This window comes from Cervus elaphus, chromosome 22 (genome assembly GCF_910594005.1).
Source record: "Cervus elaphus chromosome 22, mCerEla1.1, whole genome shotgun sequence".
Classification (NCBI taxonomy): Eukaryota; Metazoa; Chordata; class Mammalia; order Artiodactyla; family Cervidae; genus Cervus; species Cervus elaphus.
Genome location: NC_057836.1, coordinates 21,549,614 through 21,621,702, shown reverse-complemented (window position 1 = coordinate 21,621,702; position 72,089 = coordinate 21,549,614). Strand labels below are relative to the sequence as shown.

General features: G+C 40.7%; 1 protein-coding gene across 1 annotated transcript; it reads left to right on the top strand.

Moving 5' to 3' along the window:
• The first annotated feature begins 30,003 nt into the window (after positions 1–30,003).
• LOC122680374 (mucin-22-like) lies at positions 30,004–58,063 on the top strand. Its single transcript, XM_043881677.1, has 6 exons — positions 30,004–30,027; positions 47,753–47,955; positions 53,326–53,961; positions 55,537–55,584; positions 56,064–56,113; positions 56,782–58,063. Exons 2-4 carry the CDS (start codon positions 47,886–47,888, stop codon positions 55,581–55,583), a joined length of 753 nt encoding a protein of 250 aa, XP_043737612.1. The 5' UTR covers positions 30,004–30,027; positions 47,753–47,885; the 3' UTR covers position 55,584; positions 56,064–56,113; positions 56,782–58,063.
• The last annotated feature ends 14,026 nt before the right edge of the window (positions 58,064–72,089 follow it).

Here is a 72,089-nt window from a genome sequence, read left to right as displayed (position 1 = left end):
TATTACTCCTATTATATAGAAGCAATGTTATAAAAGAGAAGTACAAATTGTGTTGATATGCAGAATTTAGTCCTCTTCCAGCATTCTTCCTAGCAAGGGCATCATTATCCATATAATTATGAAGTCAGAGACCTCAGAATCATCCTTAATATGAACCTCTCCCTTCCCTCGCCCCTTGTACTTAATCTATTGTCTAATTCTGTGTATTTTACCTCCTAAATATCTCTCATATTGACTCCTCTCCCTTACTGCCACACTCCTGTAAAACTGTCACCATCCCTGACTTGGAATATGATTCCTAAGTGCTGTCTCTAACCTACTCACATCATCTACTTTGCTTCCCTGTGAAATGTGTTACATCTCCTTCCTATTTCTTTCCCCCCACTTTCTCTCTTTTATCCTTCTTCTCACTTCTCTTCACCTTCCTTTCTCATCCCTTCCTAAAAAATTCAGTCCTAAACCATCTGCAGTGTGGTCGAGGAGGGGGAAATTCAGTGGCCCAGTTGGGTTTTTGAGCCTAACCCCGGTGAAGACCGCGCATGCGGGGGCAAGAGTATGGCCTGATGTGAGGTGTCCAAGCCCAGGGAAGTTAAGGAAGACACCCCAGGGGAGGATGGCTTGGAATGGGGGTTCAGGGCTGGAGCAGGAGGGATTGGCAGGGAAAATGGGAGAAAAGTTACATACACTGGGACTGGTCGAACAGGTAAATATACTAGAAGCCAGTTTGTTCAGTGTCTCAGATGGAATTTACAAGTACACAGAGAGAAGAAACTGGGACCATTCTAGTTTCCTCTCTCTGTGTACTTGTAATTTCCATTGTGCTTGTAACTCTTCTCTTGTCTTCCCATCAGTCAATTCATGGTTTTTAGCATGTAGATACATAAATAGATAGCTAGATGATACAGACTGTTAGATGATAGAGACTGATAGATGATAGATAGATAGATGAGACAGATTGATGGATGATGTTAATAGATAGATTGTTGTTCTGTCTGTAAGTCATGTTTTATTCTTTGCAACCCCATGGACTGTGGCATGCCAGACTACCCTGTTCTTCATTATCTCCCAGAGCTTACTCTAACTGATGTCCTTTGAGTCAGTGATGCCATCCAACCACTTCATCCTCTGCTGTCCCCTTCTAGTTTTGCCTTGAATCTGTCCCAGCATCAGGGTCTTTTCCAGTGAATCAGCTCTTCACATTAGGTGGCCTAAGTATTAGAACCTCAGCTTCAGCATCAGTCCTTCCAATGGATATTCAGGGTTGATTTCCTGTAGGATTGACTGGTTTAGACAGGTATGGACATAGATATGACTGCAATCGCATGTATGATTTTGTGTATATGTGTATTGTTTGTGTTCCTTAGCTCTGTACACTGAAAAGGCTTGAGAGCAGCGACAAACCAATAGCAAAGAATTCATCTTAAGTCCAGATATTCACTTCCAACGGCCATTTTCCAGTAAAAGACACCAGAACTCCTTGAAGTATTAGCCAAATTGGGCTGGGTAGAGAAAGTACAAGATGAACCTAGAACACCTTGTCATGCCCTGAACAAGGAAGCATTCAAAACAAAAGACAGTAGCAACAACAAACTATGATAAAATGGTAAATGGATATGAAGCCAGCTTCAGTGTTCACCCTCTGGCCAAATCTTCATGATGTAGCCCAGTGCTTCTCAGATTTCCTATGTAAATATCAACAAAAATACATGATTAAAATACAGATTTTACTTTAATAAATAAAATTTATTAAATTTAACAAATAAATTTAATAAAATTTAAATTTAATAAAATTTATTAAATTTAATAAAATAAAATTTACTAAATTTAGTAAAACAAAATTTATTAAACTTAGTAAAATAAATTTTATTAATGTTTCCAAATTCTATGGGCTTCCCTGGTAGCTCAGCTGCTAAAGAATTCCCTGCAACGCCGGAGACCTGGGATAAATCCCTGGGTTGGAAAGAATCTGAAATTCTAGATACACTGGTCTGGAGTGGGCCCTAAGGCCATACATTTTTCTCAGCCCCCAGGTGTTTCTGATGCAAGTGGCCCATGGACTTCACTTGGGAAACCATGGACCTGGCCTCTGTCGGTCTCTTCCTTCTTTCATCTCAGGATTCATCACTTCCTTTCCCTGTGTTGCTAGGGCCACAGAGGTTCTACTTTGGCTGAATTACTTCCTGATGATTAGGAAGGTCAAGATTGAGCTTTCTGAAGAATATTTTTGATAGGATAGGAATATGTGAAAAGCTCAGATTATGGAGGACTGAAGAGAAGAAAGAGCCAGAAGCAGTTGAAGATGTTCTTAAAAAGATAAAAGGGAAGGAAAATATGGGCAAACATCAGGGGAAGTTTTGAGGTGGAAGGGAAGGACTTCTAGGGGTCTGGGAATTGGAAGGGTGCATGTGGTCAAGAAAAGGGAAATGGCAACCCACTCCAATGTTCTTGCCTTGTGAATCCCAGGGACGGGGGAGCCTGGTGGGCTGCCGTCTATGGGGTGGCACAGAGTCGGACACGACTGAGGCGACTTAGCAGCAGCAGCAGCAGCATGTGGTCAAGAAAGATGGTAGGGATGGAAGTGCTGCCATTTTTGATAGCTGGATGGACCTTGAGGGCACTATGCTGAGTGAGATAAGTCAGACAGAAACAAATACTGTGTGGTCTCACTTACACGTGGAATCTAAGAACAAAAGCTCATAGAAACATAGAACACATTGGTGGTTGCCCTGTGAGGGTGGCAGTGGGGTGGGTAAAACTGTTAAAGCAGGTCAAAACGTGCAAAATTCTAGTTATAAAAGAAATAAGTCCTGGGTGTATCAGTTCAGTTCAGTTCAGTTCAGTTCAGTTGCTCAGTCGTGTCTGACTCTTTGAGACCCCATGGACTGCAGCACACCAGACTTCCCTGTCCATCACCAACTCCCAGAGCTTGCTCAAAATCATGTCCATCCAGTAGATGATCCCACTCAACCATCTCATCCTCTGTCTTCCCCTTCTCCTCCTGCCTTCAGTTTTTCCCACCATCAGGGTCTTTTCCAAAGAGTCAGTTTTTCTCATCAGGTGGCCAAAGTATTGGGGTTTCAGCTTCAGCATCAGTCCTTCCAATGAATATTCAGGACTGATTTCATTTAGGATTGACTGGTTTGATCTCCTTGCAGTCGAAGGGACTCTCAAGAGTTTTCTCCAACACCACAGTTCAAAAGCATCAATTCTTCAGTGCTCAGTGTTCTTTATGGTCCGACTCTCACATCCATACATGACTACTGGAAAAAACATAGCTTTGACTGGACAGACCTTTATTGGCAAAGTAATGTCTCTGCTTTTTAATACATTGTCTAGGTTTGTCATAGCTTTTCTTCCAAGGAGCAAGCGTCTTTTAATTTCATTGCTGCAGTCACCATCTGCAGTGATTTTGGAACCCCCCAAAATGAAGTCTGTCACTGTTTCCATTGTTTCCCCATCTATTTGCCATGAAGTGATGGGACCAGATGCCATGATCTTAGTTTTCTGAATGTTGAGTGTATAATGTATGGCAACCCACTCCAGTGTTCTTGCCTGGAAAATCCCACGGGCAGAGGAACCTGGCAGGCTGCAGGCCATGGGGTTGCAAAAGAGTTGGACATGACTTGGCAACTAACCACAACCAACAATGTAATGTACAGCATGGTGACTAGAGCTAATAATAGTGTACTGTATATTGGAAAGTTTCTGAGAGAGTAAATCTTAAAAGTTCTCATCAGAAGACAAAAAGCACTTGCACCACATGTGGTAATGCGTGTTAACTAGACCTACTATGAGATCTGCTATACACACATATCAGATCATTGTGCTCTATATGTCTCTTCCATCAGCAGGTGGATTTTTTACCACTAGCACCACCTGGGAAGCCCACACCTAGAACTAATATAATGTTATACATCAATTATATCTCAAGTAAAAAAAGAAGATAACGATGTTATCTGTTGGGTGTAAAGGAGGAATCAGATTGGGTGATTGAGGAGACTGAAGTAAAATCTTAACTACTGTTGTGGGAATTTCATATATATATATTTCATATATATATATTATTTTGCCTGCAGTGCAGAACATGTGGGATCTTAGTTCCCACACCAGGGATCTAATTTGTGCCCCTTGTATTGGAAGTGCAGAGTCTTAAGCACTGGACCACGAGGGAAGTCCCATTGGTGAGAATTTCAACAGTAAATCAATTGGGGGCAAACAGAAAAATGACTGAGTCTTTGGCTGCTTCAAACTCACAGTCTTAAAATTGAAGAGAGACTGATCAAACGTTAAATTTGATGCACTCCTTCAGTGATGTTCCTGCCAATTGACAGAAAGTTATTACCCTGTACCACTCCTTCACATTTTGACAGCTCAAACTGCTCTTCTTTTCTGTAAACCACCCCTTTGTCTATGTGTGCTCTGGGGGAGGTAGTATCCACCTTCTACATGGGAGCCCTTGAAATGCTGGAAGATGCTGGGCTTTGCTACCAAGGCTTCTCCGGGGTTGTCATCCCTTGTCTTTCTGATGATTCCTTAATTATTTCATGTCCAGCCTTTATTACTGTTTTTCTCCTCAGTTCAGTTCAGTCGCTCAGTCATGTCTGACTCTTTGCAACCCTATGGACTGCAGCCCACCAGGCTTCCCTTTCCATCACCACCTCTCAGAGCTTGTTCAAACTCATGTCCATTGAGTCAGTGATACCATCCAACCATCTCATCCTCTGTTGTCCCCTTCTCCTCTTACCTTCAGTCTTTCCCAGCATCAGGGTCTTTTCTAATGAGTCAGTTATTCACATCAGGTGGCCAAAGGATTGGAATTTCAGCTTCAACATCAGTCCATCCAGTGAATATTCAGGACTGATCTCCTTTAGGATGGACTGGTTTCATCTTCTTGCAGTCCAAAGGACTCTCAAAAGTCTTCTCCAACATCACAGTTCAAAAGCATCAATTCTTTGGGGCTCAGCTTTCTTTATGGTCCAACTCTCACATCCATACATGACTACTGAAAAACCATATCTATGACTAGATGAACCTTTGTTGGCAAAGTAATATCTCTGTTTCTTAATATGCCGTCTATGTTTGTCATAGCTTTTCTTCAAAGGTTTCTCTCCTCAGACTGTATTATTCTTTACATATCTCCCTCCTGAAGTTCTCATGGAATAGCTTGACTAGGGCAGAATAGAGCTGAAATCATTATATAGAGACATGGTAATTCTGCTAAGATAACCTAGGATTACATTAGCTGTTGGTGCAGAAGACAGGTACAGGAGGTAAAATAATGTTGATTATTGATAATATCAAGTTTGTCGTTCCTTTCTTTTCTTTTTTTATATAATTTATTTATTTGTTAATTATTATTATTTTGGTTGGGCTGGGTCTTTGTTGCTGCGAGTAGGTTTTCTCTATTTGCGGATAGCCGGGGCTACTCTTTGCTTCTCACTGCAGTGGCTTCTCTTGTTGCAGATCATGGGCTCTAGGTACATGGGCTTCAGTAGTTGTGGCACATGGGCTTCAGTTGCTCAGCAGCATGTGGAATCTTCCTGGACTAGGGATCGAACCCATGTCCTCTGCATTGGCAGAGAATTCTCATCCCACTATACCACCAGGGAAGTCCTCTATCTTTTTGTCATATTCTTCTACTAAGTCATATTGCAACCAAACTATATGGGGCTGAGATGTTTTAATGGCTCATTTGGTGCTCAATTGAAATGCCAAACATTAGTTATGCTTGGAAAGAACTTAAAGAGCAGCTGGGTGAAGATATTGATTCCAAAGTGAAGGGAATGGTCATTCTCAAAGGAAAGCAGGGTGTTTGCTTTGATATCCCTACTGCATCAGTAACAGAAGTATAGGAACAGTGGCATGATTCACGGCGCTGGCAGCCTTCTGTAGCCATGGAGCAACCGGAGCTAGAAGGTCCACGGGAAGGATATCACAACTTCTGAGGACAGCGGGAAGGCAATTGAGGCTCCAGGGGACAGCGGGAAAAAAGTAGAAGCTTCAGAGGACAGCAATCAGGAGGTGGCAACAAAGTAAAAGATTCCAAAACAAAGGCCAGAAGAGGAGTTTTAATAAAACATTTGGACAGTAATTTGAAGCAGAGGATTTATTTGGCAAAAACAGAACTATGTTCAGCAACCTGGGACTGAACATTATTTTCATACAAAGTTAAAAGCACATTGTATTTCCTTCCTGACCACTTGCCAGTCCCCATCTCTTTGAGAGAGAAAAGCTTCATCTAAATTATTTCATCTGATTGATGATTGTCATTTATAACTTTATTGCTACTTCCGTCTTGGGTATTCCTTTGGAAAAGGTGTATGGATTCATTACATATTCTAATGTATTGTCTACAGATTATAAGATAAAGTCAAACATGTATCTGTTGATACTTTTTAAGTTGACCTGTCTTTATACTTAGAAATGTCTCTTAAGAGTAGGCTTCCCTGGTGGATCAGACGGTAAAGACTCTCCTGCAATGCAGGATCAGGAAGATCGGGAAGATCGGGAAGGTCGGGAAGATCCCCTGGAGAAGGAAATGGCTACCCACTCCAGTAATCTTGCCTGGAGAATTCCATGGACAGAGGAGCCTGGCAGTCTACTGTCCATGGGGTTGCAAAGAGTCAGGCATGACTGAGCAACTATCACTCACACTTGGTGCTATTTTGTCCTATTAATTTATTGGAAAACGTCATGAATGTGAAATAATTCGAAGGCTTTCTTGTGCTAATAAGTGGCAAGGTAAAGACTGCCCTCCTTCTATGGTTTCAAGTTATATTGAGATTCTTCAATTTCAATACTTATGTGGCACTGTAATAGCTCTCCTATGTCTCCCACCCTAGTTTTCTCCCTAGCTGATTGCAAACTTCTTTGGGCCAATCCCTGTGTTACTTATTTTCATGTCTCCAACTCCCTTCTATATATCTGGTGCTCATTACTGCGTGCTGGTCTGGTGAGGGGGCACAATGAAGGGACTGGCAAGAGAGTGCTTCCTTAAGGGACTGTGTTATGATTCTCAATGACTGGTAATATTGAAACAGAAAAGAGCAGATATTAAGTGCCTCCTGAAGCGAGAACACACTGCTGCTTATGATATAGTCTTGTGGAAAAACAACATCAAAATTGACCTGGAATCTAATCAAGGCCCTGGATATAACTACCAGTTCACAGCAAATGGAACAGAAGAATGCATTAAACGGCACTGCAGGGATGCAACTCAGCAAAAGCTAGACTGTGGGGGAATTCTACGCGACAAACAATCAGTTTCTTCTATTGATATAAAGAAGTAAGAGAAAAACTGATGAAAAGGAGGGGCATAGATAAAAATTCTTAGGAGATACATCGGTTCATTACAAAGCTAGGGTCTTATTTTGATTACAACTCAAACAAACCAGTGGAAAAAATATTTTGAGAAAATGGGAGAAATGTCAATACTGACTGCTTAATGAGATCTAAGCAATTATGAATATATTAGGTGTGATAACAGAAAGCATCAAATGGACTTTATTCTGTTTCTTTGATCTATATTTTTACATTTATGTCAATATTATACTATATTGGTTAATATAGCTTTGTTTTATTTAACAAACACAAGGAATTTAAGTCCTTTGAATTCTTAAATAGGATACAAAAAACATGAACTACAAAAAAAAGATAAGATAAATTAGACTTCATCAATATAAACATCTTTCATTGTTGAGACAATGAAAAGATAAGTTAGAGACTGAGAGAATATATTTGTAAAACATAAATGAAACAAAGGGATACTAAGCACAATATATGAAGAACTGTTACAATTCAATACTAAGACAGACAATCCAATTAAAAAATGGGCAAAAAATGTGAGCCGACACTTGAATAAAGGTGATAAACAGGTACGTGAAAAGACACTCAACATTATTAGTCACCAAGGAATTAAAAGTTAAAGGCACAAGGAGATACCATTACATACTCACTAAATGAGTCACTCACTACAATGACTAAGTGGATGATACCAAGCACTGTTGAGGAAGTGGAGAAAACTGGAGCTGTTATGAGTTTCTGGGCAGAATATGAAATGGGAGAGCCACCCTGGAAAACAGCTTTGCTATTACTTTAAAAGTTAAGCACAGGGCTTTCCTGGTGGGCAGTGGATGAGAATTCACCTGCCAGTAAAGGGGACATGGGTTTGATCCCTGATCTGGGAAGATTCCACATACCGTGGAGCAACTAAGCCTGTGTGCTCCAACTACCGAGCCTGAGTTTGCAACTACTGAAGCCTGCGCTCTGCAAAAGAGAAAGCCCATGCATCGCAATGAAGACCCAGTGCAGCCAAAAAGAAAAAAATAAATAAAAAGAAAAAGGAAGTTGAGCATAAAACTGTTCATGTCAACGCCACTACCAGAGGAAATAAAACATAGATGTACTTCAAGGCACCCGTGAAAATGTTTATAGCAGATTCTTTCACAATAACCTCAAATCTAGAACAACCTGAATGTCTGTCAACTGATCAAAGGATAAACAAATTGTGGTGAATCCATTTGGTGGCTCACTACTCAGTAATAAAAAGCAACAACTACAGATCCCTGCAACAATGCCAATAAACCTTGAGAGCATTTCGTTAAGTGAAAACAGTCAGACACAGAAACCAAGTACGATGTGTTTTAATTCCTATGACATTCTGGAAAAGGCAAAGCTATAAAAAAAGAAATCAGATTAATGGGAGCAGCAGTTGGGAGTGGGTAGTGGGGGGGGGGGATTGACTCTGAAGATAAGAAAACTCTTTGGAGTGACCCAATTTTTCTACATCTTCATTGTGATGGTGACTAAACAATTGTATTCAAGTGTCAAAACTCATCAAGCTCTATACTTTTAAAAGGTAAATGTTACTCTGTAGATATTAGAACTCAATAAACTTGACTTTAAAAATTGATGAATAGAGGCTTTCCTGGTGGCACAGTGGATGAGAATTCCCTGCCAATGCAGGGGACATGGGCTGGATTCCTGGTCCAGGAAGATTCCACAAGTTCTCCAAGATTCCGCCTTGGAGAACTAAGCCCGTGTGCCAAAACTACTGAGTCCCTGTGCTGGAACTACTGAAGCCCACGCACCATAGCCTGTGCTCCTCACCAAGAGAAGCCACCACAATGAGAAGCCTGCGCACTGCAATGGAGTAGCCCTCGCTCACTGCAACCAGAGAAAGCCCATTCGAGGCAACGAAGACCAAATGTAGCCAAAAATAAATTAAATTAAATTTAAAAATTAATGAATAAAGTTGATCAGAGCACAGAAATTCTATCTTCTCCCATTCTTCCCAAAACATTACTGGGACAGTCAGTTTATATGCTAATTACTCTTCATATGGCTAAGACGTATTCATGTTTGCCTATAGAGTTTCATGGAGACCACAGCTGTATTTTACATGGTGAAGAAAAGGAAGTAGGGAAAGATGAGAAATACTCTCAGTCTGGATATTTGGAATTAAAAAATGAGAACAGTTTATTTTATTCACACAAAAGGAAGCCCCGCCTTTCTCCTGGGGCTGGAATGGAAAGGTGATGGGAACTGGAGCTGCATTTCGGACCATGAAATGGAAACAATCTGTGGAAGATTACAAAGTGAACATACAGAGGGAGTTTGGGCCAGGGCTGGTTGACTTCACAGAGGAAACAACATGGACCTTTAATGGGGAGAAAGAAATATCAGCCTTGTTTAAGTCATCATTAAATTTAGCCTTTGTTACTCCAGCCAAACAGATCCCCTAGTTAGTACTCTGGTGTTTATATGTATTTGTATAACTGATTCACTTTGCTCAACAACAGAAACTAACACAAACATTATAAAACAACTGTACTCCAAAAAAAAAAAAAAAAACCCAAAACAAAACTCTGTTGTTGAAGTCAAAGAGGCCAGTTGTCCTTCACAGTGACTGAGTAACCAAGGCATGGGCAGACTGGAGGGCCGACCATCCTGTGCCTCCACTGGGGTGACTGGGGCTAATTCAGGTCAGCAGTGGCAACGATTGGGGTAGGAAATGGCAACCCACTCCAGTATTCTTGCCTGGAAGATCTCATGGACAGAAGAGCCTGGTGGGCTACCGTCCATGGGGTCGCAAATAGTCGGACATGACTGAGCACACACAATGTGTCTTACCTGAAAGTAAGCTTTCTGTAAAACATTTGAAAAGTTTAAAAATATATCAATAGGTGGCAGCCTAGTCATTCTGTTAAAATCAATCATTGCACTCGTAGATTGTTTTTATAAACCCGTAAGAGCCAGAAGGTGGCTCTCTCTGATACATGGAGTTCCTCCCTGCTTCCTTTAGGCCCAGCCTGACTCCTTGCAGGAAACTGTGGATACTGTGTATCATAATACACATCATAATAGTGCACATCTCTATTAGAAACCAAAACCACTTATACCCACACAGTTTATTATTAATAAGGCTTTAATATTTGTATTATTTCAGTTCAGTTCAGTCGCTCAGTCATGTCTGACTCTTTGCATACAGGCTTCCCTGTCCATCACCAACTCCTGGAGCTTACTCAAACTCATGTCCATTGAGTCGGTGATGCCATCCAGCCATCTCATCCTCTGTCGTCCCCTTCTCCTCCTTGTATTATTTACTATGTATTATTTATTATTGTCTTCACCAAGTCTTTGCTGTTCTAGGAGACTCCTACAAAATCAGACTTCTTCCCAGCAGGTGGCATCAAACAGCTGTTTACGCCCCAAGACTCTCTGGAAACCTTTGCCATCCACCAATCTTTAATTATTACTATTTCATAGTCTTTGCAAATTGTTATCAAGTCTTCATATTGAAAGACTCACCTTAAACAAAACCCTCAAAATGTCATAAGTATCTGGACTTTACCCCTGGCTTTGAGCTGCTACTAGGACTTAATCTAGTTAGTTATGTATGTTCTTTATGGTGGTGAGCAAGCAACTCGACTTTACCTGATTAACTGTTGTGCTGTGTGTTAGTCACTCAATCTTGTCCGACTCTTTGTGACATCATGTACTTAGCCCACCAGGCTCCTCTGTCATAGGAATTTTCTGGGCCAGAATACTGGAGTGGGTTGCCAGTCCCTTCTCCAGGGGATCTTCCTGATCCAGGGATCGAACCAGGGTCTCTCACATTGGAGGCTGATTCTTTGTCACTGAGCCACCAGAGAAGCCCTGCCTGATTAATAATTTATTTTACTGGTAACTGAGGGGAGCCAGCATTTGTCAATATATGTAACCCTGAGCACTCAGGTGTTTTCCAGGGTTTTGCTGCTCCGAATGTAAGGTCTGTTAAAATGTAGAGCCTCGGGCCCCATCCCAATCCCATAGAACCAGACCCTGCACTTTAACACGGTGTCCTGTTGATGCTCCCTTCAGGCAATGAAGTCTGAAGTGTGTCATTCTAAAGGCATTACCTCATTGTCTTCTAAAGAATGAGTGCAAACCACACTTTTTGTTTCTTTCATTTTTAGTTGAAGTTTATCTAGGTAATATGAAAACCAACAGAATAGAAAAAAGATTTGAATTCGAGTGTGTTTCATTAGGAAAATCTTCAGTTTTGTTTTAGGCAGGCCTACTTGCAAAGGATGGATGGAATTTTTGAGTATTTGGAGAAACATACCTGCTGGAGTCATTTAAATATTAAAAACATAAATCTCTGCCAGTGTTTCCTGGAGATACCTATGAAACAATGGATGATGAGTGGTATATCATAATGTATGCAGCCACAGTCAACAGGGGCTTCCCTTGTGGCTCAGCTGGTAAAGAATCCACCTGCAATGCGGGAGATCTGGGTTTGATCCCTGGGTTGGGAAGATCCCCTGATGAAGGAAAAGGCTACCGACTCCAGTATTCTGAATTTCAAGGACTGAATAGTCCATGGGGTCGCAAAGAGTTGGACATGACTGAGTGATTACTTTCACTTCATTCACAGACAACAAGCACATGAAAATATGCTCAACATCATTAATCATCAGGAAAATGCAAGTCACAACTGCAACATTACTTCAAACCTATCAGAATGGCTATCATTGGAAACACAAAAAATAACAAGTGTTGGTGAGAATATAGAGAAAAAGGAATCCTTGTGCACTGTTAGTGGGAATGTGAACACAGCAGCAACTATGCAAAACAATATGGAGGTTTCTCAAAAAACCAAAAATAGAATTACATATGATTTAGCAATTCCACTTTTGGGTATTTATCGGGAAGAAACAAAAAGACTAATTCAGAAACATATATGCAGTCCAATGTTCATTGCAGCGTCATTCAAAATAGTCAAGATATGGATGCAGCCTATCATTGACAGATTGATAAAGATATGATATATATACACATATATATATGTGTGTGTGTGTGTGCACTCAGTCACTCTGTCATGTCCGATTCTTTGCAATCCCATGAACTGTAGCCTGCCAGTCCTCTCTGTCTATGGAATTTTCCAGGCAAGAATACTGGAGTGGGTTATCATTTCCTCCTCCAGGGGATCTTCCCCACCCAGGCATCAAACTCTCGTCTCTTGTGTCTTCTGCATTGGCAGGTGAATTCTTTACTACTGAGCCACCTGGGAAGCCTTATTATATTAATATATATGGATAGATAACTATTACTCAGCCATAAAAATATTCTTGTCATTTGTAACAATATGGATCAACCTAGAGGATATACGTTAAGTGAAACAAGTCAGAGAAATATGATTTCACTTATATGTGGAATCTACAAAACAAAACAAATAAACAAATGCAACAAAACAGAAAGAGACTCAAAGATACAGAGAACAACCAGATGGTCACCATGGGGGAGGGGGGAGAGGAATGAGTGAAATAGGAGAAGGGATTAAGAGGTACACATTGACAGTTATAAGATAACTATCAGAGGGATGTAAAGAATGGCATAGAGAATAGTCAATAACATGGTAATAACTTTGGGTGGTGTGGTGATAGGAGGTAACTAGACTCATCGTGGTGATCATTTCTCCATGAATAAAAATAATTCACTCTGTTGTACACCTGAAACCAATACATTTTAAAAAAAAATATTTTGTTTAGAAAATAGAGCCATGGGTTTGGATTTCCTAGATATAGTGCTTAACCCACAGGCACATTAAGGCAGTTACTGATGCAAGTTTTTTTCTCTGAAAAGTATTTTAAATCTGGGTTTGTTATTTACCTCCTACTCTATTATGTCTTGTATTAGTCTCTTTTTTTGAGATGTGAGCTCTGTTTGTTTTAGAGAGTTCTACTGGTACACTGAGCAAACGTAGGGGAAAGAATGTGGTATTTGAGACCAGAGAGAATGTTCAAGAGGGAGGGGACATAGGTATACCTATGGTTGATTCATGTAGATGTTTGGCAGAAACCAAACAGAATACCGTAAAGCAATTATCCTTCAGTTAAAAATTAAAATAAACTTAGTTAAAAGAAAAAGATCAGAAGACATAGATTAAACTCACCGTTTTGCCATTTCCTGGCTGTGTGACTTGTGGTTTTCCCCTTAACCTCTTTGAGCCTTTGTTTTCTCATCCTAAAATGAAGATGTATTTTATGTACAAGGGCTGATTTGAGAATCAAGGGAGATAAAGTTTGTGGTAAAATGCTTAAAACAATCTTGGCAATTATGGTCATTCATCTTAAACACACAGCATCTACTTATTACCAGGCAAAACAATAATTAATATTAATGAATTAACTAACGCAACACATCAATTTAATAGGGATGGAAAGGAAATGTCAGAGATTCTAGGGATAATGGTTTACCATACAAAAAACTATCATGTTTGTAAATTTTGGCAAGTTTGGAGTTGTGATAAGAATGTGATTTTGGTCAGGGCTATCACATCTCACACTCCACATTGGCTGTCTACCTAATTCTGTGTCAGAAAGGCCACATCCCATTTGTTTAAGGTATTATTAAATCATAATCACCCTTGTCTGCTACTGAATTTCCTTTCTCCAAGTCAGCCTATCTGAAAATCACACACTCATTTTTTTTCTATTGCTACTTTGCTTTCTCCCACCATGATTGGTGCTGTGTTCACCAAGGCTTGTCCACAAATTTTTGGGCCTCCTCTCATGTTGTGCAGAAAAGAACAAAGCGGAGTCCTGCCAGAACTGCCCATGTGAGTGGACGCCCACAGGGAAGAACTGTATTTTGTTTGAGCATTTCACAGCTTGGTGCGGTGCCTCAACCATTGTGACCGCTCCATACCCAACAGGATCCACAGGGGATCTTACACACATCACTGTTAGTGAATTTTGGTGTGACCCAGTCAGAGAAAACCAGCAGAAGTGGGAAACAGGGACTTGGAGTTTTGGTTCTGTCTTTATTCTGCTGTGTGACGGACTAGGGACCCCAGAGTCCTGGGACAGGTTTGAGTCCTGACTTCAGTGATTAGCTGTCTTGGCCTTGGGTGATTAACTACTTCTCTGGACCTAAATTTCCTCAAGTAAGCACTAGATTAGATTCTAAGGTGCCTTTTAGTAATATAGTCCTCTGCTTTCTCTGGAACTGGCATAGTCCAGAACTGTCCTAAACACTCAGTGATCATCCCTGGAAAGAGATGATTGCTCTGAGGGCCATTCCAGGGCAGCCATTTCCGGGGCAAGTGACCTGGGAAAGCAGCCAGTGGTGGTAGAAAAGATCTGGGTCTTAGAGTGACACCATTAACCCACGGGGTGTCCGCCAACGCCAGCCCCGACCCTGTGCACCCTGTGTTCCTCAGTGAATGTCCTTCTTTAATGTCTAGATGAGAGAGTCTGCTCCTCGGGTTCCTTTTCTTTTTTTTTTTTTTTTTTTTTTTTTTTTAATTTTTTTATTAGTTGGAGGCTAATTGCTTCACAACATTTCAGTGGGTTTTGTCATACATTGCTATGAATCAGCCATAGATTTACACTTATTCCCCTTTTCCAAACCATCCTTTGCATTGCCACAAGAATTATCTTTGGAAAATGCAAATAAGATCACAATAAAAACACATGCTAGGTAAACATATGTTATCTACTTTATAATTAAGCACTCCTTGAAAAACAAAGAAAATGGACAAGATGGTAAATCAAAAAAATTAAAAAAAATTTTTTATTGACTTGGCTGAGCCAAGTCTTAGTTGTGGCATGTGGGATCTAGTTTCAGGACCAGGGATCAAACCTGGGCCCCCTGCATTGGGAGTGCAGAGTCTTAACCACTGGACCACCAAGGAAATCCTAAGATGGCAAATTCTACATTACGGGCTTTTAAAAACCACAGTTCTTAAGTATTTCTCTCAGAGGGAATCAAGGAAGACTTCACTGAGAAGATAACATCTAAGCTGTATCTTGAAGCATGAGTAAGAGTTTCCCAGGCAGAGACTAGTGTGGAGTCAGGATAGTCAGTATTTCACAGAAAATATAGCATGTGCAAAGATTGTTGTTGTTTAGTCACTAAGTCATGTCTGATCCCAAGGACTATAGCCCACTAGGCTCCTGTGTCCATGGGATTTCCCAGGCAAAAATACTGGATTGGAATACATTTCCTTCTTTGGGTGATCTTCCCAACCCAGGGATCAAACCTGCACTTCTCCTGCTTGGCAGGCAGATTCTTTACCCCTGAGCCATCAGGAAAAGCGCCATGTGCAAAGATAAAGAGATGGAAATGTATGTCACACACTTGGGAATGATAAGTGGTTCCATGTGGTTGGTCCCTCAAGTGAATCCATGATATTGGTAAGAAATAAATTAGGAAAAGTGGGTAGGGATAGACTGAGACGGGTTTTTACGTTTTACCCTGGCATTTGGCCTTATTCCTGTGGACAGTAGAAAGCCATTAAGGAGGGGGAGTGCCATGATTAGATTTATCAGACTCATGGCAGATCAGGTAGCAGCCTTTCAACACTGGAACATTGGATGCGGTGCTGAAGATGTTGCAGCCAGTGTGGATCTCGGGATGAGCCTGGGACTCAGGTGTGGCCTTTCCCCTGCTTGGGGACTCCTGACTCTGTGTTTTAAGACCCTGAAGCACTGTTGGCTGTGGTCAGAGGAGGAGTAATTAATTGATAGTGCATGTTGGGGTAAGTATGGTCTTTCTCTGCTAGTGGGGAAAATGAGATGCCTACCCATGGAAAATAGTTTTAAACTAGTACAAAGGTTAGTTATAATACACACACATACACCCATATGTAGTATGCACATATGCAAAGTTTATAAACGTCAGTTTTTTTACTTTTCTCCCATGGTTAAATTTTGTCAAAGATCCCCTTACTCTAGCCTTTGTTATCAAACTTTACTAAAGAATCACCTGCGGAGGGGCTTCCCTAGTGGCTCAGTGATAACGAATCTGCCTGCCAGTGCAAGAGACAAGGGTTCGATCCCTGGTCCAGGAGGACCCCACATGCTGTGGAGCAACTGAGTCCATGAGACACAACTACTGAGCCTGTGCTCCAGAATCCGGGAGCTGCAACCACTGAACTCAAGTGCAGCTGCAACCACTGAAGTCTGTGCACCCTAGAGCCCATGCTCCACAACAAGAGAAGCCATCGCAATGAGAAGCCTGCATACCACACCCAGAGAAGAGCCCGTGCAGTAATGAGGACCCAGCACAGGCCAAAATAAATAAGTAAATAAACAAAATTATATTAGAAAAATTTGTATAGAGAAGAATCACTTGAGGAGGCTGTTAAAAACAGCCTGTAGATTCCTTGGTTTGACACTCTGAAGTAGGGCTCAGAAATCCCTATTTTCAGCAAGTCACCCTGTGGCTTTGAAATAAGGAGTATTTGCTGACGGAGTTACAGGGTAGAACCCAGGCTTCCTAATAGGACTCTCTGGGCCTTCATCTCTCTCGCTTCCCAGTAAATCTCCAGTCTTGAAATGTGTGATCTTGACTCACCAAACCCATTACTTTTCTTAAAGAAATTAACTTTTATTGGAGGATAGTTGCTTTACAAAGCTGTGTTAGTTTCTACCGTACAGCAAAGTGAATCGGCCACACACACGCACATCTCCATTCCCTTCTGTTTGTCCTTCCCGTTCAGGTCACCACAATGCATTAAGCAGAGCTCCCTGTACTATACAGCAGGGTCTCTTTCGTTACCTATTTGTACACATATATCAATATGTGTAATCAAGAAAAATTAGAGATACCAAGGGAACGTTTCATGCAAAGATGGGCTCAATAAAGGACAGAAATGGTATGGACCTAACAGAAGCAGAAGATACTAAGAGGTGGCAAGAATACACAGAAGAACTGCACAAAAAAGATCTTCACAACCCAGATAATCATGATGGTGTGATCACTCACCTAGAGCTAGACATCCTGGTATGTGAAGTCAAGGGGGCCTTGGGAGGCATCACTACAAACAAAGCTAGTGGAGGTGATGGAATTCCAATTGAGCTAATTCAAGTCCTAAATGATGATGCTGTGAAAGCACTGCATTCAATATGCCAGCAAGTTGGGAAAACTCAGCAGTGGCCACGGGACTGGAAAAGGTCAGTTTTCATTCCAATCCCTAAGAAAGGCAATGCCAAAGAATACTCAAACTTCTGCACAATTGCACTCATCTCACATGCTAGTAAAGTAATGCTCAAAATTCTCCAAGCCAGGCTTCAGCAATGTGTGAACTGTGAACTTCCAGATGTTCAAGGTGGTTTTAGAAAACCAGCAGAGGAACCAGAGATAAAATTGCCAACATTTGCTGGATCATCAAAAAAGCAAGAGAGTTCCAGAAAAATATCTATTTCTGCTTTATTGACTATGCCAAAGCCTTTGATTGTGTGGATCACAATAAACTGTGGAAAATTGTGAAAGAGATGGGAATACCAGACCACCTGACCTGGCTCTTAAGAAACCTGTATGCAGGTCAGGAAGTAACAGTTAGAACTGGACATGGAACAATAGACTGGTTCCAAATAGGAAAAGGAGTACATCAAGGCTGTATATTGTCACCCTGCTTATTTAACTTATATGCAGAGTACATCATGAGAAACGGTGGGCTGGAGGAAGCACAAGCTGGAATCAAGATTGCCGGGAGAAATGTCAATAACCTCAGATATGCAGATGACACCACCCTTATGGCAGAAAGTGAAGAAGAACTAAAGAGCCTCTTGATGAAAGTGAAAGAGGAGAGTGAAAAAGTTGGCTTAAAGCTCAACATACAGAAAACTAAGATCATGGCATCTAGTCCCATCACTTCATGTGAAATAGATGGGGAAACAGTGGAAACAGTAGCTGACTACATTTTTGGGCTCCAAAATCACTGCAGACGGTGATTGCAGCCATGAAATTAAAAGATGCTTACTCCTTGGAAGGAAAGTTATGACCAAACTAGATAGCATATTGAAAAGCAGAGACATTACTTTGCCAACAAAGGTCTGTCTAGTCAAAGCTATGGTTTTTCTAGTAGTCATGTACGGATGTGAGAGTTGAACTATAAAGAAGGCTGAGTGTTGAAGATGCTTTTGAACTGTGGTGTTGGAGTAGACTCTTGAGAGTCCCTTGAACTACAAGGAGATCCAACCAGTCCATCCTAAAAGAGATCAGTCCTGGGTGTTCATTGGTAGGTCTGATGTTGAAGCTGAAACTCCAATACCTTGGCCACCTGACGCAAAGAGCTGACTCATTTGAAAAGACCCTGATTTTGGGAAAGATCGAGGGCAGGAGGACAAGGGGATGACAGAGGATGAGATGGCTGGATGGCATCACCGACCCAATGGACATGGGTTTGGGTGGACTCCGGGAGTTGGTGATGGACAGGGAGGCCTGGCATGCTGTGGTTTATGGGGTTGCAAAGAGTCGGACATGAATGAGCGACTGAACTGAACTGAACACATATATCAATAGTGTAAATATGTCAATTCCAAACTCCCATTTCCTCCCACCACCCTATCTGCCTTTGGTATACATATATTTGTTCTTTATGTCTATGTCTGTATTTCTGCTTTGTAAATAGGATCACCTATATCATTTTCTAGTTTCCACATACACACATTAATATATGATATTTGTTTTTCTCTTTCTGACTTTCTTCACTCTGTCTGACAGTCTCTTGTTCCATCCATGTTTCTACAAATGACGTTTTGTCCCTTTTTATGGCTGAATAATATTCCATTGTACATATGTACCACATCTTCTTTATCCATTTCTCTGTTGATGGACATTCATGTCCTGGCTATTGTAAACAGTGCTATATGAACATTGGAGCACATGTATTTTTTGAATTATGGTTTTCTCTGGGTATGTGCCCATTAGTGGAATTGCTGGGTCATATGGTAGTTCTATTTTTAGCTTTTAAGGAACTTCCATACTGTTATCCATAGTGTTCTCAATTTAGACTTCCATCAACAGGGTATGTTCGGAGAAGACAGTGGCAACCCACTCCAGTACTCTTGCCTGGAAAATCCCATGGATGGAGGAGCCTGATAGGCTGTAGTCCATGGGGTTGTGAAGAGTCGGACACGACTGAGCAATTTCACTTTCACTTTTCACTTTCATGCATTGGAGAAGGAAATGGCAACCCACTCCAGTGTTCTTGCCTGGAGAATCCCAGGGACGGTGGAGCCTGGTGGGCTGCTGTCTATGGGGTCGCACAGAGTCAGACACGACTGAAGTGACTTAGCAGCAGCAGTAGCAACAGGGCATGAAGGTTTCCTTTTCTCCACGTCCTCTCCAGCATTTATTGTTGATGGATTTTTTTTTTTTTTTGATGATGGCCATTCTGACCATGTGAGGTGATACCTCATTGTAGTTTTGATTTGCATTTCTCTAACATTTAGTGTTGCTGAATATCTTTTCATGTGTTTATTGGTCATCCATATGTCTTTTTTGGGGAAATGTCTATTAGGTTTTCTGCCCATTTTTTTTATTCAGTTCAGTTCAGTGCTCAGTTGTGTCTGCTTGCAACCCCATGGAATGTAGCACACCAGGCTTCCCTGTACTTCACTATCTCCCAGAGTTTGCTCAAGCTCATGTCCATCGAGTCAGTGATGCCATTCAACCATCTCATCCTCTGTCATCCCCATCTCCTCCTGCCCTCATTCTTTCCCAGCATCAGGGTCTTTTCCAATGAGTTGGCTCTTTGCATCAGGTAGCCAAACATTTGGGCCTCAGTCAGTTTCAGCATCAGTCCTTCTGATGAATATTCAGGGTTGATTTCTTTAGGACTGAATGGTTTGATCTCTTTGCTGTCCACTGGGCTGTTAATTTTTTTTTTAATATTGAGCTACATGAGTTACTTGTATGTTTTAGAAATTAATCCATTGTTAGTTCCTTCATTTTACAAATATTTTTCCCATTTTGAGGTTGTCTTTTCTTTTTGCTTATGGTTTACTTTGCTGTGCAAAAGCTTTTAAATTTAATTAGGTCCTATTTGGGCTTCCCTTATGGCTCAGCTGGTAAAGAAGAATCCGCCTGCAATGTGGGAGACCTGGGTTCAATCCCTGGGTTGGGAAGATGCCCTGGAGAAGGGAAAGGCTACCCACCCCAGTATTCTGGCCTAGAGAATTCCATGGGCTCACAAAGAGTCGGACAAGACTGAGCGACTTTTACCTCACTTCACTAGATCCTATTTGCTTATTTTTGTTTTTATTTTCATGACTCTAGGAGGCAGGTCAAAAAATGTCATTTTTTACAGAACTAGAAGAAAGATCTTCACAACCCAGATCAGGCCCTTCTCAAGATCTTCCTTCCCCCAATGCCATGGTTACTGAACTTTTACACTCCATCTCCTTGAATTTTATTTAGACCTGCATTCTCACTAGCCTTATCTAGGTGCCATTATTTCTCTGTTAGGCCTCTCTCTTATAAGTCTATGAAATCTTGACAGGAAGAACTTAAGCAATTTTCATCTTTTTCTGAGCATTGTTCAGCAGCCTGTGAGGCATTACTAGGTGCTCAGTAAAAGATTGATGAGCAAGAATTTGTGGGGAGAGGGGTGGACCTGATAGTGGTGATAATAGAAATCTCATTTCATTATCACAGACAGAAGTACCAGAACAAAGTTTTTCCTTTCTGTATAAGTGGGAGCAATTACATAAAGAATTCCTGTCCTATGGCCTCAAGGAAGAGTTAGGACTTGTCTTTACAATACATCCCTTCAGATAAAGTGCCTCTGGTCAGCCAACCACCTCTCACCCAGACGCTAACTTGTTTATCTTTTCTTAGTGGTTTGACATGAACACAGGATGAAATTCAGGCTCAGAGTGCTATTTACCTCCTCTAGTTTCCCAGTTGTCAACATGCATACCAAATGCTAGTCTGTAATACAAATTTCTCAATCCCTGATTCTAATCACTTGCCTTCTGAACTCTCAGCATTGTTTTTTCCTTGTCTTTCTTTGATACGAATCTGCCTCCTAAACTAGATTGGAAAATCAAGGCCTAGGGTCCTATGCTCTTCCCTTCCATTTTTTTTCTCTCCAATGAAGATGGGAGAGGGTAAGAGGAGGGATTAACTTTTTCTTCTCAAGTTTGCACATAAGTGCCTGGTAAATATTTATTGGAGAAAAAAATGATGGATGATTATTATTGTTCAGTCACACAGTCTTGTCTGACTCCTTGTGACCCCATGGACTGCAGCAAGCTAGACTTCCCTTTCCTTCACCATCTCCTGGAGCTTGCTCAAACTCATATCCATCGAGTCAGTGATGCCATTCAACCATCTCATCCTCTGCCGTCCCCTTCTTCTCCCACCTTCAATCTTTCCCACCATCAGGGTCTTTTCTAATGAGTCAGTTCTTTGCATCAGGTGGCCAAAGTATTGGAGTTTCAGCTTCAGCATCAGTCCTTCCAATGACTATTCAGGATTGATTTCCTTTAGGATTGACTGCTTTGATTTCCTTGCAGTCCAAGGGACTCTTAAGAGTCTTCTCCAACACCACAGTTGAAAAGCATCAATTCTTTAGCACTCAGACTTCTTTATGGTCCAGCTCACATCCATGCATGACTGCTGGAAAAACCATAGCTTTGATCAGACAGCCCTTTGTTGGCAAAGTAATGTCTTTGCTTTTTAATACGCTGTCTAGGTTTGTCATAGCTTTTCTTCCAAGGTGCAAGCATCTTTTAATTTTATGGCTTCAGTCACCAGCTGCAGTGATTTTGGAGCCCAAAAAATAAAGTCTCTCACTGTTTCCATAATTTCCCCATCTATTTGCCATGAAGTGATGGCACCGGATGCCATGATCTTCGTTTTTTGAATGTTGAGCTTTAAGCCAACTTTTTCACTCTCCTCTTTCACCTTTATCAAGAGGCTCTTTAGTTTTTCTTTGCTTTCTGCTATAAGGGTGGTGTCATCTGCATATCTGAGGTTATTGATTTCTCCCAGCAATCTTGATTCCAGTTTGTGTCTCATCCAGCCCAGCATTTCTCATGATGTACTCTGCATGTAAGTTAAATAAGCAGGGTGACAAAATACAGTCTTGATGTCCTACTTTCCCAACTTTGAATCGGTCTGTTGTTCCATGTTATATCATCCTGCTTCCAGACTTGGGAATGACTATTATTTTGTGAAGTTGGACTTGTTATTGAACCAGACTATAGAGGATTGTCAATATTAATGGTTTAGTCATTACTGTTTTGACTAGAAGAGGTATGGAGATTTACTAAACCAAGGAATGTGTTACCAGAAAAACCAAGTGACCAGCCAGGTGAGAATCAGTACTTGAAACATCAGATGGCAATGATTCCTGCCACAAAGGAGAGGACGACAGGATCCTTGTGAATAATGACATCCTTGGTATGAGTTTAGCATCATTGCATATGCTGAGCCTTCTCCAATCTTTCTGGAACGTGGTTTCTTCAGGTTCTGTCCTGTTTCCTTTTACCTTTGTTTCTGGTGATGGACAGGGAAGGCTGGCGTGCTGCAGTCCATAGGGTCACAAAGAATTGGACACTACTGAGCAACTGAACTGAACTGTTTTTTATTGCCTCCCTGGTGAGGGTCTTTCACAACCCTTTCTAACTCTTCCCTTCTCCTGGCTCCCTCTCTTTCCCCTCTGCTCCCCGAGTTTGTTTAGTTTCTCCTCCAGCTTTACCTCAGCCTTCTTCTTTAGCTTACTTCAAAAATACTTACTGCATATATTAGTTAATATCTGTATGAATATTTGATTCCCCTCCGGGAGTTGGTGATGGACAGGGAGGCCTGGCGTGCTGCGATTCATGGGGTCGCAAAGAGTCAGACACGACTGAGCGACTGAACTGAACTGAACTGAACTGAGGGCCTTTCACCAAGGAAGGACTTCCCATGTGGCACTAGTGGTAAAAAACCCGCCTGCCAATGCAGGAGACATAAGAGATGTGGGTTCAGTTCCTGGGTCAGGAAGATCCCCTGGAGAAGGGCATGGCAACCCATTTCAGTATTCTTGCCTGGAGAATCCCATGGACAGAGGAGCCTGGTGGGCTACAGTTCATGGGGGTCACACAGAATCAGTTAGGACTGAAGCGACTTAGCATGCGTGCGGTCTATCATTTTGGATCTTAGACCTTTGTGTTAACATTTAACTGCTTTCTTCATCCACAAGATTTGTGTCTGACCCTTCTTTCTCTATGGTGGCTCTTAATTTTATTCATACTGTATTGGGAGAAGACCAGGCAACTTCAAATGAAGAACTTAACCAAGCCCATTCCCATGTCACCTCAGGGCCTTTGCACTTACTATTCTTGCAGCCTGGAAAGCTCTCCAGAGAGCACACATCTCCCTTCCACACTTTGTTGAAGCCTTTCTCAGACAGCCCTTCTCGAAGCCTTTATGCAAAATAGCATATTCACTGACTAACTTACCCCAGACCTGCCATACCTGCGCTATCCATAAACCTTCCTTGATGATTTTTTTCCATACCACGAATTCTACCTAGCTGACTTATATTTACTTATTTATTTATTGATGTCTTTCTTCACCACGATGCCAGGAAGTAAGCCTATTTCATGTTCTACTACTATTATACTTAGAGCAACGTCTGACACTCAATATATTTGTTGAATGAGTTAATATGCATGTCAGAACAAGCAAAAAAAGGATGACAGTGTTTATATTTTCTTTAGAGAATAATTTACCCCTTATTATAAAGGTGAATCATGCTCACTCAATGAGTTTATTATTAAAATAACGGAACAGCTGAAGGAACAAGGGGAGAGATGAATTGAGGCGACTGGTCAGATAGTTGGAAAAGGAGGCCAGGGCCATTCTGACTGCCCAGATTCCCTGAATAGGTGGGTGTACTCTGTCGCTGTGCAAAATCTAAAGGAAGAATTGCGAATCTCTCTTGGAGTCCTTGTGGAGGTTTCTGAACCTCTGAGCCAAGGTTCAGGAGCAAAGAACCTGGCAGGTGAGACCTGGGAAGTGAAAATCACAATGAGGTAACAATTTTTCCCATGTGGCTTGCAGCACGAGCAGTGAACGGTATAATCTGTGGGAGCAGGGGATGGTCTTCTCTGCTTTCCATTGACTGTTCCAGGTTTGTTTCTCAGTGACTCAGGAGCAGTGCATGTGGCTGACAACATTCAGAGGCTCTGGTTATTTAAATGTGCTTTCCTGTTTCAGGTCACATGCATTTTAAATCTTGGTTGCTTTTTCAGGGAATCATCTAGTCCTCACTTGACCCTGATGTTCTCTTCTCCTGGAGTCTCTCTCATCTTTTTTTCTTCTTCCTCTTCTCATTCCACACAAGTTTGCTTGTTTCACTTTTAGTGAATATGAACATTGCAGTGTGTAGCCTGGGCCTTGTGGGCTGGGCTCAGTTAAGAAGATGACGTCCTTCCTGGCCCAGGACCCTGGAACAAGCCCACAGTCCTGGCAGTTCTACTCCTTTTCCTTTTCCTGGCTCCTACGCTTTGGTGTATTTGTGGAAACAGAATGGAGAATGATAAAAAAACCTTGGCTTGCTTCTTATCACTGTGGTTATGTGCTTGTTTATGTGAGTTTTTTTTCTCTCTGCCTCCTTTTTTTTCTTGAAAGTTCATTATTAAGTCCCCTTAGTACTTGGGTGGAAGAATTTGGGGTAAAGAAAAATTTCTGGAATGTTGAGAGCTAAGCTCAGGTCTTGTTTATAAGCTGTGAATCAGTTTTTGATGAATCTATCTGTTGATACTGTTTTGCTTCAGGGAACAGTAAATTATGCTCAGCCTGAAATGGTCTCTGCCAATAGTTAATTGAACACAGATTCACTGCAGGAATTACAATAATTTCACAAACCAACAGCACTTAAGGTAATGAAACAGGAGGGAAAGGGGCAGGGCACAAACTTTAAAAGAATAACATAGCCATAGGATATGACAAAAATTGGTAAGAACCAGCTAGGTCCAAGATGGCAGAAGATCTGACTTTCAGTGGATCTTGGGCTTCATGATATGCTTATTGTAATACATTAGCATAAGCTAAATGACACCACCTTCACAGTTCTGAGGCCAACCATAAAAGGTCAAAAAGTGGACAGTGGCTCAATTCCTGGAAATCCCCACTCCTTCCCCGAAATAGTTGGAATGATCTTCCCACTCATTAACCTGTGGAATTTCCCAGTCCATAAAAACTAACCATCCCATGTTTCTGGGCCTCCCGCTTTCTGAGATAGATCCACACTCTGTGTGAGGGGTGTGTTTCTCTCTAAATAAATCCACTTCTTACCTACCACTCTGTCTCTCGTTGAATTCTTTCTGAGAGAAGACATCAAGAAACTGAGCCTTGGGACTCCCCTGGTGGTCCAGTGGATAAGGCTCCATGCTCCCAATGTAGGGGACGAGGTTCAGGCCCTGGTTGGGGAACTAGATCCCATGTTCACATCACAACTAACAAGTCTGAGTCCCACAACTAGAAGGTCTGACATGCAGCAAGGAGGATCCCATGTGTTACAACTAAGGCCTGGCACAGCCAAAATAAATAAATATTAAAAAAGGAGAAGAATCTGAGCTTCAAGTCCTGAGACCAGGTGTGTGACCATAGATTACATGGTTTTAGTAACATCTCAATAAGCCAATAAAGAAATCACATACCCCAGACAAACGACAGATTAATTACACTGTTGTTTCCAGGCAAAGGGAGGTGACAGAAATAAAGTTCAAATTCATATGAGGCGTATATGTTTTATGAGAGTTGGCTTAACCGACTACAATTGGGTGTCCAGCAGTGGTGAAACTTGAATGAAAAGTCCCATGTTGTTAGAGCGGTTGCTCAGGAACAAGGGTATGTTGGTGTTGGGGGCCAAGGTGGGCTTCTTCTCAGAATGCTGCATGGCTTTGGCCACTGCCAATGAAAGGGTAGACTTTACCAAGACAGGAGCTAAAGCACTAAGGTCTTTAGAGACTAGATCAGCAAACAGTAGCTTTGCCAAGAGGAAGCTCTCATATAGTCCTTACAAACTCTGGTATTTATAGCCTAAATGTTTCCTCCACTTAATTGCCTCATATGTTGAGGAGAGTGAAAAAGCTTGCTTAAAACTCAACATTCAAAAAGCTAAGATCATGGCATCTGGCACCATCACTTCATGGCAAATAGATGAGGAAAAAATGGAAATAGTAACAGGCTTTATTTTCTTGGGCTCCAAAATCACTGTGGACGGTGACTACAGCCTTGGAATTAAAAGACGCTCCTTGGAAGAAAAGCTATATGACAAACCTAGACAGCATATTAGAAAGCAGTGACAGCACTCTGCCAACAAATGTCTGTTATAGTCAAAGCTATGGTTTTTACAGTAGTCATGCACAGATGTGAGAGTTGGACCATAAAGAAGGCTGAGCGTCAAAGAACGATGCTTTCCAACTGTGGTGCTGGAGGAGACTCTGAGAGGCCCTGGGCTGCAAGGAGATCAAACCAGTCAATCCTAAAGGAAATCAACACTGAATATTCATCGGAAAGACTGATGCTGAAGCTGAAGCTCCAATACTTTGGCCACTTGATTCAAAGAGCTGACTCACTGAAAGACTGAAGGGTGGGAAAGACTGAAGGCAGGAAGAGAAGGGGGAGACCAAGGATGAGATGTTTGGATGACATCACTGACGGTGGGAAAGACTGAAGGCAGGAAGAGAAGGGGGAGACCAAGGATGAGATGTTTGGATGACATCACTGACTCAATGGACATGAGTTTGAGAAAACTGTGGAGACAGTAAAGGACAGGGAAGCCTGGTGCGCTGCAGTCCATGGTGTCGCAGAGACTTGGAAGTGACTTAGTGATGAGCAGCAAATGTTTTTATTGATAAGTCTCCAGGTCAGCCCCTCAGCAGCTGAGCACTGAGTGCTTATCAAGAACAGATGAGATGGTGAAATCCTAACACAGCTTACTTCATTCTTATAGCAAAACAGTTTTACTCCTAAAATCAACTCCTTGTTTTGGTCTTTGCCATAAACAAGTGGATTGAAACCACAGAAGTCATAAACAAGAGGATTGAAATTGTATCAAAATAATACACAGCAAGCTTGTTATGGATATTTCATTAGCCCTTGAAATTGACATTAAATAGCTCTGTGTTTTTGGATAAGTTACTTAACCTCTCTTGTGCCTCAGCTTCCTCATCCGGCCTGGTTTGCACAGGATATGTCAAGATTTCCTTCATCCTGTTACTTCTGAAAGTTTCTTCAAATGCAATAACTTCTTCTCATCCTCTTACGTTGCCCCTGAGATCTAGTTTAGCTCTGATTTTCCCTTTTACCTTTTCCTTACCTACTAATAGATCTTACTGAATTCCAGTCTTCCTCTCATCTTCACCTTCCCCATCCCTCAATTTATGTCCTCAATGGAGGAAAACTAATTTTAAAGCCAAAACATAACTAATGGCTAGCTGGATTTGCTAATACTCATATGTTTCTAGAGTGTATTTTATAAGCTACAGAATATATTTCATGTTTTTCATTATCTGTGGGTATTTTCTTTCTGAGTCCTTTTGTCTTTATTTATTTCTGATTATTTCAAGTAAGAGGACATGGTCATAATGATTTGGATTAATCTCTGATGCTTTGTGCTAGCCTTTCTTACACATCCTTCCATTGAATTACTGAACTGGTTATCTCTGCTCAATTCCCAGTAGGTACTTAATATTTCTTATACTTAATACTTTTAATATTTGTAAGTAGGTACTTAGTAATCATTATTTGAAAGCGACAGCTATATTTAATGATTCTAATAATCTTTCCCCTTTTGCCTTCTGTAAAGAAAGGAAAATTGCCTGCCATTCCAGTTTTACCAGGATCAAGAAATTGGCTACTGCAGTCACCCAGGACAATGCACCCTGTGGGGAATTCAAGATGGAAGAAAATAGGAAGAACTCTGTGCTCTGAATATTGGCCTAGATAGTTATGATGCACATCTGAGGAAAAATTTGGATGACCCCAGATTCTTGCCATTTCTCATACGTTGAAAAGAGCTAAAATCATTAACTTGAGATGTCTGTTCTTTTGATTAGCAGTGCTCTTTTGATGTTTAACTACAAGTTCTTTCCCCCAGTGAAATATTAATATATATATCCTGACTCCCCCCATGCCTCTTTGGAACAGTTCCTCGGGGTTATCTGAGAGGCTGTCTCCTGGGCTCAGTAAGGTCCCCAGTATTTAAAGTAGATAACCAACAAAGACTTACTGTATAGCACAGAGAACTCTGCTCAATATTCTGTAACAATCTAACTGGGAAAAGAATTTGAAAAAAAGAACAGATACGTGTATATGTATAACTGAATCACTTTGTTGTACACCTGAAACTAATACAACTAATTAATTGGTTAATTAACTATTACTATGGGTGCTCAGTTGTGCCATTTCCTACTCCAGGGGATATTCCTGACCCAGAGACCAAACTTGTGTCTCTTGTGTCTTCTGCAGTGGTAGGCAAATTCTTTACCATTGCACCACCTGGGAAGCCAATCAACTATACTCCAATATGAAATAAAATGTTAAAAAAACCCCTCAACTTGCAACTTTTAGGTTGTGTGTTTTTCTTTTGATCAACAGTTTTTGACATGCTTTGAAATCTTTGATTTGGTCCCTTAATGATTCCTTCTTATTCAGCCTCTGGTGACTGTTTCAGTGAATTTTAGTGGCCCATCTATCAATTCTCCTTCTCCACTGGAAAGTGGAGAAATGGCCCAGGCCTGAGTTTTACCTTACCTTAGTGCAGAGGAGCCTGGAAGGCTACTGTCCATGGGGTCAGAAAGAGTTGGACACAACCGAGTATGCACACATTGCAATAAGAATAAATTTGGACAATAAATATGGCAATAAAAATGACAATCCGTTTGGTCAGTAGATAGAGCTGGACCATGAGAATGGTCTTATGGGAGTGGTCCAGTTGTTTGTGCTAGTGAAGTCTAAACCTCTCAGTTATTTCAATTTTTTTTTTTTTCCTGAGGAAATTTTCATTCCTGACAAGAGAAATTTGACTGGACAAGTAGCAGGGAAAAGGCATTTGCTCCTTAAATGAGAAGAATTAATTCTCTCTGTCACAGAAGTAGTGCAGCAAAGGCTATAAACTGTCTAGTACCATAGCCATGAGCAGCCATAGCCATACAGTTAACATATAGTTAACTGTATAAATTAATTAAAATTAAATAAAATGAAAAATACAAGTACTCAATGTCCACCTATGACCAATGACTTACAGCACAGATAGAGGAATTCCCAGATGGTGGAAAGCCATGGATGTGCCCTCTGCTCCTGTCTGAGAGTGAGGGCAGTGGGAGAAAGGCTCACCCTAGATTTTGCTGAAATGCTCAGTCTCTGGCTTGTATTTGCTTATTGCCTTTTATTTCATGTCTTCTGCATGAGACCGTGCCCACAGATTGAGACACATAAGTGGAGAATTCAGTGACATTTGGGAACAGGATTTCAGTTGGGAGTTTACCAAAGAGTCATTTGAACTGTTGAGTGAAGAGTCCAGGAAAGAACCTATTGAGAAATCCAAAGAAAATTCAGAACAGCCCTAAATTAACTCCAGTGAGGAGCACAGTTGGAAAGGCAATCCTGATTGATTATGAGTGGGAGGATAAGCAGTAGCCTGCTTGGGAATCCAATGGACGAGGAAGAGAAAAAAGAAAAAAGGAAAACTAATAAGTAAATTCCTCTTTTGAATACTGTGTTCAGGAGTCTGGGACTGCTGATCTACTTCCAGTAAGATTTTAAAGTTCTCTTTATGGGTTTTAGTGGGATTACAACCATAGCATTGTGCCCTTGGGGCTTGGGCCCTGGTGATACACTGCTCCTTCCAATCAGAGAACAGCTGAAAAATCAGACCTTTATCCTGCTGTCTCATGGGGAAGGGCTGCTTGGCTGCACTGTGGAAATGAAGGCTCTGTGCTTTGTGGGGCAGCTGGGGATGTCTGGGACCTAGATCAACAGGCTCCAGAATCTGATTTCATTCTCGTGGACCATCTCGTCAAAGTGGACAAATGAGGTCTTATGATCACACCAATACTAATCTTGTGGATATTCTATCTCAGAGAGTTTCTCCCTGTTCTTTATCAAGCTTTAAAACTTACTATGTTCCAGGCACATTGCTAAGTTCTGGAGAACAGAAAGAGGATTTAGATGGACCTTCTTCTCTAGGTTCTTACAGTCTAACATTCTGTAACATCTGGAGCAGAGTATTTCTGGAATGCTGTGACTGGTTTCTCCTCTAGTGAGACTCTTTCTAGTAAGGGGTCTAACTGGCTCCTTTCGAGTGTAACAACTGTGTTTTGTTACCTATATTATTTCATGGACATTTGGCCGTGGGATGGAATCAGTCAGTGCTATACTCAGACATCGGCCTCCCAGGTGGTGTAGTGGTAAAGAATCCACCTGCCAATGCAGAAGATATAAGAGATATAGGTTTGATTCCTGGGTTGGGAAGATCCCTGGGAGGAAGGCATGGCAACCCACTCCAGTATTCTTGCTTGGAGAATTCTGTGGACAGAGGAGCCTGGTGGGTTACAGTCCATAGGGTCAAAAAGAGTTGGACATGACTGAAGTGACTGAGCATGCACACAGACATCTAAGTTTGCTTAAAATTAAAAAATTATTCAATGAAATACTCTTTAAATGCTTTACAGTTTTCATACACTGACACATAATCATCCAAAGTCCATAGTCTATATTAGGTTTCACGCTTGGTGTTGTACACTCTATGAATTTGGACAAATTTATGACACATGTCCACCATTACAGTATCAGAGAGTGGTTTCATTGCCTTTAAAGCTCTCTTGGTGACTCAGTAGAGAATTCTTGGATTCTCGGTAGAGAATCCGCCTGCAATGCAGGAGACGCCGGTTTGATCCCAGAGTCGGGAAAATGCCATGGAGAAGGAAATGGCAACCCACTCTAGTATTCTTGCCTGGGAAGACTCATGGACAGAGGAGCTGGGTGGGCTACAGTCCATGGTGTTGCAAAGAGTCAGTCAGACATGACTTAGCAACTAACCCACAGCCACCCTGCTCTGCCTGTTCCTCCTTTCCTTCCCTCTATCCCCTGGGTAAGTTTATTTTATTTTTTGTCTGCAATAACTTTCAAATAATAAAAAAACCCCAACACTCCCTCCCACCTTCTCTTCACATACAGAACAATGGGAAAACAGCCACTAGAAATGAGGAGGGAGAATTATATATTCTTTGATCCTGTTACTACTGAGGTTGCCATGTTTTTTTTTTTTTTTCTTTTCTGTAGTTCTTTTGTCTGAAACTCTTATCCAAAGACAGATTTCAGATACCTGATTTTGATGGTGGATGTCTCTCTAATACCAAATTTCTTACATGCCCATTGCCTCTGAATCCCTTCTCTGTATCCAATTTCTACCATGCATTTAGATGTGGAAAACAAGAATTTACTTTTAATGTGTTTGGCACCTCACAGTGGGGGGTGGAAGAGCCCCTCCTGAGGAAAGAGCCCCTCCTGTGGTGGAAAGAATACTGGATTTAAAGTCATATTTTAGCCCCCAATTTTCTATGTGCACTTGGTATATGATGATGATTACAGTATGGTATTTTTTAGTACTTACTAAATATTCAGTATTACTAAGTATCCTAATTCTCATCACAACCCCAGGAGGTAGGTATTGTTATTCACATATTCCTTATGGGAAAACTGAGGTAGAGATATGTTAAGGAATTTGCCAAAAGGCAGTGTCGTCATTGGAAGCCAAATAATCTTACCTAATCTTTCTGAATCTCCATTTCCTCCTCACTAAAATGAAGGTATTGGGCCAGATGATCGCTGAATTCATTTCTATTCTAAAACTCTCTGGGTCTGTGAGGTTTTACAGACAGGGACCCCAATTCCCGCCTCTGGTCCCCCTCCCCCCACCATAACAATTGCGGGATGGTTCGATTTCATGTAGTAATGGCCTGGCTAGCTGCCTTTATCAGGACTGCAAGAACTTTACTTTTTCACTCCCTGTTATTTTGGTTAAGGTTGCTGTTTTTTAGGGCGTGAAGTTGGCATCAACTGAGACAAAGGAACCAATAACTGTTCTTCAAAAGGAAGTGTGGATTGACCTGTTTTCCTACCTCTAGAGAACCAGAATCAAGTCCTGAAGATACTCAGTAAAATTGGAATAGTAACTAACACAAGGATCTTGTTAGACTCAAATAAGATAATGTTTAGGAACTGTTTTGTAACTTGTCAAATTCTACACAAATGCAGGAACTATTGGTATTGCCATGTAATACTGATTCACAGGTCAGAAATTTGGGTAGTTTTCCTTTTTGATTTCTATGCATGGTGCATTTAGGAAGCCTAAATGAACATACATTCTGCCTGCTAGGATTAATATCCGTGCTGATTAAAGGGTAAAATACTCCAGCCTTGTTTATGCTTTTCTAGGGTCAGGACACAATAACCTCCCTAAACAGACTTCTAGTCATTAGCCAGAGACCTTAGGGCACCATGCTGCTCCATTTTCCATTAAATCTCCCTAACTAGTTAAAAACAGAAGCAGGGCACAATTCCTGCAGGTTTCATCTAAAACACAGCTTGAGTTGTGAATTTAGAATTCTGCTTGATCTCAGGCTGCTCACCCATCCATATCATCCACCTGCATTTTTTTTTTTTTTTTTTGCATGGAAAAGCAGGATACATGTCGGTATTTCCTAGGTTCTTCTTTCCTGGCTTCCTGGATCTCTGGGCTTGTGTTACATATACTTTTCTTGTTTGGGAGCACCCATTGCTGGATCACACAGAATGGCTGTCATAGGATGGCCCCCTGAATTGAGGACAGAGACTGTAAACAAAGTTGGTTTGAAAAGGTCAGTTTCTTCATTTATTCGCTCATTGATTCAATGAGTATTTATTTTATTGATCTCCTACCATATGAAGAACATGGTTGAGGATATAAAGAAAGGAATTGATCTTGCTGGGCATACTGGGGCTTCTTGCTGGCCACGGAGGATGGAAAGAACACAGCACTGTTTCCTTATTATTGATATTGAGTAACTGCCTGCAAGAGGCCATCCAAATGAGGTACCATTATCATAAAACACAAAGGCCTGGAAGGCAAAATATCTGTCTGGCTCTCCTTCTAGAAATGTTTCCAGGATTAAGATTCCATGGATTTTTCCTGTAGTTCTTAGAACAATTATCAGTTAAACCATCAAATGTGTTTTTATGCTTTAAGCAAGAGAACTTGCAAGCTTACATGCTCACGGTAGGGCTTCCAGCTAAAGATTGTGAATGAAGATGAACAGGGTGTTTGTTCTTATGGGAAGAGCTGCTTTTCATAGAAGCAAAGAGTGGGATAAGTTGAGAAAGTATTGATGTTAGTTTCTTGGAAATGAATTAGAATTTTCCTTGCCTCTTACAATTTCCCATTTTAAGTATACAATAGATTAGGAAAATATGCTTGTATGTACTTCCCCAGAAGTGATGGTGGAACAAAATGCCAATCACGAGATGTTTTGGGTTTCAAACAGAAAGAATGAGGAATTGGATGCCTCCAAGTGTTTCAAGAGAAACCTTATTCTGGGTGAGATTGTTTATGCCATCAGCGGTTATTGTTCACTAAGTCTGTTATGATTAGAGGTGAAAAGAGTTTTAGAAGAAGACTTTTATTTAATAAATCAATATCAGTTGTTAAAAAAAAAAGATGATTTTTCGAAGTTTTGGTTCTACCACTTGGCATTGCGCTAAAGAGCTGTGACTTTGAGCAGGTCATTAATCATCTTGGATTTTTATCTCTTTGGTTAGCACTCAATATTTAACTATTTATGGAGGCAACAATATGCTGGGGGCTCACTTGTAGAAAGATATTAATATGCACTCTGCCAATATCTCAGAATTGGTATCAGAGCTAATTTGGATTTGGAAGCCCTTTGAAACATTTGTAAATGTCATGCATCTCAGAACAGAAGGCTAGAAATCAAAACAAATCCTTGCCTCTTTTAAGACTGCTGCTGCTGCTAAGTCACTTCAGTCGTGTCCGACTCTGTGTGACCCCATAGACGGCAGCCCACCAGGCTCCCCCTTCCCTGGGATTCTCCAGGCAAGAACACTGGAGTGGGTTGCCATTTCCTTCTCCAGAGCGTGAAAGTGAAAAGTGAAAGTGAAGTCGCTTAGCCGTGTCCGATTCTTAGTGACCTCATGGACTGCAGCCTACCAGGCTCCTCTGTCCATGGGATTTTCCAGGCAAGAGTACTGGAGTGGGGTGCCATTGCTGTCTCCGCTTTTAAGACTAGACTTGTAATAAGAAAACTTTTCACTAAATTAATAGCAAACTGAAGCAAGATCAAATTGGAGATTTTTTTTTTCATAACCTGATTTGGTACAAAGAAATGGAGACACAAGGAACCAAACTGTGTGTTCATGACACAAAGCAGCATTTCCTTTTCCTGCTAAAGTCCTGCCAATATCTAAAATGTCTCCTTAGACATCTTTTCCCTCCTTCCTTTGCATCTTTATGAAGCAACCAATAGGAGTTATGTAGAGTGTTGGGATGTGGGTTAGTCTGGGCTACTTGAGGTACAATGACAGTGTATCCCTCCTCACACTACACCATCAAGGCCTTGAACAGGACAGGGGTTTATTTCTCAGAGCTGGTATGATGGCCATGCTCTACAACTTTGAGAAGAATGCAGTATCTTTCCTTTGTATCTTCTCTGCCATCCCTATGGTGTTGCCCTCATCCAGATCGTTCAAGATGAGCTATCACCATACCTATATCCCATGCAGCAGAAAGGAGGGAAGTGGAAATGAGGATATGTCTCTTCCCTTTAAGAACAGAACATAGAAGTTTTACACATTACTTCTGCTCATATCCTCTGGGAAGTGCAGTCTTCTGTCATAAATGCCCAGTGAAGCATCAGAGCTTCTGTGACTCTGTGAGAAAACAGAAGAATGCATATCAGTGATAAGAAGCAGTCTCTGATTGGGTGCAGACATGAACAGCTCTTGGTCCTTTCCTGAAAGCTGCTTACTTCAATGGGAGAAAACAGAAATGTAAATAGGTAATTACACATGTTTTCTGCAACTCTGTGTGGTCATTTATCCCAACACTTTCACCATCTAACACCTTGATTCTCTTATTCTTTTCTCTCCCTTCCTTCTGTCTATGCTCTTGTCAATTGTTAAAAAACAAAATTCAACTGAGGGAATTCAAAGATCTTATTGGCTTCACTCAACAGCTTGCGAATCAGGCCACATCTAATCTACTAGATAGAAAGGAATTCCCAGGAGCTGTACTAAATGAAAAACTCAAACACAGAAGCAAGCAGGAATAAGAAAGTTACACGAGGCAAAAAACAAACAAACAACCAACAAACAAACCAGATTGGTTATGGCAAAGTTGCTTTCCTTCAGGGGTTGGCAAAGAGTCTAACAGGCTCATGACTTAACTAGTGCTCATCAAGACGACCCTGATTGACTGCTTTAAGATTCCATTTCCAGAAGAACTGAAACTGTAATTAAGTCTCAGTTTGGTGACATGGGGATTAGCATAAACAACTTCTTTTGGGGCTTGTTGTCTTGATTTCAATACTTTTTACCTAACCCCCCAAAAATTGCTCCCCCACAAATAACTGCTCATTGTCTCTTTTTTTAAAATATAAATTTATTCATTTTAATTGGAGGCTAATTACTTTACAATATTGTAGTGGTCTTGCCATACATTGCCATGAATCAGCCACAGGTGTACATGTGTTCCCCATCCTGAACCCCCTCCCACCTCCCTCCCCATCCCATCCCTCTGGGTCATCCCAGTGCACCAACCCCGAGCACCCTGTCTCACACATCGAACCTGGACTGGTGATTCATTTCACATATAATAATATACATGTTTCAATGCCATTCTCCCAAATCATCCCACCCTCACCCTCTTCCACAGAGTCCAAAAGACTTCTATACATCTGTGTCTCTTTTGCTGTCTCGCGTATAGGGTTATCATTACCATATTCCTAAATTCCATATATATGCCTTAGTATACTGTATAGGTGTTTTTCTTTCTGGCTTACTTCACTCTGTATAATGGGCTCCAGTTTCATCCACCTCATTAGAACTGATTCAAACGTATTCTTTTTAATGGCTGAGTAATATTCCATTGTGTATATGTACCACAGCTTTCTTATCCATTCGTCTGCCAGTGGACATCTAGGTTGCTTCCACGTCCTGGCTATTATAAACAGTGCTGTGATGAACATTGGGATACATGTGTCTCTTTCAATTCTGGTTTCCTTGGTGTGTATGCCCAGCAGTGGGATTGCTGGGTCATATGGCAGTTCTATTTTCAGTTTTTTAAGGAATCTCCACACTGTTCTCCATAGCGGCTATACCAGTTTGCATTCCCACCAACAGTGTAAGAGGGTTCCCTTTTCTCCACACCCTCTCCAGCATTTATTGCTTGTAGTCTTTTGGATAGCAGCCATTCTGACTGGTGTGAAATGGTACCTCACTGTGGTTTTGATTTGCATTTCTCTGATAATGAGTGATGTTGAGCATCTTTTCATGTGTTTGTTAGCCATCTATATGTCTTCTTTGGAGAAATGTCTGTTTAGTTCTTTGGCCCATTTTTTGATTGGGTCATTTATTTTTCTGGAATTGAGCTGCAGGAGTTGCTTGTATATTTTTGAGATTAATTCTTTGTCAGTTGCTTCATTTGCTATTATTTTCTCCCATCCTGAAGCCTGTCTTTTCACCTTGCTTATAGTTTCCTTCGTTGTGCAAAACCTTTTGAGTTTAATCAGGTCCCATTTGTTTATTTTTGCTCTTATTTCCATTATTCTGGGAGGTGGGTCATAGAGGATCTTGCTGTGATTTATGTCAGAGAGTGGCTATGTTTTCCTCTAGGAATTTTATAGTTTCCGGTCTTACGTTTAGATCTTTAATGCATTTTGAGTTTATTTTTGTGTATGGTGTTAGAAAGTGTTCTAGTTTTATTCTTTTACAAGTGGTTGATCAGTTTTCCCAGCACTACTTGTTAAAGAGATCGTCTTTTCTCCATTGTATATCCTTGCCTCCTTTTTCAAAGATAAGGTGTCCATAGGTACGTGGATTTATCTCTGGGCTTTCTATTTTGTTCCATTGATCTATATTTCTGTCTTTGTGCCAGTACCATACTGTCTTGATGACTGTAGCTTTGTAGTATAGCCTGAAGTCAGGTAGTTGATTCCTCCAGTTCCATTCTTCTTTCTCAAGATTGCTTTGGCTATTCGAGGTTTTTTTGTATTTCCATACAAATTGTGAAATTATTTGTTCTAGTTCTGTGAAAAATACCATTGGTAGCTTGATAGGGATTACATTGAATCTATAGATTCCTTTGGGTAGTATACTCATTTTCACTATATTGATTCTTCCCATCCAAGAACATGGTTTATTTCTCCATCTATTTGTGTTCTCTTTGATTTCTTTCATCAGTTTTATAGTTTTCTATATATAGGTCTTCTGTTTCTTTAGGTAGATATATTGCAAAGTATTTTATTCTTTTCATTGCAATGGTGAATGGAATTGTTTCCCTAATTTCTCTTTCTGTTTTCTCATTGTTAGTGTATAGGAATGCAAGGAATTTCTGTGTGTTAATTTTATATCCTGTAACTTTACTATATTCATTGATTAGCTCTAGTAATTTTCTGGTCAAGTCTTTAGGGTTTTCTATGTAGAGGATCATGTCATCTGCACACAGTGAGAGTTTTACTTCTTCTTTTCCAATCTGGATTCCTTTTATTTCTTTTTCTGCTCTGATTGCTGTGGCCAATTTGTGCGAATTTGTGCCTCAATTTCCTCACTTGTAAACTGGATGTAGTGATAATACTTTAGGATTGCCATGAGGATTAAAATGAGTAAATATTTAAAAATACTTAGAATTTGGAAAATATTTTGAATTGTGTCTAGTAAATAGTAATTGTCATTTAGCTGTTATTAACTGTTCTAGCTATTTTTAGAAACTTTATTTTTTATTTATTTATTTTTTTGTAGAAATGAATGTAGTTTATTTAACTGACTTGAGAAAACATATTGTAGTAATTAAATTCTGTCTTTAAAAAAATTAATTAATTAATTAATTATTTTTAGTTTACAATATTCTATTGCTTTTGTTATACATTGATATGAATCCTCAATGGGTATACATGTGTTCCTTTTGGTAAGAAAACTCATACAACTTGCCACTTCACCATTTTTAGGGGTACACTTCAGCAGTGTTAAGTATATTCACCTTGTTGTGCAACAGATCTCTAGAAGTTTCTTACTCTATGTCCATTGGACAACAACTCCCACTTCTCCCTGTCAACTACTGTTTTATTTTTTCAATCATCTGTTTCCCTGAGTTTGACCACTTGAGATGTCTCATATAAGTGGAATCACTCAGGATTGGCCTTTTTGTCACTGGTTTATTTCATCTTCCCTGGTTGCTCAGACTGTCAAAAAATCTGCCTACAATGTGGGAGACTGGGGTTCGATTCCTGGGTTGGGAAGATCCCCTGGAGAAGGAAATGGCAACCCACTCCAGTATTCTTGCCTGGGAAATCCCATGGATGGAGAAGCCTAGTAGGCTACAATCCATGGAGTCGCAAAGAGTTGGACATGACTGACTGACTTCACTTTATTTCATTTTGCATAATGTCATCAAGGTTTGTCCACATGACTTTATTCATAGCACATGACAGGATTTCCTTCCTTTTGAAAGGCCAAATGATATTCCATTGTATTTTTAAAACACATTTTCTTTATCTATTCATCGGTTGATATATGTGAGCCCCAACCTCTTACCTATTTTGAATAATGCTGCTATGAACATGAGTGTGAAAATGTCTCTTTGAGATCCTGTTTTGAATTCTTTTGGATATATGCTTAGAAGTGGGACTGCTGGTTCCTAAAGCAATTATATTTTAAACTTTTTGAGGAACCTCCATACTGTTTTTCCATTTTGGTTGCACCCTTTTACATTCCCACAATAGTGCATGAGAGTTCCAATTTCTCCACATCCATGCCAACATTATTTTGCTTGTTTGTATTTTTGATAATGACTGGAATGTAAAAGTAGGAATTCAAGACATAACTGGAGTAATGGGCAAATTTGGCCTTGGAGTACAAAATGAACCAGGGCAAAGGCTAACAGAATTTTGCCAAGAGAATGCACTGGTCATAGCAAACACCCTCTTCCAACAATACAAGAGAAGACTCTACACATGGACATCACCAGATGGTCAACACCAAAATCTTATTGATTATATTCTTTGAAGCCAAAGATGGAGAAGCTCTCTACAGTCAGCAAAAATAAGACCAGGAGCTGACTGTGGCTCAGATCATGAACTCCTTATTGCCAAATTCAGAATTAAAATGAGGAAATTAGGGAAAACCACGAGACTATTCAGGTATGACCTAAATCAAATCCCGTATGATTATACAGTGGAAGTTAGAAATAGATTCAAGGGATTAGATCTGATAGACAGAGTGCTTGAAGAACTATGGATGGAGTTCATGACATTGTACAGGAGGCAGTGATCAAGACGATCCCTGAGAAAAAGAAATGCAAAAAGGCAAAATGGTTGTCTGAGGAGGCCTTAGAAATAGCTGAGGAAAGAAGAGCTAAAGGCAAAGGAGAAAAGGAAAGATATGCCCATTTGAATGCAGAGTTTCAAAGAATAGCAAGGAGAGATAAGAAATCCTTCCTTAGCGATCCATGCAAAGAAATAGATGAAAATAATAGAATGGCAAAGAGAGATCGCCTCAAGAAAGTTAAAGATACCAAGGGAACATTTCATGCAAAATAGGCACAATAAAGGACAGGAATGGTATGGATCAAACAGAAGCAGAAGATATTAAGAAGAGGTGGCAAGAATGCACAGAAGAAATATACAAAAAAGATCTTCATGACCCAGATAACCACGATGGTGTGATCACTCACCTAGAGCCAGGCATCCTGGAATGAGAAGCCAAGGGGGCTTTAGGAAGCATCGTTATGAACAAAGTTAGTGGAGGTGATGGAATTCCAGTTGAGCTATTTCAAATCCTAAAAAATGATGCTGTGAAAGTGCTGCACTAAATATGCCAGGAAATTTGGAAAAGTCAGCAGTGGCCGCAGGACTGGAAAAGATGTTTTCATTCCAAGCCCAAAGAAAGACAATGCCAAAGAATGTTCAAACTACTACACAATTGCACTCATCTCACACACTAGCAAAGTAATGTTTAAAATTCTCCAAGCGAGGCTTCAATAATACATGAACCGTGAACTTCCAGATGTTCAAGCTGGTTTTAGAAAAGGCAGAGGAAACAGAGATCAAGTTGCCAACATCCGTTGGATCATTGATAAAGCATGAGAGTTCCAGAAAAACATCTACTTCTGCTTTATTAACTATGCCAAAGCCTTTGACTATGTGGATCACAACAAACTGTGGAAAAGTCTTAAAGAGATGGAGTACCAGACCACCTTACCTGCCTCTTGAGAAATCTGTATGCAGATCAAGAAGCAACAGTTAGAACTGGACATGGAACAACAGACTGGTTCCAAATTGGGAAAGGAGTATGTCAAAGCTGTATATTGTCACCCTGCTTATTTAACTTATATGCAGAGTACATAAATTGAAATGATGTGCTGGATGAAGCACAAGCTGGAATCAAGACTGCTGGGAGAAATATCAATAACCTCAGATATGCAGATGACACCATCCTTATGGCAGAAAGTGAGGAAGAACTAAAGAGCCTCTTGATGAGAATGAAAGAGGAGAGTGGAAAAGCTGGCTTAAAGCTCAACATTCAGAAAATTAAGATCATGGCATCTGGTCCCATCACTTCATGGCAAATAGATGGGGAAACAATGGAAACAGTGCCAGACTTTATTTTTTTGGGCTCCAAAATCACTGCAGATGGTGACTGCAGCCATGAAGTTAATAGGTACTTGGTCTTTGGAAGAAAAGCTATGACCAACCTAGACAGCATATTAAAAAGCAGAGACATTACTTTGCCAACAAAGGTCTGTCTAGTCAAAGCTATGGTTTTTCCAGTGGTCATGTATGGATGTGAGAGTTGGACTATAAAGACAACTGAGCACTGAAGAATTGATGCTTTTGAACTGTGGTGTTGGAGAAGACTCTTGAGAGTCCCTTGGACTGCAAGGAGTTCCAACCAGTCCATCCTAAAGTAAATCAGTCCTGAATATTCATTGGAAGGACTCATGCTGAAGCTGAAACTCCAATCTTTGGCTACTTGAAGTGAAGAACTGACTCATTGGAAAAGACCCTGATGCTAGGAAATATTGAAGGCAGGAGGAGAGTAGATGACAGAGGATGAGATGGTTGTATGGCATCACCAACTCAATGGACATGAGTTTGAGCAGGCTCCGGCAGTTGGTGATGGACAGGGAAGCCTGGCCTTCTGCAGTCCATGGGCTTGTAAAGAGTCAGATAGGACTGGGCAACTGAACTAAACTGAATGTATACGAGGCAGTATCTCATTGTTATAACTATTTTCTTTCTTATCAATTAACTATGGACTACTCCCCCACCCATGAATTGAAAGCATCCAATCTTGAAGCAAAATATTTAACAGATAAAGATGGTGCAATGTCTCAAAATTTCCCATAAGGATGTGTACCAGCACCAGAGAAAACATGGACCTTAAAACTTTCTTCTAACACAATGAGGTCCATTACTGGTGCACCACGGTATGTTTCCTTACTTGCTCACTCACCAGCAAACAGGACTCTCTGCTAAATCTTAGAATTAATCTTTTCATTACCCTCTTCAATCTTTTTATTTTTAGCATAGGGTTTTTGACTCTGGGAATTCATGTCCTAGAGGAATTAAAGACAACTTTATATAACTCATGGTGGGGATGCCTTGGCCTGCGCCATCCAATGAGCCACCAAGTCCCTTTAATTTCACCTCTGTAATGTCTTTAGTGTCTGTGTATTTCCTTTCATGCCTAGTGCCACCACACTGCTTAACTCGCAGCAGTTCTTGTTTGTGCTGTGTCATAGCTGACCTGTTTTCTTTCTGTGCAGGTTTGGTTAGCCTGTCTAAAGCATGACTCTACCAGAACAGTCCTTGATTTAACAACCTTAAGGACTCCATTCTGCTGGCAGAATAATGACTCAACCCATTTCTTGATCTGGTCCCAAATGCCAATTCAGTCTGGTTTACCTTCTTTCTTTCTATTAGCCCAGAAATATATTAAATTCAAGTGGGACTTCCCTGGTGGTCCAGTGGTTAAGAACCCACCTGCCAATGAAAGGGATATAGGTTTGATCCCTTGTCTGGGAAGATGCCACATACCATGGAGAAACCAGGCCCATGCGCCACAATTCCTGAGCCTGTGTGCCTTTGAGCTCCACAACAAGAAAGGCCACCACAATAAGAAACCCGTGTACCACAAGTAGAGAGTGGCCCCTGATCACACATGCAACTAGAGAATGGCTGCAGGCAGCAAAAGAGACAGCAAAAAAAAAAAAAAAAAAATATATATATATATATATATAATAAATAAATAAAAATTCAAGTGAATCTTAACTTTTCAACTTGTTCCACCTTCCCCATGGAACTTTTCAGGATGATGTTCCTTTGTATTCCTACCTTAAAACAATATTATCAACTCTTTGGAGACCTGAGCCTTTTTTTTTTAAGCACCTAACAATAGCTAATTTTTAGCACCTAATAATAGCTCATTTTTATTATGGTTTTCCTTATTCTAGGCATTTTACATGAACACATTAATTTAATCCTTATAGCAATCCAATAAAGTGAAAACTATTTTTATCTTCATCATGTAAAGAAAAAGCTGAGCTCCTATGAGTTGAGTAACTTGTCTGTGGTTGCTTAATTATTACTGGCAGAGCCAGGATATATTGGATGGAGTCCAGGCGGCTGGACACCAGAGTCTGTGGTTTTGACCTTTTGTCTCGTGGCTCTGCTGCTTTAGTCATGGCATTTCAGTGACTCTGTAAATGTTTTTTTTTAAGTAAATAACTTTTTTTGTATCTCTAGCACTGGATTAGGAGTCTCAGTATCTTGTTATAAACTGCTTTTGTAATGTAAATATAAAAATAAATAAATTTACTCCATGGTTATAACCTCTGAGAAACAATCAGTTTTGAGGTTTCTTTTGAATTGTTCAAGATACTTAGTGTAATTGCTAGGTCACTGATCATATGCTGGAAAAATGCTTGCCTGACCCTAAAAAGACTAGGCTAACTTTTATCGGTATATCATCTGTGAGGTCAGGTAGTCATTCTGGGCACCTAGTTCCTCAAGGGAGAAACTTGTCTTGCTCTCTGGAAATTGCCCCTTAAGGGGAGAATGACTGTTGGAGTTTGGAATGGGGAATGAAAGGAGCACTTTGCCCTGGGCCAAACTGCTGGCTCCACGGCTCCTAGATGCTTCAGGGCTTCTGTCTGTCGAGGATGAGATGGCGCTAGTGGAGGGCCTGGCAACCCCCTCTTCCCTGGAGAATCCTACGGACAGAGGAGCCTGGCGGGCTATAGTCCATAGGGTCGCACAGAGTCAGACATTCCTGAAGCAACTTAGCAAGCATGCATACATAGAGACATGTCTGCAGGATGTCATTCCCAGCTCAGCCCACTTGCCAGAAACTGATCTCATTCTGGAGAAAGTAGATGCAAAAGTTTTGCATTTCTTTTGTGCTTTCAGGAATCTTTCTGCACTTCCTGCCAGGCTTACAGTTTAGCATTTAATTTGGCATTTAATGTACAAATTTTCTAGAAAGAGGGATAGTGATAGTTTTTCCTTCTCTCTAATTAGATCAAATTTGTGCTAACTTGTTTCAATTATAGTGTTTCCTTTTCAGAAGACCACAGATGAATGTGACCAGAGACTAAAGACCAAGAGTCATCTATCATTAAATTATTAATAAATATTTTTTATCACCTATGATGTGCCAGACACTTTGCTAGGTTTTGGAGAAATTTGAGGGAATAAGATAGTAAGAAACTTACATTATTTTTTAGGATGGTGAAGAAATTTGAAAGTAAAATGATAGCCACTTTTGATATCTGAAGAGAGGGAAAAAAGGACCTATTTATAAACACACACACACACACACACACACACACACACACACATACATATATGCACCCCAAGAATAAAACTGGGGCAAATAGGTTGAAATTACAAGTAGACAGATTTTTTCCACTGCTAGGAATAATTGTCCAAAGATGAACTATTCTCCTCAATGCAGTGAGTTCTCCATTACTAGGGATGTTATTTAAAGAAAAAGTTATTCTTACTTTTAAAAAAAGAATTGGCTTAAAAAAAAAAAGAATTGGCTATTTGACTGAGCTGGGTACAATTTAATATACCTTCAAGCTTTGAGATGATATGATTCTATAACAGTTGATAGCAATGTAAAAAGTTAAGAAAGCCAAATTATTTTAATACTATAAAACAGACCTACAATGCCATGTCAATAAAAAGACCCTATAATTATAACCTAACAACGTTATTACATCTCACCTTAGCAGAGATGTCTCTGGGACCCATGTGTTAACGACCTAACTATATTCAAGTGATGAGAAAGAATGAAACATTTTCATGAAAGGAGACCAACTTGCTCCCAGTCACCTGGAAACTGTATTTGCACTAACTCTGGTGGAAACTGAGGCACATAAAAATTGTACCATGATCTTTGGAAAGGGAAAAAAGGAAAGTGAAGTCGCTGAGTCATGTCCAACACTTTGTGACCCCATGGGCTGTAGCCTACCAGGCTCCCCCGTCCATGGGATTTTCCAGGCGAGAATACTGGAGTGGGATGCCATTTCCTTCTCCAGGAGATGGTCCCAACCCAGGGATTGAACCCGGGTCTCCAGCATTGCAGGCAGATGCTTTACCGTCTGAGCTTCGGAAGAACATCTAAAGCAGTATCTATATTTTTTGATAGTTGAGTTTTGAAACAAAGCTTCTAGAGGAAGCTTCTGGATGAAGTTGGTCATTTCTGATGACTCTGGTCTAAGTCCTGCATTCCTTAAAGAGACCCGAGATTCTACTTTGCACATTTGGAAGCCTATTCTTCCACTTTTCCAGGGTAAGAAGCACTCTCACAGTGTGCTGACCCAGATGAAATCCTCCCTTTTCCATCAGCCAGTGACTTGCCGTATGATTGTCTGATTTGAGTCTACTGTTTGCTAGTGTCATTTGCCTGCAAGTTTTTCATGAGCTTCTTGCTTCTTAGGCTCCTGACTATTGGGTTTGGTTACACTTCATTGTACAGGCCTTGCCGAGGAAATGTACTTTCCAGAAAAGCAGAATGTGTTGTTTTCCCTCTGCCTTGAAGGTAAAGCCTGTGCAGTACCATATTTCCTGGACAAAACTGCCCGTGAGCCCAGCCAGACAACCGGGAGGGGCCACAAATGGAAGAGTTGGTTGAGAGCAGAGGCCCCAGCATCAGGCTGCCCAAAGGTTTGCTTTCTGATTCTATAACCTTTACTTTCAAAAGTTCCTTAACCTCTCTGTGCCATGGTTTCTTCATCTGGAAAAGGAGAATAATAAGATTACCTTAGGTTTGGCATTAGGATAAAGAAACATGTCTATGCCAACAGTTAAGTTCACTATAACTATTAGCTCTTATTACTGTTACTGAGAGGTTTCTCTCGATAGTATTGTCAGCCCTGTGGTTTCTGAGGAGCAGGAATCAGCCGTGACCTTGTAAGTAAAGAAAATTGAGACCAAAAGGTCTCACAGGATTTGACCTTGCAACTGGAATTGTGCAGACCTCCTCTCCAGGTAACAGTCCTGACTTCAATGGGTGGAGGCCGACTTAGGTGAGCTAGCCTCACAAATTTCTGTTTTCTCGGCCTGTTTGGTATCTACCAGGAGGTTTAGCAAATATGACAAATATATGGGGAAACAGGGGAAATAGTGGAAACAGTGGCTGACTTTATTCTTTTGGGCTCCAAAATCACTGCAGATGGTGACTGCAGTCATGAAATTAAAAGATGCTTATGTCTTGGAAGGAAAGTTATGACCAACCTAGACAGCATTTTAAAAAGCAGAGACATTACTTTGCCAGCAAAGGTCCTTCTAGTCAAAGCTATGGTTTTTCCAGTGGTCATGTATGGATGGGAGAGTTGGACTATAAAGAAAGCTGAGTGCTAAGGAATTGATGCTTTTGAACTGTGGTGTTGGAGAAGAATCTTGAGAGTCCCTTGGACTGTAAGGAGAGCCAACCAGTCCATCCTAAAGGAGATCAGTCCTGGGTGTTCATTGGAAGGACTGACGTTGAAGCTGAAACTCCAACACTTTGGCCACCTGATGCAAAGAACAGATTCATTTGATGAGACCCTGATGCTGGGAAAGATTGAAGGCAGAAGGGGACAACAGAGGATGAGATGGTTGGATGGCATCACCGACTCAATGGACATGAGTTTGAATAAACTCTGGGAATTGATGATGGACAGGGAGGCCTGGGGTGCTGCAGTCCATGGGGTCGCAAAGAGTCAGACACCACTGAGCAACTGAACTGAGGAGGATTAGAGGCAGTGCTCAGCCAAGGACGCCTCGCAGCTTCATACTGCCCCCTAGAGGACTGGGCAGGTCATTAGCAGGAGCCCGTCCTCACAGCTAAGAGAGCTCCCACGTGTTCAAGGAATGGATGCAGGGCGTGAGTATCTTCAGGTGAATCAGGAGTCATGTAGTCTCTCAGCCTCTAGGTTCCTCACCAGAAAAAAAAATTAGAATAAAAGTGACTCTCGCACAGAATCATGGTGAATATCCAGGGAGACAGTGGCACATGTGAAATCTTACCATTTTAGGTATTTCTGTGACTATAACAGTTGTGCTAGTTATCATTCTGATCACGGTTCTCTTGCAGGGATCTGCCGGAGTTAGAAGCCTGTTCGCAAAGGGCTCTCACTCAGCACCAAAGTAGCCAGCAGACTCTCACCCCGGTTCTTAGTCTCGCAGCCTGACAAACGGTGGCATTTCAGGGGCTCAGTGAAGCATTATTAGGCTCCCAACTACAGCTTTCCCCGATGGCTCATCGGGTAAGGAATCTGCCTGCGATACAGGAGACACAAGAGATGCAGGTTCGATCCCAGGGTGGGGAAGATCTCCTGGAGAAGGAAATGGCAACCCACTCCAGTTTTCTTGCCTGGAGAATCCCCATGGACAGAGGAGCCTGGCAGGTTACAGTCCATGGGGTCACAAAGAGTCGGACATGACTGAGCCCAAGGCACATGCTGAGGCATGCTATAGGATACACCTGCAGCCCTGGGTCAGGAGGGGAGTGTCTGCGATCTGGTGGAAGAAGAAGCCCTGCCCCTGGTGGTAATGGGGCAAAGGACTCTTAACGTCATCGACAAGGATCTCATTGATAGTTTCCTCCAAACTCCTTACTTCCTCCCTCCGCCCCTCACCCCTCCACTTACCTTTTCCCTCCTTTGCTCCAGGGCAATCTCATCCTTTGTGAGTGATTTTTTTTTTTTTCCTTCCTCCAGCCCCCCTGGGAATGCTGACTTCAGAGATCTGGGCCTGAGGTTGTATAAATGCCCTGCAGAGTTGCAGTCCAGCACTCTTGGCCTCCTCACCTCTGCCAGCCTTCTGGGCTCTCCACCCAGCACCACCAGCATCATGCTCCGGCAAGCCCTTCTCCTCTCCACCTGCTTCGCTCTGGCTATGACTTACCCTATGCTGCTTCAGGGTGAGTGGACATCGGGAGATCTTTTGGAGAAGAGGGCTAAAATCCTTTCGCTGTGTGTGTGAGTGTATTTGTGTGTGTATGTGTGACACAGAGATAGAGGCCTTGTAAAGTGAGGTGGGGATGGGTGGCTGAGCTCTGAGGCCTTGGGGAATTTGAGTGGCTTGGGTAAGATTAAGGCTGTGTTTTGAACCTGCCTCATATAGTCATGCTACCTGACCGATAGTTAGATGGAATTAGAGTTGATGATGAGAGGGCTCCTGGGGTTTCCTTGTGGTCCCCTTCACTATCAGGTGCTAAAAGAGGCTTTACTCTATTTGGTTCAGGTTAAAAAGTCCTCAGGTGTATTCTCACTTTACAGGAGAGTAAGATTCAAAGTGCTCTAGCCACTGGCTGGGACACATGCGGTGGGAATCAGTGGGTCTGGAGCAAAAATTTGTGCCACTTGAGAGAGGAAAGAATCAGTGTCTCCAGAACCAGTGGCAGGCTGCTTTTCCCACTAGGCTCTTTCTCTTCTAGTCCTTCCTGCTGTTGTTATTCAGTCGCTCAGTTGTGTCCAATCTCTTTGTGACCCAATGGACTGCAGCACACCAGGCTCCCCTGGGTCCTTCACTATCTCTGGGAGTTCACTCAAATTCCTATCCATGGAGTTGGTGATGCTGTCTAACCATCTTATCCTCTCCTGCCCCCTTCTCCTTTTGTCTTCAATCTTTCCCAGCATCAGGTCTTTTCCAGTGAGTCAGTTCTTTGTATCAGGTAGCCAAAGTATTTGGGCTTCAGCTTCAGCATCAGTCCTTTCAATGAATACTCAGGGTTGATTTCCTTTAGGATTGACTGGTTTGATTTTTTTGCAGTACAAGGAACTCTCCAGAATCTTCTCCAGCACCACAATTTGAAAGCATCAGTTCTTAGGTGCTCAGCCTTCTTTATGGTTCAACTCTCATATCTGTAATGACTGCTGGAAAAACCATAGTCTTAACTGTATGGACTTTTGTTGGCAAAGTGATGTCTCTGTTTTTTAATATGCTGTCTAGTTTTGTCATAGCTTTCCTTTCAAGGAGCAAGTGTCTTAATTTCATGGCTGCAGTCATTGTCCACACTGATTTTGGAGCCCAAGAAAATAAAATCTGCCACTGTTTCCACCTATTCCCTTTCTATTTGCCATGAAGTGATGCGACCAGATGCCATGATCTTAGTTTATTTGATAGTGAGTTTCAAGCCAGCATTTTCACTCTGCTCTTTCACTCTCATCAAGAGGCTCTTTAGTTCCTCTTCACTTTCTGCCATTAGAGTGGTATCATCTGCATATCTGAGACTGTTGCTATGTCTCCTGACAATCTTGATTCCACTTGGTGCTTCATCCAGCTTGGCATTTCCCATGATGTACTCTGCATAGAAGTTAACTAAGCAGGGTGACAGTATACAGCCTTGACATATTCTTTTCTCAATTTTGAACCAAGTCCGTTGTTCCATGTCCGGTTCTAACTGTTGTTTCGTGATCCAAATACAGGCTTCTCAGGAGACAAGTAAGGTGGTCTGGTATTCCCATCTCTTTAAGAATTTCCCACAGTTTGTTGTGATCCACACAATCAAAGGCTTTAGCATAGTCAATGAAACAGATTTTTTCTGTTTCATGAATGTAGGTTTTTTCTGGAATCCCCTTGCTTTCTTCAAGATCCAGTGAGTGTTGGCAATTTGATCTCTTGTTCCTGCCTTTTCTAAACCCAGATTTCCATCTGTAAATTTTTGATTCACATATTGCTGAAGCCTAGCTTGAGAATTTTGAGCATATTCTCACTAGCATGTGAAATGAGTGCAATTGTACAACAGTCTGAACAATCTTTGGCATTGCCCTTCTTTGGAATTGGAATGAAAGCTGACCTTTTCCAGGCCTGTGGCCACTGCTGAGTTTTCCAGTTTTGCTGGCATATTAAATGCAGCACTTTAACAGCATCATCTTTTAAGATTTGAAATAGCTCAACTGGGATTCCATCACCTCCACTACCTTTGTTTGTAGTAATGCTTCCTAAGGTTCATTTGACTTCACACTGTAGGATGTCCAGCTGTAGGTGAGTGACCACACCATCATGGTTATCTGGGTCATTAAGACTTATTTTGTACAGTTCTTCTGTGTTTTCTCGCCACTTCTTCTTAATATTTTCTGCTTCTGTTAGGTCCATACCATTTCTGTCGTTTATTGTGCCCATCCTGCATGAAATGTTCCAATTTTCTTGAAGAGATCTCTAGTCTTTCCCATTCTATTGTTTTCCCCTATGTCTTTGCATTGTTCATTTAAGAAGGTTCTCTTATCTCTCCTTGCTATTCTCTGGAACTCTGCATTCAGTTGGATGTATTTTTCCCTTTGTGCCTTGCCTTTCATTTTCCTCCCCCCCCCAACTATTTGTAAAGCCTCCTCAGACAACTACTATGCCTTCTTGCATTTCCTTTTCTTTGGGATGATTTTGGTTACTGCTTCTTGTGCAGTATTACAAACCTCTGTCCACAGTTCTTCAGATCTATCTATCAGATCTAATCCCTTGAATCTATTAATCATTTCCACTATAATAATAAGGGATTTGATTTAGGTCATACCTGAATGGCATGGGCTTTCCTTGAGGCTCAGCTGGTAAAGAACCCGCCTGTAATGCAGGAGACCTGGGTTCGCTACATGGATTGGGAAGATACCCTGGAGAAGCGAAAGGCTACCCACTCCAGTATTCTGGCCTGGAGAATTCCATGGACTGTATAGTCCATGGGGTCACAAAGAGATGGACACAACTGAACGACTTTCACTGAATGGCATAATGGTTTTCCCTACTTTCTTCAATTTACGTCTGAATTTTGCAATAAGGAGCTTGTGATCTGAGCCACAGTCAGCTCCAGGTCTTGTTTTTGCTAAATGTATAAAGCTTCTCCATCTTTGGCTGTAAAGAATACAATCAATTTGATTTTAGTATTGACTATCTGGTGATGTTCATGTGTAGAGTCTTCTCTTGTGTTGTTGGAAGAGGGGGCTTGCTATAACCAGTGTATTCTATTGACAAATTCTGTTAGCCCTGGCTCTGTACTCCAAGGCCAAACTTTTCTGTTACTCCAGGTATCTCTTGACTTTCTACCTTTGCATTCCAATCCCCCGTGATGAAAAGGGTATCTTTTTTTGTGGTATTAGTTCTAGAAGGTCTTGTAGGTCTTATAGAACTGGTCTATTTCAGCTTCTTTGGCATTGGTAGTTGGGACATAGATTTGAATTACCATGAATGGTTTGCCTTGAAAGGGAACTGAGATCATTCTGTTGTTTTTGAGATTGCACCAATGTACTGCATTTTGGTCTCTTTTGTCGACTATCAGGGCCACTCCATTTCTTCCTGGACTCAGATCAATTTCTCAAGAGGAGAGTTCCCTTTTCTCATCTTCCTCTTCAGCATTTTTTGTCTGTGGATTTTTTTTTTTTTATGATGGCCTTTCTAACCAGTGTGAGGTCATACCTCATTAGAGATTTGATTTGCATTCCTCTAATAATGAGCGATATTGAGCATTTTTTCGCGTGTTTATTGGCCATTTGTATGTCTTCTTTAAGGAAATGTCTATTTAGGTCTTCTGGCCATTTTTTGTTTAGGTTGTTTGTTTCTCTGATCTTGAACTACCTGAACTACTTCTGTATTTTGGAGGTGAATCTTTGTCAGTCATTTTATTTGCAATTATTTTCTCCCATTGTGTGGGCTATCTTTTCCTCTTGCTTATACTTTCCTTTGCTGTGCAAAAGCTTTTAAATTTAAAGGAACCCTCTTGCATTGTTGGTGGGAATGTAATTGACACAGCCACTATGGAGAACAGTATGGAGATTCCTTAAAAAAAAAAAACAAACAAAACCTAGGAACAAAACTACCATATGACTCAGCAATCCCACTACTGGGCATAAAACTTGAGAAAACCATAATTGAGAAAACACATGTACCCCAATGTTCACTGCAACACTATTAACAATAGCTTGGGTATGGAAACAACCTAGATGTCCATCAACAGGTGAATGAATAAAGAAGTTGTGGTCTATATAGACAATGGAATATTACACAGCCATGAAAGGGAACACATTTGAGTCAGTTCCAATAAGGTGGATGAACCTAGAGCCTATTACACAGAGTGAAGTAAGTCAGAAAGAGAAAAACAAATAATGCATATTAACGCATATATATGAAATCTAGAAAAATGATACTGATGAACCTATTTGCAGGGCAGGAAGAGAGACGCAGACATAGAGAACAGATTTGTGGACACAGTGAGGGAAGGAGAGGGTAGGATGAATTGGAGAATAGCATTGAAACATATATAATACCATATGTAACATAGATAGCTAGTGGGAAGTTTCTGTAAAACACAGGGAGCTCAGCGTGGTGCTCTGTGACAACCTGTAGGGATGAGGTAGGGTGGGGGGGTGGAAGAGAGCTCCAAAAGGGAGGGGACATGTATACTTCTGAGTGATTCATGTTGTTGTATGGTAGAAGCCAAAACAACATTGTAAAGCAATTATCCTCCAATTGAAATTCATTTTTTAAAAACACAAAAAAGAGGAGGGGTGTTCATTCATTTTCATTTAAGTGCTGTTTTCCCCCTCTACTTCCTCCCAGTTCTTTTCCTGTAGCTCTCAATTTATTCACTGCTGGGTCTGGGTTTTTTTAATTGCATATGAATGAATGATAAAGCAAATGACTAAATTAGAGCTCATGATTTTGGCTTCATTGGCAGGCTGCCCACAACCTGCTGGACTAGGCAGCCATGAGGACTGTGGTCTTTCATTCCAGCCCAAGCGGGCCCAGGTGTAAGTTCGTCAGGTTATGATACTTTTATGGTTCAAAAGTCCCAGAATGACTGGATTATGCATTCTCTTGGGCAGACTGGAAAATGAAGTACTAAATATAGCCTGCTAAATGAAAATGGTAGGAGGCCCTATTTTAGAGTCAAATCCATTCTTGCTTTTGCATCTTGGAAATAGTTGCTGTCCTTGCCCCTTGCCCTCTCTGATAATTTTGTTTTAGGAATTGAAAGAATTATATAGGAGAGTTTTTGAAATTTAATTCCATTGCAGTCTGACTGATTCATATTTAAAGGCATAGTATCAAATGCTCCTTCCTAAACCAGCCCCTCAAAGAGGGAGGAGTAGGAGCCTATGTGCATATTCCTGGTAGGTAGTCTTCTGGACATTCTAGCACTTGGTAAAAGAGAAACTTGCAGGGAGACCAGTATGAGTCAATATACCCTTTTCTGTTCTATGTTGTCCCTGGAAAAAGATCTAGCTGTGAATGGAGGGGTGTGGAGATGGTGGAAATATTCTCACTAGAAAGTACTTGAGCTGTTTTTTCTTCTTATCTCCTCAAGAATTCTTTGCTGACTTAGAGTCAATCATGGACATAGAGTACACTGGCCTCGAGTCAACCAGTGGCCTAGAGTCAACCACCGTCCCCACTGACCTGAAGTCGACAACTGTCCTAGAGTCAACCACAGGCCTAGAGTCAACAATTGGCTTAGAGTCGACAGCTGGCCCCACTGACCTGGAGGCAACCACTGGCCACACTAACCTGGAGTCAATCACAGATCTAGAGTCAACCTCTGGCCTAGAGTCGACCACTGGCCCCACTGACCTGGAGTTGACCACTGGCCTACAGTCAACCACTGGCCTAGAGTCAGCCATTAGCCCCACTGACCTGGAGTCGACCACTGGCCTAGAGTCAGCCACTGGGTGCATGAACCTGGAGTCAACCACTGGCCCACAGTCAACAACTGACCTAGAGTCGACCACTAGCCCCTCTGACCTGGAGTCAACCACTGGCCCACAGTCAATCACTGGCCTACAGTCAACTACTAGCCCCACTGACCTGGAGTCGACCACTGACCTACAGTCAACCATTGGCTTAGAGTCAACCACTGGCCTATCAGACTTGACCACTCACCATGACTTCACTGAAGATGCAGAAACAACCACTGAAGTGTATTTGGAGAACACACAGACTTTTGGTAAGTGAGGGTTCTGGCAAAGGAAGCCTGGGCATAGATTGGTGGGCTCCCTCTTTTGTATTTCTGAGGGAAGCCTGCTTTTTTCCAGTGTACTTGATTCCCAGTATAAGCCTGTGAACACGCCCATCCTCCATTCTGTTCTAGAATTGCATACTAATGTGGACTTAAACACCCTCAGCTCTAAGGAAGAAGCCACTCAGGTCACAAGTGAGGATTCCTCTCTTCAAAAATGTAGAAATGTTTCCCTGCTCTCCCTTTCCTTGTTTATAGCTCTTTGCAGAGGAATGTGCTATCATGATTTATACATTTGTGGGTATTTTTGTGGCTTTGTTCTCTGAGGTGGAGTAAATTTTGTCAAAAACTCACTGAAACTTGAGGAAAACTGAAGTATTTCACAGAATGCCAGGAATTGAAACCAGTTGAATATCAACCTAGCTCCAGCTCTAAGTTCTGTCCTGATCTGAACTCTGGGACCCACTTTCTGGGATTCGCTAGAAAGGACAAGCTACTTCATGTCTCTGTAGAGTCGATGGAAGTGGTGTCAGTAAAGGGGTTAACAATTTCTTTTTCCTTTCCAGTTGATTACAATTAATTTCAAACAGAATTTTGAAATAAATATTACACTAAGTGTAAATCTTATTTGAATATAGACTGAACAGAAGCTTTTTGATTTAAAATCTTTTGGAATTAAGCAGTGTTCCAACCTCTGTCCATCCCTCTCCTAAGCTGCATTATTTTTCAACTTTCTGCCTGCCACTCAGCCAAGAGGTCATAAGATTTCAATGCTTTCTACCCCTACAAACAAACCCCAGTAGACTGAGGGAATGCCTGCAATTTTTGCTAAGAAAGACCCTTGGTTCTTACTTGCAAAAGCAAATTTCTAAACAGTCTGATTCTTATGTCTTAAATAATAGCCATCATTAATTGAGATGGACTGTATTGCAGCACAGCTCTAAGCATATGGGGTACTTTAGATAGTAGTTGAAGGAATCTAGAAATTGTATTTTAGTGGAGGCCAAAGGGCCAGTTGAAAAAGATTGGTTTTCTGGCTTTAAATTCTTCCTCTTCCACTGATTATCTTCCTTGTAGAGGATACCTCATTTGCAAAATGGAGCTCCACCTGAGTACTATGCTCTAACTACCCAGTCTGTAGTAATTGATTGAAAAGCTAATGTAAGTTAATTCTTTGTCCCTCCTCCATCCCCACCACCACCTCCATCCCATGGGATATTAGGAAAACACTCGCGTTTGACTGTAGGAGTAATTATGGCCCAGATCCATTTGGTCATTTCTGCTAATATATTGGACCCTGTGGCCTGTTTACCTAGAGATCCTTTTAACTGTGCCAATTACCAATAAACTTTGCAGCTTTGTTTTTCCTATAATACATTTATTTTTAAAATAATTTCCCCCCAGTTTTATTGATATAATTGCCATAAAATATTTTATAAGTTTATGGTGTATAATAATTATTTGATACATGTATATATTGAGACGCTTTGGTCTTTAATAGGAAGAGAAAATCCATGGAGATTTTAACCTTTTAAATCAGGAAATTTACTCCTTTATTTCTAGAAGGTGTCACTGCTGGTTATTCTGAAGAGCCTGTGGCTGAAGCATGAGGCAAGTTCAAAGACCTCTCTTTTTTGCTCTTCTTGGTCTTTGAGGGATTTTTTCTCTTGGGAGGTACTCCAGGACAGACTCAAGAAGTGGGACTGGGGTAGGTACTTTTACCGTGTCTACACCCTTCTCAGCCAGGCACCATGTTCACTAGCTGAATCCACTTTTGGGGGAGAAGAGAGAATATGGTTCTTCATATGAAGGTATGACCAGTCATGTGCGACTCTCAGGGACTTCCAAGTATCAGCGGAGACCAGCCCTTTAACCAAATCTTTCTCTTGAACTGCTCTTGTGCTTCATTTCCACTGGTAGGACTTCAGGCATGGCAGAGTGACTCGGCAGTTAGGAGGAGGGAGGTTTGGCTGCCATTCTCAGTGGAGTCCTACATTTCCTAGGGGGCTACTTGAGGCTATGAGCTGAATGACAGATACACTCTGAATGATATTTACTGGAAGTGAATAAAAACCCTTTCTTAATTACAGATGACCCAGTATCTCCATGGGCAGGAACAAGCCCAATGCAGTGTTTTTTGGTAAGTTTCTTCTCTCTTGTCTCCGATACCTTATTAGGAATTTCATACCATTTTCAATGCTGGTATTAATCCACTTGGAAAGGATTCCAATTTAAAACTTTCAAGATGTTAAGATTAGCTATAATTTTAATATGGAGATGAAAGACAGCTTCTCTCCTCTCTGAGGTTTACCTTCCAAGTCTAACTGTCTGGATTTCCAGTCATCAAATAGGCATAGGATAAACAAGTTCTCTCCTCTGAGTTTTCCAAGATTTCCTGTCTCTCTAATATGAGGATTCCAGTCCAGTCCATGCAATGTTTTTAAGGGACAACCTGAAGAAAAGGCATCAGATTTTCTGATTTATAAATATATATAGTTCAATTAAAAGTCATAAAACACAGAAGCTCTCAATTAGGAGGTCCCCGTTTTAATACTCTGCCTCACTTCTGGCTTTTTGGGAAATTTCTAAAGTGATTTCTTCATGTAGTAAAATGTAAACCTGGATGGTGTGCAGGTATATTGCTTAAGGCTCAAAGAAGAGGAGGGAGAATAAAGAATTTACACTTTAAAGAAATTGTCACATGCCCATGGTCACAGTGGGAAATTGGAAAGATGAGCCTGATCTTTTGAACACTAGGTTCTCATCTCTTGGGAACTCATGTTTTTTTGTTTTTGTTTTGTTTTTCAGTTTAGAAAATGAAGCAGATTCTCATACCTGTGACTGTTGCTCTATTAATCACAACTTTCCAAGAAGGTTCCGAGTCTTTGAACAAGACTTCTATTCCATCATAGGAGCTTGGATAATTATAAAAGATTAGTGAGACATGGAATGTACCCACTTGAGGATAAACAGAGTGGCAGGGATTGACAATACACAGACAGATGAAAGGCATTTCTCAAACACATCCTGTTTAAAACAGGCTCAATAAATGTTCATCTGCACTGACTGAAGTTTTGAGGGGGGAGGTTATTTTACAAGGCAACATATTGCTTAGTTGCCTTGTTTTCATACCAATAGCCATTTTATTCCTCTCTGATACATGCTTTATGTTGTTTAGTTGCTGAGTTGTGTCCAACTCTTTGCAACCCCATGGACTGCAGCATGTCAGAATTTTCTATCCTTCACTATCTCCCAGTTTGCTCAAACTGATGTCCATTGAGTTGATGATGTCATCCAACCACCTCATTCCCTGTTGTCCCCTTCTCTGCCTATCCTCAGTCTTTCCTAGCATTAGGGTCTTTTCCAATGAGTCGGCTCTTCACATCAGGTGGCCAAAGTATTGGAGCTTCAACTTCAGCCTCAGTTCTTCCAGTGAATATTCAGGGCTGATTTCCTTTAGGATTGGCTGGTTTGATCTTTTTGCTGTCCAAGGTACTCTGTAATCAGACGCTAACTCTTTCTGGCCACAGCAAAGTATGAAATGAACCTATGGAAAATATATTGGTGTTTCTATTCCTAGTATAGCAAACTACCACAAACGTAGTAGATTAAAATAATATATAAACCTCGTATTTTATAGTTTTGTAGCTCACAATTCTGAAAGGTATCTCACTGAATTTAAGACAATGTGTTGGCAGGGCTGAGTTCCTTTCTGGAAACTTTCTGGAAGAATCAATTTCCTTTCCCACTTTCCATAGCCCTCTTATGTCTTTGAAGCCAGCAAAAGTTGACTGATTCTCACAATATATCGCAGAGTCACCAACACCTACCATGCTGCCCCTTGTCTTCCACATCTGAGCCCCACCTGGATTATCTAGGAAAATCTCTATTTCACAGGCAATTGATTAATGACCTTTATTCCTCCCTTTGCTGTGTAACTCAACATATTCATTGGGCAAGAATGACACAAAAGTTTGTAAAATGTTCCATAAAAAAAATTGTACAGAATTAAAGTGTATGGTATGATGATTTGATATACACATGCATAGTGAAAAGATTACCACAATAAAGTTGATTAACATACCTTTCACTGTTTGTTTTTAAAGGATGAAAATTTCTAAGATGATAGTATATAATGAGAAAAGAATCTAAAACAAAATTAGAGGAATTTCATAATTTCATGGCTAAATGTAAGCAGATGCATCTGCAAAGGATATGTAAGACTTTAACTCCTAGATAGTGGGAATCAGGATTTTATATTCATCATTACATCCTAAACTCCTAGTAAAATAGCTGGTGTATAGGAGGGACTCAAGAAATATTTGATAAATATTAAATAAATATTTGATAAATGAAAAAAGTAAGAAGAGCAATCAGAGAGTTAGATATGAAACAGGTATATACAGCATCATGAAGCCAAAGGAAAGAGTGTTTAAATAGGACAAAATGTCCTATTGTTCCTGAGAAGCAAGTTAAGATAATGATTGAAAAGAGTCCATTGACTTCAGCAACTTGGAAGTCATTGGTTACCCTGGTGTGAGCTGTTTGCGTGGAAGGATGGGAACAGGAGCCTTGGTTTATAAGCCTTTGGCAGGCAGCCATTTTGCTTTGCTTTCTTAGCCTATTGGTCAACTGCTTTCCCAAAATATAGCTGAGAGTGACTTATAGGTTAATAGTAAAACATTTCCTATCCTTTTTTCTCAAAGTCTAAACAAAAACAACAGGTAAAGAAACAGAAATGCAACTATCATCTTTGATAAAATGTGTAGTACAATTAAAAGCCATAATATATACAGATTGTAAATATATATATATATATATACACACACAGATTGGAAACTGGTGGATTGGCTAGTGATATACCAGAAAGGAGAAAGGTAACACTGCATTAGCTTGCACATCTGAGGGTGGGGACAGTGGTACCAAATAGAAGTAAGCCGATGGTCTTACAGAACCCTGGTGAGATTAGCTTAGGGGAGGAGTGATGATCGTGGGGAGACAGGTGGTAGGAAACAGGTTCATATCCTCTCTTATTGAAGTGGAGAGAGTAGGTTTATTCTATAGGAAAACTGAATCAGAGAGGCACTAGACTTGGGGACAACTGTTACATTAGAAGATACAAGTGAGATTCTATTCAAAAACTGGGCAGTCAATGAAAGCCAATAAAATAAATGGAGATGGGATGTCCCTGGTGATCCAGGGGTTAGGACTTGACTTCCAGTGCACAGGGTATGCATTTGATCCCTGGCTGGAGAGAAAAGATCCCACAGGCCTCAGGGCCAAAAAGTCAAAACAGAAAACAGAAGCAATATTGTAACAAACTCCATAAAGACTTTAAAAATGGTCTACATCAAAAAATGGAGAAGGAAATGGCAACCCACTCCAGTATTCTTGCCTGGAGCATCCCATGGACAGAGGAGTCTGGTGGGTTACTGTTCATGGGGTCACAAAGAGTCAGACATGACTGAGAGACTATGCATATAAAAAAAAACCTTTACAAATAAATAAAAATTATAACAAATGGAGGACGTCCAACCTCTGGCCAACTCCAAAGTGCCAGTATGAGGATTATGCTTCCCAAGCAGGAGACAGAAGATTCTTCTGAAGATTCAGGGCTATCTGAGAGACAACACCTAGAAATAAGTCTCAACAAAATAGCTATCATGCCATTCAATCATCCTACTGTGAGGCACAAGATTCTACAAAAATTCTTTTCATGCACATAGAGTTTTCCGATCTTCTTAGTATCTAACTCTGATGTGTGAAGAGAAAACAATCATCAGACATCTGAGGAAAATTTCCATCAAATTTCAAGTAAAGCAAGAGTAAAAGAATTCAGAGGAAATAGACAATATGAGGAGTAGAAGAAACCTTTAATAAACTCTAATTAATATATTCTGAGAGAAAAAATACACATTGCATCCTTGAAACAAGAATGGGATGCTATTAAATAATCAACCAGAAGATGAAAAGAAATATTGACCCTTGTAAATACAGTTGATGATAAGTTTAATGGAACATGAAGTTAAGGAACTCTTTCACTAAAATAGAACAGAAATTCAAAGAGATGATCAACAGGTGAGAAAAAATTCAACTAACACAAAGTTCAGAGAAAATAGAATATAGTGGGAAAGAAACAATAAGTGAAGCGGTGTAATACATTTTCAAGAACTTAAGGATGTTCCTCCATGCTGAAACTGTCCAATTATTATCCATAGGCTTACAGTTAACATTGCAGAATCCAGTGCAGGAATACAAATGGAGGCCTGCATACATAACTCTGAATATTCACAAGTTACAAGCCAAGTTAGACCCTAGGTTCAGTTTGTGTTTCCTATGCTGTCTGACTCCCAAAGCCTGTTCCTTGGAAACTGTCCTTTCGACCAAGCCTAGAGACCAAGTGAGCCATGAGTTCCCTTGGGTCATCCCTGCAAGCTCAGGGGGGTCGGGGCAGGGTGTCTGCTGGAACAGCAGGTTGGAGGATGGTCAGGCCCGGACTGACCTGGTCAAGTTCCTGTGGGAATTTGCTGGACAAGTTTCCCTTCCTCTTGTCTCAGTTCTGGAAAAGGATTTCCAGGAATTTTTAAGCATCTCTCCTAAATATACCACTGAGCACAGGTGTAACTGGGAGTGTAGTTACAGTGGGGGTGGGGGGTGAGGGGTGGGCGAACTTGTCTGCCTGGATGTGTTTTTTGTTGATTTGAGGTGACTAAGTTTACGCAAAAGTAATTTTTTTTTCTGTTGTTGCCTGATGTACCAGGACAGAAGATATGCACTTATTCTGAACCTTAACACATGCTCAATCCTGCATACTCAGGCCTAGGGGGCCCCATGTTCAATCTGTGCCCCTCTCTCACAATTCTTGTTTTTTTTTTTTTTATTATTATTTTTTTTTCCAGTGGGTTTTGTCATACATTGATATGAATCAGCCATGGATTTACATGTATTCCCAATCCCGATCCCCCCTCCCACCTCCCTCTCCACCCGATTCCTCTGGGTCTTCCCAGTGCACCAGGCCGGAGCACTTGTCTCATGCATCCCACCTGGGCTGGTGATCTGTTTCACCATAGATAGTATACATGCTGTTCTTTTGAAATATCCCACCCTCACATTCTCCCACAGAGTTCAAAAGTCTGTTCTGTATTTCTGTGTCTCTTTTTCTGTTTTGCATATAGGGTTATCGTTATCACCTTTCTAAATTCCATATATATGTGTTAGTATGCTGTAATGTTCTTTATCTTTCTGGCTTACTTCACTCTGTATAATGGGCTCCAGCTTCATCCATCTCATTAGGACTGGTTCAAATGAATTCTTTTTAATGGCTGAGTAATATTCCATGGTGTATATGTACCACAGCTTCCTTATCCATTCATCTGCTGATGGGCATCTAGGTTGCTTCCATGTCCTGGCTATTATAAACAGTGCTGCGATGAACATTGGGGTGCACGTGTCTCTTTCAGATCTGGTTTCCTCAGTGTGTATGCCCAGAAGTGGGATTGCTGGGTCATATGGCAGTTCTATTTCCAGTTTTTTAAGAAATCTCCACACTGTTTTCCATAGCGGCTGTACTAGTTTGCATTCCCACCAACAGTGTAAGAGGGTTCCCTTTTCTCCACACCCTCTCCAGCATTTATTGCTTGTAGACTTTTGGATAGCAGCCATCCTGACTGGCGTGTAATGGTACCTCATTGTGGTTTTGATTTGCATTTCTCTAATAATGAGTGATGTTGAGCATCTTTTCATGTGTTTGTTAGCCATCTGTATGTCTTCTTTGGAGAAATGTCTGTTTAGTTCTTTGGCCCATTTTTTGATTGGGTCATTTATTTTTCTGGAATTGAGCTTCAGGAGTTGCTTGTATATTTTTGAGATTAATCCTTTGTCTGTTGCTTCATTTGCTATTATTTTCTCCCAATCTGAGGGCTGTCTTTTCACCTTGCTTATAGTTTCCTTTGTAGTGCAAAAGCTTTTAAGTTTCATTAGGTCCCATTTGTTTAGTTTTGCTTTTATTTCCAATATTCTGGGAGGTGGGTCATAGAGGATCTTGCTGTGATTTATATCAGAGAGTGTTTTGCCTATGCTCTCCTCTAGGAGTTTTATAGTTTCTGGTCTTACATTTAGATCTTTAATCCATTTTGAGTTTATTTTTGTGTATGGTGTTAGAAAGTGTTCTAGTTTCATTCTTTTACAAGTGGTTGACCAGTTTTCCCAGCACCACTTGTTAAAGAGGTTGTCTTTTTTCCATTGTATATCCTTGGCTCCTTTGTCAAAGATAAGGTGTCCATAGGTTCATGGATTTATCTCTGGGCTTTCTATTCTGTTCCATTGATCTATATTTCTGTCTTTGTGCCAGTACCATACTGTCTTGATGACTGTGGCTTTGTAGTAGAGTCTGAAGTCAGGCAGGTTGATTCCTCCAGTTCCATTCTTCTTTCTCAAGATTATTTTGGCTATTCGAGGTTTTTTGTATTTCCATACAAATTGTGAAATTCTTTGGTCTAGTTCTGTGAAAAATACCGTTGGTAGCTTGATAGGGATTGCATTGAATCTATAGACTGCTTTGGGTAGAATAGCCATTTTGACAATATTGATTCTTCCAATCCAGGAACACGGTATGTTTCTCCATCTGTTTGTGTCCTCTTTGATTTCTTTCATCAGTGTTTTATAGTTTTCTATGTATAGGTCCTTTGTTTCTTTAGGTAGATATACTCCTAAGTATTTTATTCTTTTTGTTGCAATGGTGAATGGTATTGTTTCCTTAATTTCTCTTTCTGTTTTTTCATTGTTAGTATATAGGAATGCAAGGGATTTCTGTGTGTTAATTTTATATCCTGCAACTTTACTATATTCATTGATTAGCTCTAGTAATTTTCTGGTAGAGTCTTTAGGGTTTTCTATATAGAGGATCATGTCATCTGCAAACAGTGAGAGTTTCACTTCTTCTTTTCCTATCTGGATTCCTTTTACTTCTTTATCTGCTCTGATTGCTGTGGCCAAAACTTCCAACACTATGTTGAATAGTAGTGGTGAGAGTGGGCACCCTTGTCTTGTTCCTGATTTCAGGGGAAATGCCTTCAATTTTTCACCATTGAGGGTGATGCTTGCTGTGGGTTTGTCATATATAGCTCTTATTATGTTGAGGTATGTTCCTTCTATTCCTGCTTTTTGGAGAGTTTTAATCATAAATGAGTGTTGAATTTTGTCAAAGGCTTTCTCTGCATCTATTGAGATAATCATATGGTTTTTATCTTTCAATTTGTTAATGTGGTGTATTACATTGATTGATTTGTGGATATTAAAGAATCCTTGCATTCCTGGGATAAAGCCCACTTGGTCATTGTGTATGATTTTTTAAATATGTTGTTGGATTCTGTTTGCTAGAATTTTGTTAAGGATTTTTTTCATCTGTGTTCTTCAGTGATATTGGCCTGTAGTTTTCTTTTTTTGTGGCATCTTTGTCTGGTTTTGGAATTAGGGTGATGGTGGCCTCATAGAATGAGTTTGGAAGCTTACCTTCATCTGCAATTTTCTGGAAGAGTTTGAGTAAGATAGGTGTTAGCTCTTCTCTAAATTTTTGGTAGAATTCAGCTGTGAAGCCATCTGGTCCTGGGCTTTTGTTTGCTGGAAGATTTCTGATGACAGTTTCGATTTCCTTGCTTGTGATGGGTCTGTTAAGATCTTCTATTTCTTCCTGGTTCAGTTTTGGAAAGTTATACTTTTCTAAGAATTTGTCCATTTCATCCAAGTTGTCCATTTTATTGGCATAGAGCTGCTGGTAGTAGTCTCTTATGATCCTTTGTATTTCAGTGTTGTCTGTTGTGATCTCTCCATTTTCATTTCTAATTTTGTTAATTTGGTTCTTCTCTCTTTGTTTCTTAATGAGTCTTGCTAATGGTTTGTCAATTTTGTTTATTTTTTCAAAAAACCAGCTTTTAGCTTTGTTGATTTTTGCTATGGTCTCTTTAGTTTCTTTTGCATTTATTTCTGCCCTGATTTTTAAGATTTCTTTCCTTCTGCTAACTCTGGGGTTCTTCATTTCTTCCTTCTCTAATTGCTTTAGGTGTAGAGTTAGGTTATTTATTTGGTTTTTTTCTTGTTTCTTGAGGTAAGCCTGTAATGCTATGAACCTTCCCCTTAGCACTGCTTTTACAGTGTCCCATAGGTTTTGGGTTGTTGTGTTTTCATTTTCATTCATTTCTATACATATTTTGATTTCTTTTTTGATTTCTTCTATGACTTGTTGGTTATTCAGAAGCGTGTTATTTAGCCTCCATATGTTTGAAGTTTTAACAATTTTTTTCCTGTAATTGAGATCTAATCTTACTGCACTGTGGTCAGAAAAGATGACTGGAATGATTTCAATTTTTTTGAATTTTCCAAGACCAGATTTATGGCCCAGGATGTGATCTATTCTGGAGAATGTTCCGTGTGCACTTGAGAAAAAGGTGAAGTTGATTGTTTTGGGGTGAAATGTCCTATAGATATCAATTAGGTCTAGCTGGTCTATTGTGTCATTTAAGGTTTGTGTTTCCTTGTTAATTTTCTGTTTAGTTGATCTATCCATAGTTGTGAGTGGGGTATTAAAGTCTCCCACTATTATTGTGTTACTATTAATTTCCTCTTTCATACTCGTTAGTGTTTGCCGTACATATTGCGGTGCTCCTATGTTGGGTGCATATATATTTATAATTGTTATATCTTCTTCTTTGATTGATCCTTTGATCATTATGTAGTGTCCTTCTTTATCTCTTTTCACATCCTTTATTTGAAAGTCTATTTTATCTGATATGAGTATTGCGACTCCTGCTTTCTTTTGGTCTCCGTTTGCATGAAATATTTTTTTCCAGCCCTTCACTTTTAGTCTGTATGTGTCTCTTGTTTTGAGGTGGGTCTCTTGTAGACAGCATATATAGGGGTCTTGTTTTTGTATCCATTCAGCCAATCTTTGTCTTTTGGTTGGGGCATTCAACCCATTTACATTTAGGGTAATTATTGATAGGTGTGGTCCCGTTGCCATTTACTTTGTTGTTCTGGGTTCACGTTTATACAACCTTTCTGTATTTCCTGTCTAGAGAAGATCCTTTAGCATTTGTTGAAGAGCTGGTTTGGTGGTGCTGAATTCTCTCAGCTTTTGCTTATCTGTAAAGCTTTTGAATTCTCCTTCATATCTGAATGAGATCCTTGCTGGATACAGTAATCTAGGTTGTAGGTTATTCTCTTTCATTACTTTCAGTACGTCCTGCCATTCCCTTCTGGCCTGGAGGGTTTCTATTGATAGATCAGCTGTTATCCTTATGGGAATCCCTTTGTGTGTTATTTGTTGTTTTTCCCTTGCTGCTTTTAATATTTGTTCTTTGTGTTTGATCTTTGTTAATTTGATTAATATGTGTCTTGGGGTGTTTCGCCTTGGGTTTATCCTGTTTGGGACTCTCTGGGTTTCTTGGATTTGGGTGGCTATTTCCTTCCCCATTTTAGGGAAGGTTTCAGCTATTATCTCCTCGAGTATTTTCTCATGGCCTTTCTTTTTGTCTTCTTCTTCTGGAACTCCTATGATTCGAATGTTGGGGCGTTTCACAGTGTCCCAGAGGTCCCTGAGGTTGTCCTCATTTCTTTTGATCCTTTTTTCTTTTTTCCTCTCTGCTTCATTTATTTCCACCATTTTATCTTCTACCTCACTTATCCTATCTTCTGCCTCCGTTATTCTACTCTTGGTTCCCTCCAAAGTGTTTTTGATCTCATTCATTGCATTATTCATTTTTAATTGACTCTTTTTTATTTCTTCTAGGTCTTTATTAAACAGTTCTTGAATCTTTTCAATCTTTGTTTCCAGGCTATTTATCTGTAACTCCATTTTGTTTTCAAGATTTTGGATCATTTTTATTATCATTATTCTAAATTCTTTTTCAGGTAGATTCCCTATCTCCTCCTCTTTTGTTTGACTTGGTGGGCATTTTTCATGTTCCTTTACCTGTTGGGTATTTCTTTGCCTTTTCATCTTGTTTAGATTGCTGTATCTGGAGTGGGCTTTCTGTATTCTGGAGGTCTGTGGTTCCTTTTTATTGTGGAGGATTAACCCAGTGGGTGGGGTTAGACGATTGGCTTGTCAAGATTTCCTGGTTAGGGGAGCTTGCGTCAGTGTTCTGATGCGTGGAACTTGATTTCCTCTCTTTGGAGAGCAATGGAGTGCCCAGTAATGAGTTTTGAGATGGGTCTATGTGTTAGGTGTGACCTTGGTCAGCCTGTATGTTGATGTTCAGGGCTATGTTCCTGCGTTGCTGGAGAATTTGCGTGGTATGTCTTGCTCTAAAACTTATTGGCTCTTGGGTGGTGGTTGGTTTCAGTGTAGGTATGGAGGCTTTTGGACGGTCACTTATTACTTAAAGTTCCATGTAGTCAGGAGTTTTCTGGTGTTCTCAGGTTTTGGGCTTAAGTCTCCTGCCTCTGGATTTCAGTTTTATTCTTCCAATAGTCTCAAGACTTCTCCAACTATACAGCCCTCCTTTCAAAGACAATGGGCTGCTTTTCTGGGCGCCTGATGACCTCAGCTAGCGATCCGAAGTTGTTTTGCGAAGTTTGCTCTGCGTTCAGTTATTCTTTTGATGAATTTGTAGGAGAGAAAATGGTCTCCCCGTCCTACTCCTCCGCCATCTTGGCTCCTCCCCACAATTCTTGTTTTTAAATTTACTTGCTGAACTTTAAAAATATTTTCTAATGATAGTGAAAGGAAAAAATAATGCCTTTGTGTTGGTGTTTGCATGGGACCTTTTCTGAAGTGCAGACTGCAGGACAGGAGACCATCTTGGAATACTGAGTGCCCTGTACAATAAATGGGAAAAATATCCACATCAACCAATTTATATCCAGTTAAATTTTAGGGATAAAAAGATGATACTGAAGTTCTCAGTGAGAAAAGCAGTCATAAGCAAAGAACTGAGAATCAGAATGATAGTGGAAAAACAGTGGGAATTCAGGGATTTGTCCTGTAAAACTTCTAAGTAAATATAATTTTAACCTAGAATCTTATATCCAGTCAGATTATGAACTGAGCATGAGGCTAGAGTAAAGTCATTCCCAGACACAAAAATCTCAAAATGCTTTGCCTGTCGTGCACTCATTTGTAAGAAGTTATGGTAGGATGTATTTCACCCAACAAAGAAGAAAACCAAGAAAGAGAAAGGCTTTAACTCAGGATGTACATCATCCTACTTAAGAAGGAGAAAAGGTAATTTTCAGGACAAAAGCAAATTATCTGATAGGTTTAAAGGTGAGGAAAATTGTGTTGAGAGAGATTTTTATGGGTCTGTTGACAGTTGCAGGAAGACTTAGATGTTAAAGAAAGCCAACCAAATGAAGAAAAAGATTATTAACTCCAGGAAAACAAAAAGGTTTTCAAGGAAGGAACTGTAAGTGTAATTAACAGGTGATTTTAGTCACGGAGTAGAGTTTACCTTGGTGATTATAGGATACACTTATAAATGAAATCTTTCTCATTCTAAAAATAGTCACTACCAAAGACTGTTTTGGTCTTCCCAGGTGGCACAGTGGTAAAGAATCCGCCTGCCAACGCAGGAACCGCAGAAGCCGTGGGTTCTATCCTTGGATCAAGAAGATCCCCTGGAGGAGGAAACGGCAAGCCACTCCAGTGTTCTTGCCTGAAAAATTCCGTGGACAGCAGAGCACGGAGGGTTATAGTCCATGGGGTCACAAAGAATCAGACACGACTGAGCACACACACACACACACACACACACACACACACACCAAAGACTCTTTAGTACCTGGAGCTTGACACCTTAGTGCAGCGCTTACTGTGAGGAAGCAGACCCACCCTTGTCATTCACCCCCACCTCAGTCCAGGTTAGAAACAATTTGGGGACAGTGAAGATGTTATCAACGGCCAGGTAGGGGACTTCCCTGGTGGTCCAGTGGTTGAAAATCCACATTCCAATGCAGGGAAAGTGGGTTCAATCCCTGGTTGGGGAACTAAATCCCATATGTGGCAGGGCAACTAAGCCCATGCCACAGCCTGAGAACCTGCATGCTGCTATGAAGACCCAGTGCAACAACAACAATAACAACAACAACAACAAAAAAAAAAAAAAAAAAAAAAAGAAAGAAAAAAGAAAGAAGTCAAGTGGGAAGTACTGGAGGTATGAGATTTTTTCTTCTTTTCCCCTCTTGTGCTTCCCCTTCTGTGAAACCAAATGAGGGAGCCTCCAAGGGACTCACTTCTAAAGGATGGGTCTTCTCCACAGGGCTCCGGCGCCTGGCTTCTCCCAAAGCAACTGCTGAGAGAGAGACAGACAGACAGACAGGGCAAGAAAGAGTGACCCTGATGAAGCCACAATGTCCGTTATAGCTCAGTCTTATGAGGGACATACTGCCATTTCTGCCATATTCTATTAGTCACACAGGCTAATCCTGGTGTGATATAGTAGGGAATTACACAAGAGGGTGACTACAAAGAGGTGGGTATCTTGAATGCTGGCTATCTGCTAGTGATGACTATTTTAACTTTTTTTTAAAGCATGTCTTTTTAGATATCACATAAAAATAAAATGCATGGAAAAAAGCTAATAAGCTGGATTCTTAAAAATTAAAAACTTTTGCCCTGAAAATAGACAGTCAAGAGAGTTGGAAGAGGAGTCATAGATTAGGAGAAATATTTGCAAAACACAAGTCTGATAAAGGACCATTATCCAAAATACACAAAGAATTCTTAAAGCTCAACAATAATAAAACAACAACTTGATTAAAAATGAACCAAAGACCATAGCGTATAACTCAGCAAAGAAAACTGATGGCAACAAGCATATGACAAAATCCTCCACATCACGTGTCATCAGGAAAATGTAATTTAAAAAAGCAGTGAGATATCAGTTCAGTCGCTCAGTCGTGTCTGACTCTTTGTGACCCCATGAACAGCAGCACGCCAGGCCTCCCTATCCATCACCAGCTCCCAGAGTCCACCCAAACCCATGTCCATTGAGTCAGTGATGCCATTCAACCATCTCATCTTCTGTCGTCCCCTTCTCCTCCTGCCCTCAATCTTTCCCAGCATCAGGGTCTTTTCCAATGAGTCAGCTCTTTGCATCAGGTGGCCAAAGTATTGGAGTTTCAGCTTCAACATCAGACCTACCAATGAACACCCAGGACTGATCTTTAGGATGGACTGGTTGGATCTCCTTGCAGTCCAAGGGACTCTCAAGAGTCTTCTCCAACACCACAGTTCAAAAGCATAAATTCTTTGGCACTCAGCTTTCTTTATAGTCCAACTCTCACATCCATACATGACCACTGGAAAAACCATAGCCTTGACTAGACGGACCTTTGTTGACAAAGTAATGTCTCTGCTTTTTAATATGCTGTCTAGGTTGGACATAACTTTCCTTCCAAGGAGTAAGTGTCTTTTAATTTCATGGCTGCAGTCACCATCTGCAGTGATTTTGGAGCCCAGAAAAATAAAGTCAGCCACTATTTCCACTGTTTCCCCATATATTTGCCATGAAGTCATGGGACCAGATGCCATGATCTTAATTTTCTGAATGTTGAGCTTTAAGCCAACTTTTTCACTCTCCTCTTTCACTTTCATCAAGAGGCTCTTTAGTTCTTCACTTTATGCCATAAGGGTGATGTCATCTGCATATCTGAGGTTATTGATATTTCTCCTGGTAATCTTGATTCCAGCTTGTGCTTCTTCCAGCCCAGCATTTCTCATGACGTACTCTGCATACAAGTTAAAGAAGCAAGGTGACAATATACAGCCTTGACGTACTCCTTTTCCTATTTGGAACCAGTCTGTTGTTCCATGTCCAGTTCTAACTATTGCTTCCTGACCTGTATACAGGTTTCTCAAGAGGCAGGTCAGGTGGCCTGGTATTCCCATCTCTTTCAGAATTTTCCACAGTTTACTGTGATCCACATAGTCAAAGGCATTGGCATAGTCAATAAAGCAGAAGTAGATGTTTTTTTCTGGAACTCTCTTGCTTTTTTGATGATCCAACGGATGTGGCAATTTGATTTCTGGTTCCTCTGTCTTTCCTAAAACCAGCTTGAACATCTGGAAGTTCTCAGTTCACGTATTGCTGAAGCCTGGCTTGGAGAATTTTGACCATTACTTTACTAGCATGTGAGATGAGTGCAATTGTGTGGTAGTTTGAACATTCTTTGGCATTGTCTTTCTTTGGAATTGGAATGAAAACTGACCTTTTCCAGTCCTGTGGCCACTGCTGAGTTTTCCATATTTTCTGGCATATTGAGTTCAGCACTTTCACAGCATCATCTTTCAGGATTTGAAATAGCTCAATTGGAATTCCATCACCTCCACCAGCTTTGCTCGTAGTGATGCTCCCTAAGGCCCACTTGACTTCACATTCCAGGATGTCTGACTCTAGGTGAGCGACCACACCATTGTGATTATCTGGATCGTGAAGATCTTTTTTGTACCGTTCTGTGTATTCTTGCCACCTCTTCTTAATATTTTCTGCTTCTGTTAGGTCCCTACCATTTCTGTCCTTTATTGAGCCCATCTTTGCATGAAATATTCTCTTGGTATCTCTAATTTTCTTGAAGGGATATCTCATCTTTCCCATTCTATTGTTTTCCTCTATTTCTTTGCATTGATTACTGAGGAAGGCTTTCTTATCTCTCCTTGTTATTCTTTGGAACTCTGCATTCAAATGGGTATATCTTACCTTTTCTCCTTTGCTTTTCACTTCCCTTCTTTTCACAGCAATTTGTAAGGCCTCCTCAGACAGCCATTTTGCTTTTTCGCATTTTCTTTTCTTGGGGATGGTCTGACAGAATGTTATCCACTGGAAAAGGAAATGGCAGACCTCTTCAGTATTCTTGCCTTGAGAACCCCATGAACAGTATGAAAAGGCAAAAAGATGGGATACTGAAAGATGAACTCCCCAGGTCGGTAGGTGCCCAATATGCTATTGGAGATCAGTGGAGAAGTAACTCCAGAAAGAATGAAGGGATGGAGTCAAAGCAAAAACAACACCCAGTTGTGGATGAGACTGGTGATAGAAGCAAGCTCCAGACCTGTAAATAGCAATATTGCGTAGGAACCTGGAATGTTAGGTCCAAGAATCAAGGCAAACTGGAAGTGGCCAAACAGGAGATGGCAAGAGTGAACGTCAACATTCTAGGAATCAACGAACTAAAATGGACTAGAATGGGTGAATTTAACTCAGATGACCATTATATCTACTACTGTGGGCAGGAATCCCTTAGAAGAAATGGAGTAGCCATCATAGTCAACAAAAGAGTCTGAAATGCAGTACGTGGATGCAATCTCAAAAACAACAGAATGATCTCTGTTCATTTCCAAGGCAAACCATTCAATATCATGGTAATCCAAGTCTATGCCCCGACCAGTAATGCTGAAGAAGCTGAAGTTGAACAGTCCTATGAAGACCTACAAGACCTTATAGAACAAACGCCCCCAAAAGATGTCCTTTTCATTGTAGGGGACTGGAATGCAAAAGTAGGAATTCAAGAAACACTTGGAGTAACAGGCAAATTTGGCCTTAGAGTACAGAATGAAGCAGGGCATAGGCTAATAGAGTTCTGCCAAGAGAATGCACTGGTCATAGCAAACACCCTCTTCCAACTACACGAGAAGACTCTACACATGAACACCACCAGATGGTTGACACCAAAATCAGATTGATTATATTCTTTGCATCCAAAGATGGAGAAGCTCTACATAGTCAGCAAAAACAAAACTGGGAGCTGATGGTGGCTCAGATCATGAACTCCTTATTGCCAAATTCAGACTGAAATTGAAGAAAGTGGAGAAAATCACTAGACCATTCAGGTATGACCTAAATCAAACCCCTTATGACTGTACAGTGGAAGTGAGAAATAGATTTAAGGGACTAGATCTGATAGACAGAGTGCCTGATGAACTATGGATGGAGGTTCGAGACAGGAATCAAGACCATCCCCAAGTGAGATATCACTGCATACCTATTAGAATGGTCAAAATCCAGGACACTGACAAATCAAGGGCTGGTGAGGTGGAGCAACAGGAAATCTCTGGTTACTCCTGGTGGCAATTCAAAATGGTGCAATCATTTTGGATGACTGTCTGGCAGCTCCTTACAAAACTA

Coding starts and splice junctions, on each gene's coding strand:
- LOC122680374 (XM_043881677.1), top strand. CDS start 47,886: ATGCTCCGGCAAGCCCTTCTCCTCTCCACCTGCTTCGCTCTGGCTATG. Junction 47,956..53,325: donor TTACCCTATGCTGCTTCAGG/GTGAGTGGACAT, acceptor TATCTCCTCAAG/AATTCTTTGCTGACTTAGAG. Junction 53,962..55,536: donor GGAGAACACACAGACTTTTG/GTAAGTGAGGGT, acceptor CTTTATTTCTAG/AAGGTGTCACTGCTGGTTAT.